We start from the raw sequence: 72,089 nt of genomic DNA, 5'->3' as shown, positions 1-72,089 counted from the left end.
GTGGGCTGTTACGGCCTCTGAGAATTCCTATGTGTGCCTTTCCTGTTGTCTTTGGAAAATACCACTTCCTTAAACTTGTATACCACCTCTTGTTCTCATAAGATTTCTACTCCCTCTTCTGCCTAGATCCCTGAGTCTTGAAAGAAAGCATCAGATGAAGTCATGTCATTCAGTAATGAACACTCCAAAGTCTCTCGCCCTCTGCATGTGGCTGAGTTGTGGGTCGCTGTGTTAATTACCATCTACTACAAGAAGGTTTTCTGCCGATGGTTAAGTGATACTTGAATCAGTCTGTACAGAAGTGGGTCATTGGGAGCTGTTTTATCCATATGTCTCTTTAGAAGAGTACTAGTAGTAAGATTTCCCCTAGGCCCATGACTTATCTAGTCTCAGACTACTGACCTCATTAACAGTATCCCGTATGGGTTTCATTTCATAGAGTGAGCCTTCAATATAGTTTTTAAACAATCATGCTGCTACTTCATCAGTGGGCACGACTTGTAGTCAGATAGTTATTACAGGATTGGGAGTTAGGTAAGGTTGATTCTGACCAGAGGAAACAGGACCTCCGAGCCATAAAAGCCTAAGAGAGTATGGTAGATTCGGGAGTGTACAAGAAGCTCTTACAGTTCTCCACGATCCTCTCTATTGATTCCCATGCCCCTTTGCATATGTTTTGTATTTGTTTTAGGGCAGCGGTTGGAGACCCCTGGGTCATGACCCCTTTGGGGTCACATATCAGATATCCTGCATGTCAGATATTTAGATTACAATTCATAACAGCAGCAGCACAATTACAGTTATGAAGTAGGTATGAGATAATTTTATGGTTGGGGATCACCACAACAAGAAAAACTGTATTAAAGGGTCATAGTATTGGGAAGATTGAGAACACCGTTCTTGGGGAAAAGCCTTGGAAGCTAAAAAGTCTAATGCCAGGTCCTTCCCTTTAGCTCAAGAGCTCCTATCTAAAGAGGAAATTTTCCAGGTGAGGGAAACATAGAGGAAAGACAGTGTATGTGAATGGAGGATGAAGGAGGGGTGCTCAGATTAATCCTATGGGGTTTATCACACCGGAAAGGCAGGGCCAGGAAAGCCTTGTTTGGCAGCTAACGGGCTTCTACCTTTGTGACTCAGCAGCCTGCAACTCAGTATCCTAGCAGAGTCCCCAAGGCCTGATGAGTGAGGTTGTAAAAACCTCTCTGAAGCGCATTGCAAAACAAGTCTCCGTCCCAGCCAGCTGCTTTAAAACCGGGCTCAGAACTAATCCAAAAAGAAGAGCGTCTTGATCCAAGGTCACAATGCGTGTGAGTAAGTCACCAGCATCTGCCAGAAGGCCCTGCCTCTATGTAAACTGGAAAACCACCGCAATTCCGTTGGGTGCAGCCCATTAGTAAAGGGCCACTGACTTCCAAAGACCCAGGGATTTAGACACACAACCTCCACCGTGAAACTGCTTCGTGCTTTTCTTCGTCTCATTTATTCACTGAAGCATCTCGAGATGCATTCCCAGGGTGGAATATTTACCCTATTGGGTGTATGAGGCTGAGAGAAGTTAAGTCTTCATTGCATCCACCCGGCAAGTCAATTCCTGAGACTGGAATGGAGACCCAGATCTCCCAGCCCTATTATGGCCATTGGACAACACCTTCTGTGTGACTCTGAGAAGAGTTTGTACAGAAACTGTAACGGGCAGAGACGAGCAGACAAAGAGGCGGAGCATTTAGAATCTCTCGACCCAACAAAAAAAGGCAAAACAACTCAAAGTATTAGTTCTCCACAAGGCGTGTTGGTACTTCAGTTTTTTCTTCTCTCTCCTTTTGTAAGTAAAGGAGAGAAGTATTGAGGTTAGTCCGGAGTGATCGGGGAGATTAGATACATATAAGAAATTGCAGAGCGTAAGTAATTTCTAAGAACCATTGGATTTCCCCCCTTTTCGGATGAGGAAGCAGAGATCTAGAAAGACAAAACCAAGCTCCTAGGTCAAACCGTTGTCTCACGGCAAAGCAAGATGGAGCGCCCCTATCTTAAGAACCGACCCTCGGTTCCCTGCTTTGCCACAGTCTTGAAGTAGAGTTATCACCCCTTTAAACACAAGGTCACTCCTCCTCTCAGCTTTCCTGCCCTCAGCCCTGACATAGCCTCTAGATGCCATGGAGAGACGGTGAGAAGTGTCCCATACAGACCTGTCACCAAAGGTCTTAAAATTGGAATCTTTTTAACATGGTCATAAAAAGAAATGCTGGGAAAACCAAGGGATTCTTCAAGAGGCATTTGCTGGGAGCAAGGAATCTGACTGAGCTGTTACGGCCCAGCCTACTTGGGGCAAGTGTCTGAGGAAAACATGTTGGGAACTGCGCTCTCAGGCTTTTGGCCTTCTATCCTATTGAGTGATGGTCATGGCTCTCGGCAGAGGAGCCGCTGCCAATGGGAGGCTCTCCCAGCCCTCACCCACCAGGTGTTCTTCCCATCAGCCACATCGGCTGGGCAGGGAGTGGCTCAGCCAGGGCATTGGGATGGGCAAGGAGGCGCAGCTCTCTTCCCTGCGGTCCAGGTGTCAACAGACGGGATATGGATCTGCCCCTCCCTTAGCAAATAAATAGAACTTTTATAGTCTGAGTAATCCCACATGGGATAAGCCAGACTACTAGTTACATCAGGTCGTCCGGCCAGGGTCAGACTTAGTTGGTCCTGTCACAGATTCTGACATAATTCTTGTGAGAGGTGACATTTCCCAGATTCTGTCTCCCCACCAGGCAGCAGCCAGTCTGGTTCCCCCTGCCCGTGGGTGTCTTGGGAAGCTCTGTGTTTCTGAAGTCTTCTTTGGCAAATGTCCCACCTCCAGGTCCTAGAGCATTTAAGCTCGTGGGTCTGTGCAGGTGTAACTGTGTGCATTTGATCCGTCTCATTCATCCCCAGGACACAGCGGAAGTGCTGCTGAGGTGGCCTTTTGAAGGAGTTTGCTTCAAATTAAAATTGAATCTGCCCAGGACCTTCTCATCTCCTAAATTCCTCTTGACCTCAGTCTGATGTAGAGAGAGAAAGTCTTGGTCAGCTTCAACTTTCACTTATCTTCCTTCACTATCAGGTCTCTGGGAAGAGGTGTCCTGGCAAGAGTAAAGGGTGGGTTGATCAGGTAGACCAGTTGTAGCCTCATCTTCGACAGCTGCCTATGACAGCGTACAGGACCAGTCTAAGAAGAGTGACAGACAGAAAGCAAACATGCTAGGCTTCGAGATGCTATTTAGGTGCCATCGGACCTTTCCAAAGCTCAATTCTCCATCGTAAAGTAGGGGATGAAAAGACCCTCTCAGTTTGCCCCGTTGTTAAAAGTTGGCATAAACAAAAATTGTCACAGGCTCATGGGTACTGGTCAAAAAAAAAGTGGTCACTTTGCTCTGATGAGCAATCACGATGTTTAGACAACTGGACTGGCTCAGTCACTCGTGCTTGGATGCTATCTGCTGAAGTGGGCTCACTTATCATTGAGCATTGTTGGAAAAAGAATGGAATAGAGTCCCGCCAAGGCCAGCCGGTGCTGGCCCCACTCTAAGATGGTGGTCATACGATCTAGGAAGAAAAAACTCTGGGACAACACAAATTCTCATTTCAGGCATGTACCTGGTTGATAAACCCTGGGTTAAGATCCTTCTGGGCCCTTCAGCATGAGTAGACTGAACACCCCCGCTGAGAAGCCTTGGATCTGACAATCTACCCCGTCTGACTACACACCTTCCCTGAGATCTTCCTGTATCAGGAGGGCTGAAGTGTTTGATTTACACAAAAGCTGTTTCTCTACACAAGGTCACCAAGGGGTCAGTCTCAACTCGTAAGCTGCAGAAATTTACCTCTGATTTCAGTTTCCAGGTGTTTTATCTACCACACAATGAATTGGCACTTTTCGCTGAGCAATGACTCCCGGGCCCTTTAGAGCTTGCATTAAGCTCCCTGACTTAATGACGCTCCCGTCTAATGGAAGCAAAAGCCGTTTAAGTGGCCACAGCTGCCAGGAACTTCAGCTCAAAGAGCGAAACTTTCCGAGCTGGTCCGGCAGTAGCAGCACTAATCTTTGGCCCCGCCACCTCCCCCGCGTGAGTCTCAGGCTTGTTTTGACAGCGCCGGAGCTGGGTCCCATGAGAATAGCTGCAAGTACCTTTCCCTTTCCACGCCTGCGCAGCTCCAGCCCGTGGCTCGCCGCAGGGGGAAGGAAGAAACAATCAAGCATTGTCTTGTTCTGAGCTGGTGTGTCAGAGCCTCTTGGAATAAATATTATTTGCCTGGGAGGGGAATTGGCTGCAAAGACAGTGAAATAAGTGAGGGCTAGGGGGAGGTAAGGGAGGGCCATGATGTTTGGGTTTGGTTTTATTATCAGTTTACTCTTTTTCTCCCTCAGCTCTCCTGGTTGTTTTCCTTCCCAACAGGCCATTAGGCACAAAGTCTATGCTGTGCAGGGCCTCTGCCAAGGAGAAACACAAAGAGATTTTCTGAAGTATGTGCCCTTGGGTTCTTGAAGGCCCTTGGTCACTCCTTGGCCAACTCTGGGCTCTGAGAAGAGGGTGAGCAGCAATCTAGTGAGTTACCCAAGATGGAAAAAGATATTCTGGAATCTTCCACTTACCACACAGCCCTGCCTCAGCAACACAAGCACATCACCTGACGTGACCAACAGTTCTGTCCTTTTATTCCTCTCGTGAATTTTGGAAGGACAGCAGTTATGACAGCCTCTGGTGTGGTCTGGGGAACCAGAGTGGAAGGGACCCCAAGCAGCCAGACTTACTTCATCCTACTGCTCTGCTATATAGGCTGTCCCCCCCCCCCCCAGCCCCTTTTCTGAAGAGAGGGCCGAATCTCTCTAGATTCTAGAGTCTAGAATGAAGAATTAAGGATAAATAGTCAATCGGCAGACACTCGGTGTTATGCTGCACCAACGCCAAGCCCTTGATGTCTTGGGCACAGTAACAGGTTATAAGCACAGATGTCTGATTCTTCATACAGCACAGCATGGGCTGGGCGTGGGTGTCAAGGAAACACCTCTGCTGTGTGCAATTCAAAGTCCTCTTCCCAATATGACTCAAGCAAAATCCCTACATTCATCTATGAAGCGGGTGTGCAGGGGGAAACAGGCTTCCTAATTACCAGCTGTAGTAGCCATTAATAATAGAGACCTTATCACCTGCTGGTCACTGTGCTAAGCATAGTGCCTGCGTCCGTTTACCAAACAAATTTGATTAGCCCCTGAGAACTGCGACCCTATTGGTCCATTCTGTACACAGGAAGCTAAAGGCTGACAGCTAAACTACTGTGAAGATCACACAGGTCCTATGAGAAGCCTTCCAGTGTGTTATCTGCATGTGGACTGACCTCCTTTGAAGCCTTCCTAGAAGTGGGAATAGACTTGAAAGACACTAGCACTCCAGCACACACAGGCCATGTCATTGGTAATAAAGGGACCCCAGTCTGTGGTTGTGACAGCCTTGGTAAAATGGCACCGAGACTCTGGCTTTGTGGTTGTACTGCTTGGGTCAACCTTCGATGTTCCAGGGATATCATGTTCCCAGAGGTCAGAGACCCTGTCTATGTACTTAGCTTAATTATTTCTGTATACAAAATAATTCCATGCCATGCTCAACGCCATGCACAATTAGGGATTTAATACACGCTTTTCTGAGGAAGATAAAGATCTCATCATCTGAGCCAGCAAAATAAACATTGCCTCCCTTCTCCCAAAGAGGAACAAAAAGCCATGGGAGGCCATGACACCCCAGGCAGCTGGCACAGTTGTGCAGACAGCATGTGTAGGTGAGTCCTTCACACCTGGCTTTGAATCCTGGCTCAGCTACATACTAGTTGGCCCCTGGGGAGAGTCCACTGACTTCTGCAAGCTCAGGTACCCCTGAATGTGGGGCAAGGTCACACAGCATCCACCTTATATAGGTTATTATAAGAATGAGATGAGAAACTTCAGGGAAGCATCTCATGGAGGGCAAGCATTTCACAACAGTTTCCTTCTTAGTACCCTCCTTAACCCAAGATCACCTCCTCAACTCAAGAACACCTTTGATAGATCATGGGACACAATGATTTGCTGTCGCCAGAGTCTGAGCAAGAAGTAAGGACCTCCACATGTGTCTGTTGCCTTTGTCCGTTCTTCTCTGCACTGGGGACATTCCCACCAGCATATGTTCCTGACAGCCCATCACGTTGACTGACATGCCATTGCTACTCTTGCTTCCAGTCATGGGTCCCCAGTGGCTTGGGCTGAAAGAAGTCTGCAGCTTTTAAGATGTAGGGATAACACAAGTGTGGTGGTGTAATGGTACCAGAGAAAATAATATGGTGTCTCATAGAGTTGCTTCTTTATTATGTGGTGAACATCAAGAGAGCTCTCTGTCCAGCCCTATCTGTTCCAAAAAGGATCTGTGCAGGGTCCTCGAGGTTCAGGCCAGAGGGGAAGAGGTCAGGAGGCTAAAGTTTCTCCTCGTCCCCTGAAACATCTATTTTCTGAGTTCCTATATACAACCAAGCCTTTGCCCAGACAGTCAATGCTTCCTGCACACAAGAACAGTAGAAGAGAGACAGAAGGAAGAGAGCTTTGCCGTAAGTGTTTCTTATCTATACTGGCTCGCTGGGTCCCCATGGTCGCCATCACGTAGGACTACCATTTCCTAGTCCGCAGATGAAATATTGTCTTGGAGGAGGTAACTTCAGTGGCTGTCCAGCAAGCAGCAGAGGAAGTAGCCATGGTGTAAGGACAGTTCTCTGTCTCCCTGCCTTTGAGTCCAGGGACTGACTTCTATTCCCAGTCCTTCTCAGGAGCCAATAGGGCTTCCTGCAGGCAGCAGGAGGGAGGTTTGGCCAAAGCACCTGGTTAAGGGAGTACTGGTAGAGTCACAGGCATGAGGCAATGGCAAGGTTATAGGGGGTGGGGAGGCCTGCATTCAAATCCAGATGCTGTCATCTGGATTACTGTATTGTCTGAAATTAATGCTCTCATTACCTCAGTTTCCAGTTCTGTGGAATGGAAAAAGAATAAGCCATTTAGCGTGTACACATTTTTCTAGCACAGTGCGTGCAGGCTCTGCGTGAGAAACAGGCGCTGCAAAGGGCTTTGTCCATTGTTCTGTGGGAGACAGAAGAGACGGCATGGGTGCAAACAGGCTGCAGCTTGCAAAGGTGAGGGTGGGCATTCACGTGCTGAGAAGGTGACTTGAAAAACACTTGGCTCGGCTGGTTTTGTTTTTCATTTCTTTTAAAAAAATACTTGTTTTTTGTTTTTTAGAATTTCATTCACATATGAGGTAGTTATGCCTCCCCAACTCTTCTTGAATCCCCATTCTGCTGCCTCTTGGAAACGCGCCATCACAGCTGGTGCTGCCTGTGCACACACGGGTGTGGGGCCACGCACAGAAGCGTGGTAACCTGTCTGGTGGTACATACCTGAAGAAAACTGACTGTCAAAGCTTTGGTAGAGAGCTCGGAAATGCTTCCCCCAGAGGAATCGTTTGTCATTTGTTTTATTTCGCTTTACAGCCAACCTTTTATGTAGGTAGCTGTTTGCATTCGCTTGTGTGTCCTCATTTACCACCTACCACTGTCTCCCCCGAGTAGCTCCCGAGTGTCTTAGAACACGGAGCACAATTAAGCTCTGTCTCCCCTTCCAGGCTAACCCCGGTGCAAGCCTCCTCTCAGGCCTGGAAGAAGCAGGCCAGCAAACAACCCACTGCAAGGAGGTGCTGAGAGCCCATTAGTGCCTGCTAGTCAGGCATGTCACCGCTCCAAACCTGCCTTCTGACGGACCACCTCTCACTGAGTTTAGGATGGGGCCTGGCCAGATTGTCAGATATGAAGGACCAAGCGCCACTCGGTGTTGTGTCACGCTGGACACAGTCTGTAAGGGGAAAGATCTTAGCACAACCCGGCCTTATTAAGCCCACGGCTGATGGGACAAAATGGACGAAGGAGGAACAAGGAGGGACCCTTGAAAGGTTGTAATATAGTCAAGGGTGGGTGTAGATGCTAACACAGAGTAGCGAAGGCGGGTGACAGTTAGCAGAGTGAGGCAGGCAGAGGTTGACTAGTAGGGCCTTGGCAGCTGTGAAGGGAATGCACTGAGAGAAGGGAGACAGGCAGAGACTCTGAGAGCATCCAGGAGACACAAAATCACTAGGGCAGTTTATAGGGTCAGACAGAAAGACCCTGGCTGTGAGAGGAAGAGGCTTCCTGCCTGTTCTCTGCTCTGCAAGAGCTTTGTCAGGGCCCAGGCAAAGAACTCCTAGCACTGACCTAGATCATTTGAAGATTGTGGCCTCATCTTACTCTCTGCCTCTCACACGCATAGCTTTATGGGAACTCGGGTGACTCCCCCAACTCATTCTCCTCAGCAGTAAAGAGGGGTGGGGGTGGTAACTCCTGACCAGCAGACTGGACTAGAGGAGATCATCTGTCAGACTCCTCCTGGAGCAACCGCTGGCAGACGGAGGAGGGGTGATGTTCCTTTCCAAACAGCCCAGGTTCTAGTGTAGGCTCACACAGAGGATCCCTGTCTCCCATCCCTTCTTCCAAAACGTTGCTTTATCCACCACTCCTCCGGCTGCATTTTGGACAGAGGATAAGCAGAGGGCCTTGTGTCAGTCTCCTGCTCTTGGCATTGACCTACATAACAGCTGGTGCCTTCAGGCCCACCTTCCCAGAAAGCTCCAAGCTCCCCAATCATGGCTGAACCTAGTAAGTACCTCTGAAACTCAGGGGATCTGGACAGGGCTTTCTGAATGGAGTAACTCTCCAGTGTGGGAGGGTGAGGTGGGGGTGGGGTCTTTGATCCTGCTGTGCCCCTATTGTGCTCTCCTGAGAGGACAAAAGGGAGGGTGTGGTCAAGGGAACCTTGAAAGTGCTGGATGACCCAGAAGATAAGGGTGGCCTGCTAGGGAGATGCCCAAAATTGATGTGCAAGAAGTTAAACCAAGAAAGAAATGAGCCTGCTGACCTCTGCAGCCTAGCATTAGGGAACGCATTTGTAAGCAGAACAGCGGTAGGCGGTTGCTAGGATCGGAGATAAACAAACAACCCACTGAAAATGATTTGGGAGGAAGGAACATCTAATCAATCAGCCCCGAGGGACAGCAGCACTGTCTTACAGTGCTCCTTTGCCTGGTTTCAGGCCACTGAGTCCAAGTTTCTGCCACAGACTCGGGTTTCCAAAGAGCTCAGTAATTGTTTTCCACCCGTGCCTTGCCCAAACCACTGCCAGGAGCACAGGGCGCTTCTCTCTTCAGACCCAGCCCAGAAATAGAGAAGGCAGAGAGGGGAGGACCGGCAGGGAGCATGGGAGGGTCGCATGCATTGTCAGCAGGTATGCAGAGAGCTCTTCCTGGAGCAAGAGCGAAGGAGTGTAGCCACCCGGGGCTCTGCAGCCTGTACATTCGCTGGGGTGGGGAGTTAGGCGAGGGACATCCAGGCAGCTGCAGGGCCTGGTCACCTCGTGGGGCTCTGGGCTTGAGATGAGTGTGACACAGTGGGGCAGTGCATGCGCTTGCATGCCTTGAGCTAGGTGTGAGTAGGCCTCGACGACCTTGGAGTGTACAGCACCAGGAGGGGCAGAGTTTACGTGAAGGTGCATTCAGAGGAACAGAGGCACCCTACTAGAGAATTCTAAGCAGCAGACACAGGACTCCCTGAAGCTGTTGGATAGAAGCTCCCCTAAGATGAGAATTCCTGGAGTTTTATTTGATACGTGGTGCCCAGGGAGAGCCTAATAAATAGTTGTTGAGTAACAGTGAGGCGAGAGACAATGTGGGGAGAAGCCTGATCGCCCCCCAGTGTCAAACCTTTGCCTGGCTCACATTGGTCCGCTGCCCAGTCCTCCCTGCATTGAGAGTAGAAGACAGGAAACTCCCGGCAAAAGCAAGTGAAGATGGAGGGCTAGCCAGGTGACCCCACCATGCCTGGAAGCGTGAGAGGATGCAGCCTGACACCCTTCCTCCACTTTAAGACAGTAGCGCTGCCCTCCCTGACCCCCACCCCGTGACCCTGCCCCTGCCGCGCCCCAGGTTTGTTGTGAAGGTTAAGAAAGGAGGAGAAAAAAAAATGATCTGAAACTCACAGACAGGCCCTACAGTCTGAATGCCCCCTGTGTGGGAGGGATGGGTAGGATTTAAGAATCTATCAAAACACCTTCACACCCCCACCACCTCCCTAACAAATACCTGGAAGGGAATTTAAAGGTTGCCAAAAGTGCAGGCAAACTTCATTTGAAAATATTCAGAAGGTCTGCCAGGACTTCTCTTCACTCTGGTCAGGATTCTCCCAAGTGATTAGTAGAAGGCTGTGACCAAGCTCAGCTCAACAGGCCTTGCCCTGTCCCTGGGAGACAAGCTTCAAGGCCTCTGTGGGGATCAGATAGACCCTCCTCAGCTGCAGAGGGAGATGTTGAAAAACTACACTGTTGCCAATGTTCCCCAGTCCGGTCTTCCCCTCAACCCCCACCACACCCCCTGTCATGAAAGAAAAAACATCAGATTTCACCTTCCCAAATCTGGCCGAAGGACCCACTAGGAAGAATGGGCATCACGGGGCAATTAAGAAATTATTCCCGGACAAATGAGAAGATGTCTCCTTTCTTTTCTTTGGAGGTGATTGAAAGGACTTTTTTTTTTTTTACTGAAGCCCACAAAGCTGCTGAAGGTGACCGCATGCACCAGAGCCATTGTTGGAAGTGGGTAAGCTGATAGCTTGCTGTTCTAGGCCGGTTCTCTCCAGATTCCGGCTCCCTCCAGATTCCCGCACTACAGCCCTGCAGCTGAAGCCAAATCCCAACCCTAAGAAGTGAAAGCAGCTCTCTGGTTTTGGTCTATCAATCTCTCTGAGGTGGAGAGCTACGCCGGCTTAGGAAAAGGTTCCCAGGAGTAGCTAGACGCAGGCTTGTTTAAAGGAAGGAGATGTGTTCTGTCCGAGCCTGGTCAACACTGTCTGTTTATGTACTTACAGAAAATAACACAAATACAGACAACTCAGAAAAACAAAATCCCTCAGAACCTGGAGAACATTTTTACCTTGATAGCAAGGGGAAGTTTCTGAAATTTAGAAGCCTGGATCTGTTCTAACAAAAATCTTTCGAAAAGTTATTGAGAATAAGACCAAAAGCCCAACCCCCACATTGGGATCAGCGCAGGCATTGTTCATCCACCCTGATATGTTTCTTCTCCTACTCACTAAGTTCCACCCCTAGGTAGCAGCATCCTCACGGGCGGACAAACTTTTGGATCCATTCAGAATCTTCTGGAGTTTTCGCTATGCTAAGTGGAGTTCTAGAAGGTGAGCATGTTTGTATCTAGTAATATGTTTTGGCTCTTCTGCTTAGCCCTTGATAGACATCCACATTCTCTTGCACAGCGCAATCCTTAAAATAACACATGGTGACAGAGGGTGTTATTATCCCCAGTTTCACCAAAGAGGAAACTAAGCTGGAGAAGGTGAAGAAACTTGGGTAACATCATGCCATCAGGGTGTGGAGCCCGAGGATTGAGTCTACCCTCCCAGGTCATTAAAAAATGACTGTCGTCTCCTGGGGCTCTTTATGAAAATGATCTCATAATTAAATTAACACCCTACTATAAAACACCGAGAGCACAGTATCGGCAGGCTACCCCTTCCAGGTCCATTCGCTTTTCAACAGGAAACAATCCATAATCCAGACAAAGAAATCTCAAATGGTAAGAAGACAGGCACCGGTATCAAGGGAAAAGAAGCAAACGTAACGGCTGAAGGTGGACTGACGTCTTAAGTCACGAGAGCGTTGGCAGGAGTTTCCTCTCTGGTCACTTCTACAGGCTGTGTGGATGCCTCTGTGCCTCTAGCCAGTCTCCCCTCCAATCTGCTCTGGGTGCTGCTGACTGTTGGCCTCAGAAAGAACACTTTAGTCCAGGGGTTCCCTAAACAGATCCAGCACCGGCAGCAGAGATGAGAATCCAAAGGCCCTGTTAAGTCAGAATGCCCGGAAAAGCACCCGATGGTCACCTGTGCCCTACCAATGTTTTACCGTTTGGATCTCACGTTCGCCCCTCAAGGTCTTTGTGTGTCTAAGACTTAGTTGTTGTCAAACCGTGGTGCTATTTAGAAGTTGTGGAGTTTTTGGGAGGTGAAACCTAATGGAAGTTAAATCACTGGGAATGTGTCCTGGGAGGGATATCGGGAGCCTGGTCTTCTCCGTTCTCCATCATTGCATCCTGGGCACCCTGGCACGAACAGGCCTGCTCTTCTCTGTCCTCCCACCATGATATATGGTCTCACTACAGCCTTTAAAGCAGTCAGGAGGCCAAGTAGCCGTGGACTGAAAGTTTTAAAACATTAACAAAGGTAGACTTTTTATCCTTTGTGTGGGGAGAAGTAGGGGTGTGTAAGTGTGCACCATTTACACCTTAAGGCCAGCAGTTAATGTTTGGGTATCTCGTTCAGTCATTTTCCAGACTACTTCTTTCAGACAGAGTCTCTCACCAATCTGAAGCATGTTGATTCAGCTGGACTGACTGCTGAGCAGGTCCCAGGATCCTCCTAGCCCTACCTCCCCAGCACTGGGGTTACAGATGCAAGCTTCTTTTCTGCCCAGGAAATTACTATTTATCATTTAACCCCATAAGAAGAGCACAGTATCAACCAACCAGGATCCCCAGAGCTCCCAGGGATGAAACCATGGTCTCAAAAGAACACAGGGCTCCAACCACATATGTAGCAGAGAATGGCCTTGTCGGGCATCAGTGGGAGGAGAGGCCCTTGGTCCTATCAAGGCTCAATGTCCCAGTGTAGGGGAGTGTCAGGGAGGAGAGGTAGGAGGGAGTGAGTGGGTGGGTGAGGGACCACCCTCATAGAAGCAGGGGGTGGGAGTGTGATAGAGGGTTTCTGGAGGGGAAACCAGGAGATGGGATAACATTTAAGATGTAAATTTTTAAAAAACGCCATTAAATAAAAATAATCGAAAAAATAAATAAAATAAAGCCCTTTCAGAGATTCCCTCTTCTAGAGTGTTCACCTGATTCTTCCCAGCTGAGTTCTGGCTACCGTTCCTCTCCTCTACTGTACCTAGATAAGTCTCAGCAGCTTTGCCTCAGGAAACTCTTCTGCCTGACCCTGACAGTTGACTCCAGTGAGCTGTCCTACTCCTCTTGAAGTGCATACATGGTGTCAGGAGAATGGTAGCTGCCTAATACATATGGATTAGGTGAATGGATAAGTAGGCGCGAGAGCCCAAATATTATATCATCCTTCCCTGAGTAACAGACGCAGACGGCTTAGTTTCCCTGTGGGCATGGAGCTGGCTGCTCTGGGGCCAGGTCTTGCTCCCAGCACCTTGATTCTTGCTCAGGGTATTCAGGAATCGTAGGGTTTGTTTCGCCCAGAGTCCTTCTCTTTCGGTGATAGAATTGTTAAACTGGAGTCTCTTTTTTTGGCTACTCTCTGACAGATAAAGGCGCCAAACACACAGACATGTAAAACTCTCCCCTTTGGGCCATGAAGCTGTGACTTGGTGAGGTCACAGCCTGGTCTCAGTTATCTCTGCATCTCCAAGTTCTCATTTATATATGGCACCAACCTATCGCAACAGTATCTAGACCAACTATTAAACCATTTATAATACCCAGGAACCAATTTGTGGCAGCCGGCAATTAGCTCTAGTCATGTTTTTAATTTTTCTCCCTTTGAAGTTTTAATAGACGGTTATTATGAAGTAGTCTGCACAGCCTCCAAGGCTGCAGGCTGCTTGCAGTCTGGCAGCACCTAGAGAAAATTCGACTCCAGAGGGAACCTGTAAGTAACCTAACGTGACTTCTGATTCCCTTTCTGAGTCTTCTGGGCCATCTTTCTCCAGGCAGGGCTGGCATGAAAGTCATCTAGAATACATCCACTGCTCCCTCCTGCCCACACAGTCTAGGAGCATTGCTATGGCTGAGGTACAGGGGGCATACAGGGGAAACATGGCGTCTCCCACCTCAGAGCTTTTAGACTCTTGGGGGATGGGAAGGTTGTAGCTGGGGTAGTGAGCCTGTGACAGAGGGGGATAGGGGATGTATGGATGTCTACAGAACACTCAAGGCAAGGGGTGCTTGGCCAGCCAGAGGAGGGAAGACTGGCATAGACAAGGCATACCGATGAGACAAGGCATACTTCTGTAGACTCCTATTGCTGGATCCACGGGGTTGTCCTTGTGACTGTGTCTGGGAGAGTGCCTTAGAGTCTCACTGTCCTAGCAAGCTCATGATTTATCCCCTGACTTCCTTTGATGGCCCAGGAGTTCCTCAGAAAAAGAGTCTCCCTTAGCTTTCCATTCACTCTTTCTCCATACACCGCTGTCAGGCTTGTGTGTGCAGCCACCATGATGGAGGCTCCCAGTGCCCTCGGTCACCATATTCAATGGGCCCATCCATGCAACAAGTCTTAGTACGTCTCCTCACTGAAACGGCAGTTTCTAAGAACAGGGATTTAATGGGGTGGGAGTGTGTGTGTGTGTGTGGGGGTCTCAGAACCCACATTTGCGTGGACTTCTTTTAGTTTTTAAACCTCCACCACATTCGCTAGCATGGATCTTCATGTTCTAGAAATGCTATGCACCCCGCGATACCATGTGCCATGATCCTTTCTATGTTTCAAGATTCTTCCTTTACTGTCTTCTTTGTAGACTTGTCTTCCTTTATTATTTCTCTAAAACCTGATAGTACACACACACACACACACACACGCCGCTTAGTATCCATGTAAGCAGCTACTTCTTGTCTTTGCTCATGTGCATCTCTAAACATGGGCAGAGCCAAAGGGGAGCTTCATGCGTTGTACCCCTACGTGGTGTGTTAGCCTAATGCTGCTTATATTCTAATGCTACTTTGGGTCCCCCAGAACTGCCCCAAAGATGAGAGAGTCCACACGTAAGACCACGGGGAACCTTGCCCTCAACTAATTCTGATTGGTAAATAAAGATGCCAGCAGTCAATACCTGGGGACAAAAGATATAGGAGGGGTTTAGGTTTCCCAGGCTTGGGACCACAAGAAGAGAGAGAGAGAGAGAGAGAGAGAGAGAGAGAGAGAGAGAGAGAGAGAGAGAGAGAGAAAGGAACTTGTTGGGAATTGGTTCCAATGCTTTGTCTTATTTCAGGCTCCAAAAAGCCATGCTTCCAGACCTGAGGGTCCCTTGTCCCCAGCTGGCTTCGATTGATAATAAAGAATGGCCATACAACCAATGACTGGGCAGAAAGACAGAGGCAGGACTTTTAGACTTCGCAGGCTAGGGGCCGGGAGAGACAGGAGAGACAGGAGAGATAGGAAAGACAGGAGAGACAGGAGAGACAGAATGGTCATATCAGAGAAGGAAAAGGATGGAGCTTAAAGGCTTGCCGGCACGTAAGAATCCAGGAAAATGGCCCTGGAGGGTCTGACGTAGCAGAGGTACCAGAGAGGGGGTGTTTGTTAGCCAGGGGCGGGGGAGGGGGTAATAGAAAAGTCCAGCCATTGAGCTAGTCAAGGTATATCAAAATTAGCTGGTGTGTGTGCGCCTTCCATTCCCGAATCCAGAGGGCTCTGGCAGGTGGCTGGAAGAGCAGCCCGACAAGAGCCAAAATGGTTTAATTCACTGCTACAAGGAGTGGCCATGGAAGAGGAAGAATTGCAGGGGGGAGAAGGAGGGCCACAATGGGATAACTGAGCCCTGAAAACGTGGCCATGTGGGCTGGCCAACAAGAGTTAAGAACAGCCCAGATGAAACGTAGACAGAAGTAAACAGTAACTCAGAGTTATCAGTAAGAAAGTGGATTCTAACAACATGAAGGGTAGGCAATTACCCAGCTATTGTACTGCTTAAGGCATATTTAAAAATATAAAGGTTGTGTGTGTGTGTGTGTGTGTGTGTGTGTGTGTGTGTGTGCATGTGCGAGCTCGTGTGTGTGTGTGTGTGTGTGTGTGTGTGTGTGTTTCATCCCAGAACATAAAACGGTCTAAGATGGTATGAAACACCACGCCAGGATTTTTTAAATATTTTTTACTATACTCCTAGGCTGTTCATTCTGAGTTCTCCGTCTTCCTGAATTCTGTCACGTGGTGGTTGGTAGAAGCTGGGAGTCATCTTGTCCTCATCCTTTTCTACACACACACAAACACACACACATGAGCGCACACATGCACACACACACACACACACACACTCACAGAACCTTTATATTTTTAAATATGCCTTAAGCAGTACAATAGCTGGGTAATTGCCTACCCTCCATGATTGATTTGGGGAAGACTAAACTGTACATCTGTACAAATGACCTATCGGGTATGTTTTAATGCCACAGACTCTGAAGTCTTCAGGAGCGTGGTATTAGGTTCATATTGCAGCTAACCTTGAAGAAAATACCACTGAGGACAGACCGACATGTGTAATCACGGCATTCCTGGGTAATCTCCAGGCCTCACCTGGACACATCTTGAATGATGGATAAATGGATTATACCTGGCTTATTGCTGTCACCAACACGTTCACCTTGCACAGGCACGCACAGGTAGCGCACTTGTGCACACAGTTGTGAAGGGAAAATTCCTTGAAGGAATATTAGGTCACAGGGTTTAGTACCTTCATTGTTACTAAGTGTTGCTGTGTTACCTTTTAAAGTGATGGCCAGGATGTATCTATAAAGAGCAACAAGTCAGACCTGGTCTCCTCTCATTCATGCCAGCACTAATATCACACTGATTACTTGCACTAAATTGATAGCCTTTAAGTTTTAATTATTATTTTCCTAATAATAAAGGTAAACCTCTTTCAACCACTTATTGATGTTTCCTTTCCTTGGCTTGTCCTTTGTGAATTCTTCTTTACTGTTTTTACTTGCCCTCTCTTTCCCCACTTTAGCCTCTAATTCCCTCTAAGTTCTGTATGTTAAGCCTGACCCTCTTCTGCATTTTCGCAAATATCTTTCTGCATCTTTAAATACAATCTATGGTCTTTTTCCTTGTATGGGGTCATAAACTTTAATGCAGTTGAACCTAACAGTCCTTTTGTGTAAGCTTTTTACACATTATTTAACAAATCTTGGTTCATTTTTTTTCAGCCCTTTACTTTGACAACTGTGTACACAAATTTCCAAGGAGATCCATTCATGAGCTGCTACATATAGTTTTATCTAAAACAGTGAGTTTTAATTTCTAAAACTTCAATTCTGCTGAATGCAATTTAGATGTAATATATATAAAGCATATATAATATACTTTGTAGCAAGATATAAAGAAGACCTACCTTTCTCTCTTCCCATTTGTGGCACAAATATACTAAGTATTCCATCCTTGATTTGACATATCATTTCTGGGAGTATAGTCTTTGACATTTGTCTGATCCTTTATTTCATTGATTTATGTTAAGGGTTGACAAACATTATTTATATTGGGAGCTGGATAGTCATTTTATATTCCATGAACCCTAGAATCTGAGACAGCCACTTCATTTATTACAATGCAAAACAAACCAAAACAAAAATAAAAACAACACACACAGGAAAAGAGAAGCTGTGTGCAGATAAAACTTTACTTCTAAAACAGGTATGATATGACATATATGGAGAAAGAGAAATCAGAAAAAAGTACCTCTCACAATAGTCTCAAAAAAGTCTTAGTATAACCCAACCAACCAAGTGAAATTCTTATGTAATAAAAAAATTGAAGACATTGAAGAAATCAGGGAGGACAGCAAAATCTCCCATGCTCATGAATCTGTATGATTAATATTGACAAAATGTGCATCCTACAAAAAAAAAAAACCCTACAGATTCAGTGCAGTCCTATCAAAATTCCAACACAGTTCTTCATAGAAATTGAAAAAGCAACAGCCTTCCTTCGACTTCATCTGGAGACACAGGATAGTTAAGACAATCCTGAATAATAAAAGAACTGCTGAAAATATCACTAGCTGATATTTCAATTGTACTACAGAGTATAATAACAAGAACAGCATGGAATTGACATAAAAACAGATATGTTGGTCCATGGAATCAATTTGAAGACCCAGATGTAACTCCATACACCTGTGGTCACCTGAGTGCTTGTTTGTTTGTTTGTTCGTTTTTGTTTTTACAAGGGAACCAAAAATCCACACTGGAAAAAAGACAGTGCTGTCAAAAATGGAAAATGGTAGTATTCACTCTGGGCAACTTTATGTAGAAGGATATAAATAGATCCATATTTATCACCCTGCACAAAACTGACCTACAAAGGAATCAAGGACCTCAACCTAAGAACAGATACCATGAGTCTGTTAGAAGAGAAGTTGGGGCATAGCCCTTGAGCTCCCTGGCACCAGAAAGGACCCCAATAGCACAGGCACTAAGTCCAGCAATTGATAAATGGGACCTCACAAAACTGAAAAGCTTCTGCACAACAAAGGGCACATCGTTCAACAAAGAGGCAGCCTCCAGGGTGGCGAGAGATACTTACCTATTATACATCTAATAAAGGGTAACATCTCAAATATATGAAAAATCTTAAAGCCTGAACATCAGTAAGAGAAACCTGATTGAAAATGTGGTACAGAACTAAGCAGAGAGTTGTCGATAAATGAAGCCCAAGCTGCTCCCAACACTTTAAAATTGTTCAACATCCTTAGCCAGTAGGGAGGTGCAAATTAAAACCTTTAGTCTTGCCAACCTCCCCGCCCCCCGCCTCTGGGTCCCTCTCTTTCCATCCATCCTCCCTTTCCTCTCTCCTCCATCCCTTATTTTCCTCCCCACCTCTTCATTGCTTGCACACATGCCGCTCCCTGCCTCCTTTGAGACATGGTCTCTCTCTGTAGCCCTGGCTGTCCTAGAACTTGCTATGTAACCACTCCGGCCTCACAATCACAGCCATCTGTCTCCCTCTCTGCCTCCCTAGGGCTGGGATTAGGGGTCTATACCACCAGGCCCGGCTCACACTTCACTACCCTTTTGGAACCTCCTCTGAAAATTGTCTACACAAGCTGGAAAGAACCCAGATGCCCTTCAACAGAGGAATGGATACAGAAAATGTGGTACATCTACACAATGGAATATTACTCAGCTATCAAAAACAATGACTTTATGAAATTCATAGGCAAATGGTCGGAACTGGAAAATATCATCCTGAGTGAGGTTACCCAATCACAGAAAAACACACATGGTATGCACTCATTGATAAGTGGCTATTAGCCCAAATGCTTGAATTACCCTAGATGCCGAGAACAAATGAAACTCAAGATGGATGATCAAAATGTGAATGCTTCACTCCTTCTTTAAAAGGGGAACAAGAATACCCTTGGCAGGGAAGAGAGAGGCAAAGATTAAAACAGACACAGAAGGAACACCCATTCAGAGCCTGCCCCAGATGTGGCCCATACATATATAGCCACCAAACTAGATAAGATGGATGAAGCAAAGAAGTACAGGTCGGCAGGAACCGGATGTAGATCTCTCCTGAGAGACACAGCCAGAATACAGCAAACACAGAGGCGAATGCCAGCAGCAAACCACTGAACTGAGAATAGGACCCCCGTTGAAGGAATCAGAGAAAGAACTGGAAGAGCTTGAAGGGGCTCGAGACCCCATATGTACAACAATGCCAAGCAACCAGAGCTTCCAGGGACTAAGCCACTACCTAAAGACTATACATGGACTGACCCTGGACTCTAACCTCATAGATAGCAATGAATATCCTAGTAAGAGCACCAGTGGAAGGGGAAGCCCTGGGTCCTGCTAAGACTGAACCCCCAGTGAACTAGATTGTTGGGGGGAGGGCGGCAAGAGGGGGAGGATGGGGAGGGGAACACCCATAAAGAAGGGGAGGGGGGACGGGGATGTTTGCCTGGAAGCCGGGAAAGGGAATAACACTCGAAATGTATATAAGAAATACTCAAGTTAATTAAAAAAAAAAAAAAAGAAAATTGTCTACACACTTTGCCCTTGAATGTCTCAACACACATCTCGAGAAAACAGCAACACCTTCTGTATATCCCTATCCCTATCACCGTGCCTTGGAAGGGCAGCATTATCCACTTTCTTGTGACATCCTATGTGCATTCACATTTTCTCAGACATATGTGTTCCATGTTTTCCTCTTCCCTGTAGGACCCATGCACAGCCTAAGCATTCCAGGTGGACACTGTGTCCTTGATCCCCTACCCTAGAGATGTTCTTTGGTTCTCCTCCATTTCACGGAATGCTGTACAGAGAAGAGACCTGCTCTCCTGCAGCACAGCGCACTTTCTGGATGTGTTTGATTCACCTGGTGGTGAGCATTGGGCTTGTTTTTTGGTTTGAGGCGATTAGACGTTATGAGTATTCTTGTATGAGCCATTGTCTTCATGGATGCTTTTTGTGTTTTTCTTGGGATGAAGCCACGGGGTGGGACGACTGGGTCATACCCTTGGTATGTTTATTTTTAAGAATCTCCACACTTTCCTAATGTGCATGTATCATTTTACATCACTTAATTGCCTCCTGTGCATGCCAATACTTGGTGTGGTCGGTCGGCCTTGTTAAGGGTAGACATGTTAATGGGTATAAGTGATATATAATTGTGGTTTTACTTTATATTTCATGATGAGTAATAGGTTTGAGAATCTTTTATGTGATTAGCCATAATATATCTTCATTGGTAATGTGTCTGCTCAAATCTTTCACCTGCTTTTTGTTAACTTGTGTCCATTATTCATTCACTTTTGAAATTTCTATCCATATTACCACATCATGTATTCAAGTAAATCCATTGTCATATATATTTATATATATGTGTGTGTGTGTGTGTGTGTGTGTGTATATATGAGAAATTATATATATATGAGAAACTTACCCTATATATATATATGATATATATATATATATATATATATATATATATATATATATATATGTGAGAAACTTACCCTAGCTTCTATTCTTATTGGTTCAACTTTATCTTTCACAATGGGAAAGTTTATTTTTATAAAATCAATTAGTTAATCTTTTCTTTCATCGATTGTACCTTTAGTGGCGTAAGAAATAATTGAATGATCTGCAAGTACAGAGATTTTTCATCTGATTGTTTGCTTGCTTGTTATTTATTTTATTTTATTTTATTTTATTTTAGACATGATCTCACTATGTAGCCATGGCTGGCCTGAACTCACTATGGACGCAGGCTGGCCTTGAACTCTCAGAGATGTGTCTGCCTTTGCCTCCTGAGTGCTGGAGTTAAAGGCATTAACCACCACGCCCAGCTCCTGTGTTTTGTTTATGGAGACAGGCTGGTTCCTTTTTGTCAACTTGACACAAAAGCTAGATATAACTGGAAAGAGAATTTTAGTTGAAGACTTGCCTCCATCAGATTGCACGGTAGGCAGGCCTTGGGCATTTTTTATCTTAATAATTGATATGGGTGAGCCCAGATTACTGTGGGCAGTGATAACACTGGATAGATGGTCCCAGGTCATGTAAGAAAGCAGGCAGAGCAAGTAATGGTGTACAAACCATGGAGAGCAAGCTAATAAATAACATTCTTTCATGGTCTCTGCCTCAGTTCCTGACTCAAGTTTCTACCCTGACTTCGTTATTGATGGACTGACTCAGCTCTGTGCCACCATGATCCCTTTCTTCCCTAAATTGCTTTTGATCGTGGTATTAGCACAATAGAAAGCAAAGCTTAGATTCTACATTTAGATATATGATGAATTTCAAAGTTATTTTTTGTACAATATGAGGTAAAGGTTGGCATTTATTTGGTCCACAATGGATTTCTAGTTATTATAGCACTGTGTTTTCAAAAGATATTTCTTTCCCTCACTGAAATGACTTTGTTCAAAATATTTGTTCAAGAATATTAATCAACTTGATAGCATAGATAGGTATTTCAGACATGGGCTTACAATCCTTTCCAGTAACATTGTCTCAGCATCATCATTATAAGTGTAACAAAAAAAACCTTAACTGTTACCATTACTCTCCATTGGTTCATGTTTGATTTCATTGACCTGCCATTGGATCGGCTGCTGTCACTGGATCATGGCACTACTCAGAGGTCCCACTGTTGGTAGGTATCATTCTGAGTAGAGATGACCATGGCACTAATAGTGACGGGAAGCACATGTTGTCCCCATTAATCTGACCCTGAATCCACAAGGTGACTGATGAAGGAGTGATGTGTCACTCAAAAGGGTGAGTGATACTGTCAGGATGGGTGGGTCACCATGGTTTGAATAGGAATGGCCCCCATAGGCTCACAGATTTGAATGTAGTCACCAGAGAGTGGCACTATTTGGGAAGGATTAGGAAGAGTGGCTTTATTGGAAGAAATATATCACTTGGGGTGGGCTTTGATATTTCAAAAGTCTAATAGTCAAAAAGTCAGATATCAAAAAATCTGATACAGACACAGAACCCCCCCCCGTTTCTCTGTCTCTCCTCTGTCTCTCTGTCTGTCTCTATCTATTTCTATCTCTACCTCTATCTCTTTCTATCTCTCTCAGTCCAGAGATCAGGATGTAGCTCTCAGCTACAGCTCCAGTGTCATGCATGCCACCAAGCTAATGAACTTAGCCTCTTATACTATAAGCAATCCCCCAAGTAAATGTTTCTTTCCTAAGAGTTGCTGTGGTTGTCATGTCTCTTCACAGCAACAGAAGAGTGACTAAGACAGTCACCTTCTACTCTGTTACTGAATGCCCCTTCCATAGTGGGATGCCCTCTAACTCCACATTTTTGCAAGAAAAGGGAGATCCATCATCTTCATCTCTCGATTATCTCTTTGTGATCAGTCCTCTAATCCTTTCCTGTCCAAGTCTCTGGTCAGCTGGCCAACCTGTTAGTAACTGCCCCATCCCCACCCCCAATCCAGTTCTACATTCATTCCTCAAGCCCTCTCTCTTCCACACAGATAAGAAAAACATGTGCACTTCCAGACATCGTTGATTGGAGTGAGTTCTCTTCACCACAGTCTCCCAGGACATCCTGAGTGTGATTGCCATGTAGGTGCCTTAGCCTTCTACCACTGCCCAGGTACCTCACAGATAGGCTTTAATGATGGGCCCGTGAGTAGTCCTTCTTCACTAGTAAATCATAAAAATGTTCCACAAGGTCCTAGCTGTGCATTGAGAGTATGGTGTTAAAGGAACCAGCAAAGATACCGTAGGAGATAGCCCAAGTCACCTCATGTTACTCAGTTTCTTGTCTGTGCTGGCCCTATCTATGTATCATGCTCTGCATATCCAATAGAGGACCAGAGGAAAATCCTTCTTATACTATACTGGATGTTTCCAATCACAGTTATTTTTGCCAAACACTCTGCTTCCACCAGATGTGACAGCAGCCAGAACTGCCTCTTGTACTTATTAGCAGAAGATGGATGACATTGCATCACATCCCTGGGGGGCTCTTCTGTGATCTTCATTGGTTCTTCCTAAAAGACTCTTAAAACCTGTCTGTGAAAGATGTTTCCGTTACCAGTGGGACCGGAAAGTCACAAGGCCAAGTGGCAGGGTAGTTTACACTGTGAGGTGGATAAACATTAGAGTCCTTTGCTCCAAGACTCTTCAAAAACTGACACATTTATAAATTACCTGGTAGATAGATCCTGGCACATTTAAATGAAGCATATGTTGACCTTTGAAATCTCAAGTGGCTTCTCAAGTACTATGCCTTTATTTCCATGGTGAGTGGTACAAAGTATCTCCTCACTTTATACATGCTCATAGCCTTTTCAATGTATTCTTCTGTTCCATGAAGTTTCATGGCGCATATCTCCTATCTCCTGGCACGTATGTGTGTATTATTCGGGTACTTATGCTCTGTGATACTTCCTGCTTACCAGATGTAATTAGTATACTGTCATCATTGTAATGTTGCAGAATTGGGCGTTGTGGAATATCAAGTTTCTCAAGATCCCTCAGTATAAATTATGACCAACAATGAGAGATTGACATGCCTCTGAGGAATGACAGTGAAGGTGACCTGCTGACCCTGCTCTATAAAAGCAAACTGTTTCTGGTCTACATTTGAGTGTCTTTGTTGTCATTGTAAATACAGTAGAAAACGTCTGTTACAACCATTCAGTTAATACATGGACAGTTCTCAAGAGAAGACATACAAATGACTAATAGATACATGAAAGATGCTTAAAATCTTTAGGTGCAAGGAAAATGTGAATTAAAACATTTCAGCTCTCTCTTGGGCATATACCCAAAAGATGCCCCAACATATAACAAAGACACGTGCTCCACTATGTTCATTGCAGCCTTATTTATAATAGCCAGAAGCTGGAAAGAACCCAGATGCCCTTCAACAGAGGAATGGATACAGAAAATGTGGTACATCTACACAATGGAATATTACTCAGCTATCAAAAACAATGACTTTATGAAATTCATAGGCAAATGGGTGGAACTAGAAGACATCATCCTGAGTGAGGTAACCCAATCACAGAAAAACACACATGGTATGCACTCATTGATAAGTGGCTATTAGCCCAAATGCTTGAATTACCCTAGATGCACAGAACACATGAAACTCAAGAAGGATGACCAAAATGCAAATGCTTCACTACTTCTTTAAAAGGGGAACAAGAATACCCTTGGGGGGGGGATAGGGAGGCAAAGTTTAGAACAGAGGCAGAAGGAACACCCATTCAGAGCCTGCCCCAGATGTGGCCCATACATATACAGCCACCAAACTAGATAAGATGGATGAAGCAAAGAAGTACAGGCCGACAGGAACCGGATGTAGATCTCTCCTGAGAGACACAGCCAGAATACAGCAAATACATAGGCGAATGCCAGCAGCAAACCACAACTGAGAATAGGACCCTCGTTGAAGGAATCAGAGAAAGAACTGGAAGAGCTCGAAGGGGCTTGAGACCCCATATGAACAACAATGCCAACCAACCAGAGCTTCCGGGGACTAAGCCACTACCCAAAGACTATACATGGATTGACCCTGCGCTCCAACCTCATAGGTAGCAATGAATAGCCTAGTAAGAGCACCAGTGGAAGGGGAAGCCCTTGGTCCTGCCAAGACTGAAGCCCCAGTGAATGTGATTGTTGCGGGGAGGGAGGTAATGGGGGGAGGATTGGGAGGGGAACACCCATAGAGAAGGGGAGGGGAAGGGGTTAGGGCCTGGAAAACGGGAAAGGGAATAACAATCGAAATGTAAATAAGATAACCAAGTTAATAAAGATAAAAAAATAATGCTAACCATTGGCAAAAACTAAAAAAAAAAAAAATTCAGCTCATTTCATTTAGAATGACTACTCTCAGGTTGGGGATTTAGCTCAGTGGTAGAGCACTTGCCTAGCAAGCACAAAGCCCTGGTTTGGTCCCCAGCTCCGGAAAAAAAAAAAAAAAAAAAAAAAAAAAAAAAAAAAAAAAAAAAAAAAAGAATGGCTATGCTCAAGAAAAAACGTGGAAGAAAATGCTAACGAAGACACTGGGAGAAGATCCCAATACCTGCCCACGCACGACAGCTTTTGTGCCTCCCAGGAGGTCTGCAGTAACCAAAGACACAGGTGAGAATTTCACCCAAATACCCACACCAGTTGGGACAACCACAGAGCCAGGGTGATCAGGACTTAACCCCTCTGCCCCAGCTTCACCTCCTTCCAGTTTGCTTCCTATTTGGCCCATATGAGCAGCCTTATACCCACCTATATGCTACAGCCTATATGCCTCTCTGGGGGTCCACAGTAACTAAGGACTCAGAAAGTCTGCAGTAACCAGGGGCACAGGAGGTCTGCGGTAACCAGGGACACAGAAGACCTGTTTTAACCAGAGACACAAGAAGCCCACCCTAACCAGAGACAACACTGCCTTCCTCAAAGGCACGACCAGCTTTAACCCATGTCATAGAGCTCTACCTGCCTCCAAGAAGGTAGGCTCTAGACAGAGACACCCAGGCCACTTAATACCATAGATAACCGGATGAACAGAGGCAAGCTCAAGCAATTCAGCACCACCAGAACCCAGTTCTCCCACCACAGCAAGCCCTGGATACCCTAACATGCTTAAAAGCAAGATAATGACCTAAAATCCCATCTCATGTAAATGACATATGCCTTTAAGGAGGATATAAAGACTCCCTTAAAGAAACACAGGAAAACAGGTAGAAGTTCTTAAAGAGGAAACAAATAAATCCCTTAGAGAAATATAGAAAAACACAACCAAATAAGTGAATTAATTGAACAAAACAGTCCAAGAACTTAAAATGGAAATAGAAACAAAACAAAACAAAAAAAAACATAAAAGGAGGCAACCCTGGAGATGGAAAACTTAGGAAAAAGATCAGGAGCAACAGATGTGAGCATCACCAACAGAATACAAAAGATAGAAGAGATAATCTCAGGCATAGAAGATACCATAGAAAATATTGGCACACCAGTCAAAGAAAGAACAAAGAGTAAAGAGATCCTAACCCAAAATATCTAAGAAATTCAAGACACAATGAAAAGATGAAACCTAAGACAAATATGAATAGAAGAGAGTGATGATTCCCAGCTCAAAGAGCAAGAAAATACTTTCGACAAAATAATAGAAGAAAATTTTCCTAACCTAAAGAAACAGATGGCTATAAATGTTCAAGAAGCCCACAGAACAACAAATAGATTGGACCAGAAGAGAAAATCCTCTCGTCACATAATAATCAAAACACTGAATGCACAGAAAAAAAAGAAAAGGAATATTAAAAGCTGTAAGGGGAAAAAACCAAGTAATATATAAAGGAAGATCTGTCAGAATTACACCAGATTTCTCAACAGAGAAAAGCCAGAAGAACCTGGACAGATATAATCCAGAGCCTAGAAGAACACAAATGCCAGCCCAGGATACTATGCCCAGCAACACTATCAATCACCACAGATGGAGAAACCAAGATGTTCCATGACAAAGCAGTAAACAGTAAACAAAAAATTTAAACAGTGTCTTTCTACTAATCCAGCCCTGCAGAGGATACTGAAAGGAAATCTCTAACACAAGGTGGGGAACTACACCCAAGAAAACACAAAAAAATTTAACATTTCACAACACCCAAAAGAAGAGAATCATATACACATAATACCACTTCCAGCAACAAAAATCACAGGAACTAACAACCATCTGTCTTTAATCTCTCAACAGCAATGGGATCAATTCCCCAATAAAAAGAAACAGACTAACAGACTGGATACAGAAGATGTTCATGGGAATACAAATTGCAAAGGAAGAAGTCAAAATATCACTATTTGCAGATGATATGATAGCAACCCCCAATAATTCCACCAGAGAACCCCTACAAATGGTAAACAACTTCAGCAAAGTGGCAGGTTATAAAATTAACTCAAACAAAGCAATACCCTTCCTTTATTCAAATGATAAATGGGATGAGAAAGAATTAGGGAAATAAGACCTTTCACAATAGCCATAAATATTATAAAAAAAAAATCTTGGTGTAACTCTAACCAAGCAAGTGAAAGATTTGTTTGATAAGAACTTCAAATCCCTGGAAAAAGAAATCGAAGAAGACCTCAGAAGATTGGAAGATCTCCCACAGTCATAAATAGGTAGGATTAACATACTGAAATTGGCCACCGTATCAAAAGCAATCTACAGATTCAACGCAATCCCCATCAAAATTCTAACATAATTCTTCAGAGACATGGAAAGAGCAATTTTCAACTGCATATGGAAAAAAAAACCCAGGACAGCCAAAACAATTCTCAATAATAAAAGAACTTCTAAAGGAATCACTATCCCTGACCTCCAGCTATATTACAAAGCAAGAGTGACAAAAACCACATAGTCTTGGTACAGAAACAGACATCAACCAAGAAAATAGAATTGAAGACCTAGAAATAAATTCGCACACCTACAGGCACTTGATGTTTGACAAAGAAGGCAGGCAGTAAATCAAAACGACCCTGAGATTCTACCTCACACCGGTCAGAATGACAGTAGATGCTGGTGAGGCTGTAGAGAAACACTCCTCCATTGCTGGTGGGACTGCAAGCTGGTGAAACCACTTTGGAACTCAATCTAGTGGTTCCCAAGAAAATTGGAAATAGTTCTACCTTAAGACCCAGCTATACCACTCTTGGGCATGTACCCAAAAGACACCCCGCCAACAAGGACACATACTCCACCATGTTCAGAGCAGCCTTGTTTGTAATAGAAAATGGAAACAACCCAAATGTCCTTCAATGGAAGACGGGATACAGAAACTGTGGTTCATTTATACAATGGAATACGACTCAGCTATTAAGAACGAGGATATCCTGAGTTTTGCAGGCAAATGGGTGGAATTATAAAATATCATCCCGAACGAGGTAACTCAGACCCAAAAGGACATGCATGGTATGTACTTAGCCAAAAAGTACAGAATACCTAGGATACAACACACAGACCATAAGAAGTGTAACAAGTAGAAAGGCCCAAGTGAGGATACTTCGATCCCACTTGGAAGGGAAAAGGAAATGATCACTAGAGGCAGAGGGAGGATGGGACCTGGATGGGAGAGGGGAGGGGGAGGGGAAAGGGGGAACAGAATCAGGTATGGGAGAGGGGAAAAGAGAGGAGCCCAGAGGGCCAGGAGAATGAATGGAAACAGCCAGCCTTAGGGAATGGGTGATGGGGGGGACCCTCTGGAAAGTACCAGAGATTCAGGAGGAGAGAGACTCTCAGGACTCATTGGGGGTGACCTTAGCCAAAATGCACAACACTGGGGAGAGGGAACTCGAAAAGTCCACCTCCAGTAGATAGATAGGGCCTCAAGTGGAGGGACAGGGTTACTAACTCACAGTCAAAATGTCTGACCCAGAATTGTTCCTATCGAAAAGAACTGCAGGGACAAAACTGGAGAGGAGACTGAGGGAAGGGCATTCCAATGACCAGCCCAAATTGGGATCCATTTCATGGGGTGGAAGGACCAAGGCCCGACACTATTACTGATGCTACGATGTTCTTACAGAAGGGAGCCGAGCATGGCTGTCCTCTGAGAGGCTCTACCAGCAGCTCACTGAGACAGACACAGATACTTGTAGCCAACAATTAGACTAAAGTCCGAGGACCCCTGTGATTGAATTGGGGGAAGGATTGAAGAAACTGAAAGGCAGAGCAACCCCATGGGAAGACCAGCAGTCTCAACTAACTCAGACCCCAGGGAGCTCCCAGAGACCGCCACCAACCAGGAGCAGACACAGGCTGGTCCGAGGCCCCTGGCACATACACAGCAGAGGGCTGCCTGGTCTGACCTCAATGGAAGAAGAGGTGCCTAATCCTTGAGAGACTCGAGGCCCCAGGGAAGGGGGAGGCCTGTGGGGGGGGGGGAGTACCTTCCTGGAGACAAGGAGGAGGAAGAAGGGGATGAGGAACTGTGAAAGGGGGACTGAGCAGGGGGAGGGGGGCAATGACTACATTGGAAATAAAATAATCATATAAAATGTGGAGAGAAAATTGTAGCAAGAATGTAAATTATTTCAGACACTATGCAAATTAGTGTGGATGTTCCTCAAAAAACAAAACAAAACAAAACAAAAATGCTGATAATTGAACTAGCATATCTTCTACACCGGAAGGAACTAGAGATTATCACATCACAGAGATGCTGGCATATCCACGGTTATTGCTGCACACATCACAATGGCCCAGTTATGGAACCTGCCTATCACCCTTGACGATGTAGCTCAGCGGTAGAGCCACTGCCTTGCGTGGAACCTGCCTATCCACAGAATAATGGATAAAGAAACACATATGCACAAAATGGAATTTTATTCAGGAGTAAAGAAGAATTAACATGTCACGAACATGTTATTACTATGACTATAGTAATGACTATAGATGGACCTAGAGACCACCATGCTAAATAGCCCGAGCCCAGAAAAGCAACTATTACCTGCTTACCTCTCACTCGCCTGAGGGATCTGGATTTTAATATTTGTATATGTATGGCATGAGAGTCGAGGGGGAGCTCTGGTGGAAATGGGAGGAGAAGGAAGCAAGAAAGGGCAGGGAGAGAAGACAGACAGTACAGTATGAAAGCATTTACACGTGGGGTCCACATCGTACACACGGCGATGACATGAACACAGCGGGTGACCGTTGATAGGAGTGCATGAGAAGAATACATGCATATAAAAAATAAAATTAAAACTAAGAGAAAACACCTGCTAGGGCTATAGATGCTTCTTAGATTCCAGGCGCTTGCCAGGAAATTCACCACATTGGGGATAGCAGTTCAGACTGGAGTTTCTCCCTGATTAACTCTGAGATAACCCACAGTTCCTTCCATGGACCCACAAATCTTTTTTCTCAACTGTTGAGGTTTGGTCTGCTGCTATGGGTTGCAATGCTAAACACTGGCCTTGGTTGCCCCCCATGGACGGGGAGATTCTCATGTAGACCCAAGTGATGCTATGTAACCTTGACCCTCCTCCCCAAGTGTATTGATTGGAGACTAAAGATATCTTCAGCCTAGAGCTGGGCAGGAAAGAGATAGGCAGAGTTTTGGTTCCTGGGCTTGGGGTCTGGGCAAAGGACCAGAGAGAGAGGATGGGGGTGGAAGAATATACCTCAGTGAGTCATGAAAGCACAGCCATGACGACTGGCCAATTAGAGCTAAGAGCAGCCCAGATGAAAGATGGCAAGTTATAACTCAGGGTTATTGATGGAGAAATAGAGTCTAACAGCTTAGAGGGTAGACATCTGCCCAGCTCTAGTGCCGATTAAAGTTGTGTGTCTTTTATCTGGGAACCGAATGATCAAGGTGGGGTAGAAACCCCAGACTGAGACTAAATATTTACTACAGCAATCAACAAAATGTGATTTAAAGTAAAACGCCCTGTGAATCACCATCCCCTGCCTTTAAAAGTTCTTGATGGAAGAAATGCATGTTAAATGTCCTTATGAAGTCAACACTAAGGACTTCTTTTTGGCCCACCCTAACCTAATAAGCTCACATCCCTTGGATCAGGGAGCCAACACCCATGTAATGGAGCATGCCTCGGTTCCACTATACATTCCTTGGAAGGGCAGTGATGACTGGTCAGTTTCTGTCACTCACAAGCCCACAGTGAGACGAGCTTGCACCATGAGTACATCCATTACCCAACACTGGTTTCCCTCCACTCAGAACTTTGGGTTCTGAAACATTTTACAACTTTAAAAATAACAAAGAGGACAATACAAAGAATTTTAAAAAAAAGAAAGAAAGAAAGAAAAGAAAAGAAACCAAAAAGCTAAAAACTGGTTCTTTGAGAGAATCAACAAGACAGATAAACCCCTAGCCAAAGTAATAAAGGACCCAGCGGCAGTATCCAAATTAACAAAATCAGAAGTGAAAAGGGAGACAAAAACAGAAACAGAGGAAATTCAAAAAACTCATCAGATCCTATTATAAAAGCCTATACTCAAGAAAATTGGAAAATCTAAATGAAATGGTTGGTTTTCTAGACAGATACCACATACCAAAATTAAATCAAGAGCAGATAGACTAACTAAACTGGCCCATATCACATAAGGAAATAGAAGAACTCATTAAAAACCTCCCAACCGAATATTATTTGTGGCTATCGTGAAGAAAGAAATCTTCATTGCAGGAATGCAAGTTTGGTTCAAAATATGAAAATCCATTAATATAATCCACTATATAAACAAACTCCAGGAAAAAAATCACACGATCAACTCCTTAGATGCAGAAAAGCATTTGACAAAATACAACACCCCTTCATGTTAAAAGTATTAGAGAGATCAGGAATTCAGGGTCCAGACCTAAACATAATAAAATCAATTTGCTCCAAACCAACAACCAATATCAAATTAAGTGGAGAGATTCTTGAAGCAACCCCACTATGATCAGAGACAAGACAAAGATGCCCACTCTCCCCATATCTATTCTATTCAATATCGTACTCAAAGTGCTAGATAAAACAATAAGACAACAAAAAAGATCAAGAGAATACCAATTAGCAAAGAAGAAATAAATGCATTACTATTTGCAGATGATATGATAGTATACATAAGCAACCTCAAAAATTCTACCACAGAACTTCTCCCGCTGATAAACAGCTTCAGCAAAGTGGCAGGATATAAAATTAACTCAAATAAATGAATAGCCTTCCTTTATACAAATGATAAACAGGCTGAGAAAAAAATATAGGGAAACAACTTCCTTCACAAAAGCCACAAATAATATATCTTGGGGTAACTCTAACCAAACAAGTGGAAGATTCATATGACAATAACTTCAAGTCTCTCAAGAAAGAAATTGGCTTTAGGAAGGGGAGAGCTTGGGGGACAACATGTAGTGAACAAGAGGCCCCCGTTTCGATTTGCCACTGGAGGATTTAACTTAGAGTGGAAAAAAGAGAGAAAGAGAGAAAGAGAGAAAGAAAGAAAGAAAGGAAGGAAGGAAGGAAGGAAGGAAGACAGAAAGGAAGAAAGAAAGGAAGGAAGAAAGAAAGAAAGAAAGAAAGAAAGAAAGAAAGAAGTTGAAATAGACTCAGAAAATGGAGAGATTCCCCTATGCTCATGGATTGGCAGAATTAGCATAGTAAAAATGGCCATCCTACCACAGGTAACCTACAGATTCAATGCAATTCCCATCAAAATCCCAACACAATTCCTCAAAGACATGGAAAAGGCAATTCTCAAATTCACCTGGAAAGGCAAAAGATCCAGAATAGCAGAAACAATTCTTATTAATAAAATAATGGCTGGTGGAATCACCATCCCTGACCTCAAGCTCTACTACAGAGCAACAATGATAAAAACTGCATGGTATTAGTATAGAGACAGACATGTTGATCAATGGAATAGAATTGAAGTCCTAGCAATAAAACTACATACTTACATACACTTGATCTTTGACAAAGAAGTCAAAAATACACAATAGAAAAAAGAAAGCATCTTCAATAAATGGTGCTGGTATAACTGACTGTATGTAGAAAAATGAAAAATTTACCATATTTGGCACTTTGCACAAAGCTCAAGTTCAAGTGGATCAAGGACCTCAGCATAAAACTAATACACTCAATCGGATAGAAGAGAAAGTGGGGAAGAGACTTGAACTCATTGGCACAGGGGGAAATTTCCTAAACAGAACTCCAATGGCACATGCTCTAAGATCAAGAGTATATAAATGGGACCTTATGAAATGCTTCTATAAGGCAAAGGACATGGTCAATAAGACAAATCAGCAACCTACAGATTGGGAAAAAATCTTCACTAACCCCACATCTGACAGAGGGCTAATATCTAAAATATATAAAGAACCCAAGAAGCTAACCACCAAAAAAACAAACAACCCAATCAAATAATGGGGTATAGAACTAAACCGAGAATTCACAAAAGAGGACTCTCAAATGGCTGAGAAGCACCTAAAGAAATGTTCAAAGTCCTTAGATCAGAGAAATTGCAAATCAAAATGACCCTGGGATTCCACCTTACAGCAGTCAGAATGGCTAAAATCAAAACCCCAGGCCACAGCACATGCTGGTGAGGATGTGGAGAAAGAGGAACACTCATCCATTGCTGGTGGGATTGCAAACTGGTACAACCATTCTGGCAATAGTAGGTTCCTCGGAAAATTGGAAATAGATTTACCTGAAGAACCAGCAATACCACTCTTGGGCATATACCCAAAAGGTGCCCCACCATGCCACAGGGGCACATGTTCCACTATGTTCATAACGGTCTTGTTTGTGATAGCCAGAAGCTAGAAACATCCCAAATGTCCCTCAATGGAAGAATAGATACAGAAAATGTGATTCATTTACACAATGGAATACTACTCAGCTATTAAGAACAAAGACATTCTGAGTTTTGCAGGCAAATGGATGGAACTAGAAAATATCATCCTGAGTGAGGTTACTCAGATCCAAAGGACATACACAGTATGTACTCACTAATAAATGGATATTAGCCTAAAAAAAGTACAGAATACCCAAGATATAATTCACAAAACTCAGAAAGGTCAATAAACTGAAGGACCCAAGTAAGGATGTTTCAATCCCACTTGGGAGAGAGAACAAAGCAACCACAAGGAGGGAGGGAGACACATGAGTGAAAAAGCAGATGGGAGAGGGGAACATGATCTGGTATTGTGTGGGGGAAAAGGACTGAAGCCCTGAGGGCCAGCAGAAAGAATGGAAACTGAAAACCTTGAGAGGTAGGAGGAGGTTGGGTGAATCTTCCAAAATGTTCCAGAGACCTGGGCATCTCAGGACTCAAAGGGAAGGAACTTAGATAAAATGCCCTACAGTGAGGAGAGGGAACTTGTAGAGCCCACCCCCAGAAAAAAAGACAGGGCATCAAGTGAGGAATGGGGTTGCCATCCCATAGTCAAAACTCTGACCCATACTTGCTCCTGTCTGAAAGAACTGCAGGGATGGAAATGGAGTGGAGCCCAAGGGAAAGAGGTCCAGCAACAGACCCAAAGTGGGATCCAGCTTTGAGGCTATGGAGTGCTAACAAAAAAGGACCTAACATGATTGCCCTCCGACAGACCCAACGAAAGAGTCAGATGCAGATACTTGCACCCAACCAGTGGACAGAAGCTGCTGACCCCTCTGGTTGAATTAGGGAAAAGACGAAAGACGCTGAGGAGGAGGGCAACCCTGTAGGAGGACCAGCGGTCTCAATTAACCAGCTATTATCAACTGCCAACAGCTCATCAGCTGGGACGGGGACTTCGTAAGCCCTTCCCCAGTCCGTGCCATAATTTGGTGACTTGACCTTACGCAGGTCTTGTGCATGCAGTCAGGGCAGCTTGAGGTCACGTGCGCAACAACCCTGTTGAGCGCGGAAAACACTGTTTCGCTGCCGTGGTCTACTGTTTCTTACAGTCTTTCCACCTCCTCTTTCTGAGATGATCCCTGAGCCTTGGGAAGACATAGTGTAACACGGATGTCCCATTTAGGGCTTCGTGCTCCACAATCTCTTGTTCTCTGCATCTTGACCAGCTAAAAAACCTTTCTGAATTGATTACAAAGTACTGTAAAAAAAGAAGGCGCTCCAGTCAGAACGGCTAAGATCAGAAACGAGCAATGTGGGCGTGGATGTGGAGAAAGGAAAACACATTCACTGCAAACTGGTGCAGGCCCTGTGCAAATCCATGGGGCTGGTTCCTTAAAAACACAGAAATGTAATCCAGTGATCCCACTCTGGGGCATGTACCCAAGCGACTCTATATCTTATTACAGAAATATTTGCTCAGCGTGTTCATCGCTGCTCTGTTCACAATGACCAGGAAATGGAAGCAACCTAGATGCCCATCATCTGACGAGTGGATAATGAAACATACACAGCAGAGCTCTTAAAATGTTTGTACTTAGTTATAATAATTTGATAGGGCTTTGTTACGTAAACAACTCAACTTACAATGCATTGCAAAATAGTTGTATACGAGTTGAAATAATTTGTTATGCGTGTAACTCTGCAGCCCATTAACATGGGAACAATATGAACTGCCTTACCCCGGCGGTTTCCCACAGCCACCATTGGTGAATGCTAGTTACACCAATGCTCACAGACTTGGCTTCATTCTTCAGGCTGTCAGTTGCTCTCCCGGAATGCATTACCACACATTATTCACGTGACCTCAAGTGCAAGTTTACCCAGGGTATCTGAGGTATGGGTTTTCTTATCATGTTAAATTTATCATTCGGAATTCAATAGCTTAAATGTACGTAAGATAGCATTTCTTTCAGTCATGCACTGAACTTGTTAGACCTTACTAACTGCAGCCGGAACTGGTGGTTTCCTGCTGTGTTGGGTACAGCCCTGCCCTTCACACAGCAGCAGTGGAAAGCGGAAGAGCGGAAAGCCTATGGGAGAGATGGTGTTCCATTTGTTGCTGGAAATCTCGCCCTCGGTGAGCCTGGTTTAAGACTTGGCCCGCTGCAACAAGAGAACATTCTAGCTAAATCCTCGACAGGATCCAGTTTTGAGCATGTAGCAGAAGCCAGAGGCCTCAAAATAGTATAGGACTAAGGCTAGACTAAGGGACGGGGAGATGAGTGGGATTGGCGTGCATGATGTGAAATTCACAAAGAAGCAATAATAAAGGGCTGAATGAATGAATGTATGAGTTAGTGAAGGAGTGAGTGAGTGAATAAAAGATTGACCGGTTGAGCACATCCTTGTGGACACCTTTTTTACCTCTTGCATGGTCACAGCAAGCTTGGCTTAACCCCTGGTCCCTCGCTGTACCAGCCCCTGGTCCCTCGCTGTACCAGCCCCTGGTCCCTCGCTGTACCCAGCCCCTAGTCCCTCGCTATATCAGCTCCCACAATGCACCGCCATCCCGGCTGCACTCAGCCGCAGTGCTGGGGCAGCAAGCTTTTGGGGATTTTGTTCCTTTGTGTTGCCTGAAGATTTCCTTATGTATTCTTCTGAGCTCAGCTCTCTTTTAAAATTTTCCTAGCAATCCGTTATCTAGAGTTTCTAGGAATTTTCACTGGGAGAGCTTGTTGTTTCAGTCTATCCAGTGTCCTGGAAGCAGAAGGAAGGCCTCATTCACTGTCTGTTTCAGGTAAAAACAACTGCATTCGTGCCTGTTTATCTCTTCAGTGTGCCTATTAGGAGCTCTCAGCGCCTGTTTGTAAGAAACACGAAGTGAAGTTGGAGAGATGGTCACTCGTAAAAGTTTGATTCAAGGGCTGCAGAGATACCTCAGAGGTTAAGAGCATCCGCTCAGAATCCAGAGATCCTGAGTTCAATTTCCAGCATCCACATGGTGGCTCGCAACCATCTATAATGTGATCTGATGCCCTCTTCTGACAAGCAGGTGTACTTGCAGGTAGAGCACTCCTAAGATAAACAAAACTTTAAATTAGGAAAAAAAAAAAAGGCGTAATTCAATTTGTCAGAGACCAGGAAAGCGATTGACTGAACTTGACTAAGACCCGTGGAGCCACTGAGTCAGGAAATGGGTTGTACTAGTACTCTCAGGAGAGATGTCCCACGTTTATAGAGAAGCGTACTTGTTTTTCTAAGCGCATCTTAAAATACAATTGAATTGTTTTAATGAGACAAGAATTAGCTTAATAATGAACACAGAGGCACTGCTTGCCCAAGAGAATTCGAAGTCACTAAGACAAAGGTAAAAGCAGGGGCTCCGAGCTGCAGAGGTGAATAAGACCAGAATGTAGGGCCAAATTGCAAAAGGAAGGAGCAGCTATGAGCTAACCAGTCTTTGCTTAGGGCTATTTCCATGGTGTGAAAGGTATTCTGTGTCCCTGTCTGCTATTAATAAGTCATTCTTGCAAATGAAATAAATATCAGCAATTCTGTATGAAGTATACATTCTACAAGTCCCAAGAGTGCTTGCCAAGAAAGAATGAGTTTTGGAAGCAAACCGAACCCCCAAATGGGCAATTTTGTCACCCATACCCAATGGGTGTCAACGACCTTGTTAGACGACCTGAACATTATGTTGCTCGAGCATTGCCCAATATTCGTTGGCATTTTCTAGTATCTAAATCTGCATTAGGCACTGGGTTTCTTTGCAAATATTTGATGGGAGGATACAACGTTCTAGTTAAAAAAAAACAGAAAATTATCTAAAATGTGAATTAATCAAAGTAGCATCTACTTCACTAGCCATATGATCATGAAGGTAAACAGACAAGATAGTTTTATTGATTAAAGAAAGGAACTTAGGCTTCCTGGTTGCTGCCACCGCAGAGAGCCCGTGGGCAGCACCCTGCGAGCAAACTTGAGCCTCGGGACCACAGGTAAACCAACTTGTCTGTTGCAAGAAGGCTGCCTGGTGAAATCGGGACACACAGAGGCAGAACTCCTCTAGGACCGGGCACGTCCTGTGTTTACCGGAAGTCCCACACCCGAGGATCCCGGCCCGCAGCAGCGCTCTGCTCCCAGACCCCGTGGGAAAGAGACCTCACCGCCTGGTCAGGTGGGCACTCCTGAGGCTGCATAAGCTCCCGGAAGGGGCGGCACAGGTCTTCCTGGTTGCTGCCGCCGCAAAGAGCCCGTGGGCAGCACCCCGCGAGCGAACTTGAGCCTCGGGACCACAGGTAAGACCAACTTTTCTGCTGCAAGAAAGCTGCCTGGTGAACTCAAGACACAGGCCCACAGGAACAGCTGAAGACCTGTAGAGAGGAAAAACTACACGCCCGAAAGCAGAAAACTCTGTCCCCATAACTGACTGAAAGAGAGGAAAACAGGTCTACAGCACTCCTGACACACAGGCTTATAGGACAGTCTAGCCACTGTCAGAAATAGCAGAACAAAGTAACAATAGAGATAATCTGATGGCGAGAGGCAAGCGCAGGAATCCAAGCAACAGAAACCAAGACTACATGGCATCATCGGAGCCCAATTCTCCCACCAAAACAAACATGGAATATCCAAACACACCAGAAAAGCAAGATCTAGTTTCAAATCATATTTGATCATGATGCTGGAGGACTTCAAGAAAGACGTGAAGAACTCCCTTAGAGAAACACAGGAAAACATTAATAAACAAGTAGAAGCCTACAGAGAGGAATCGCAAAAATCCCTGAAAGAATCGCAAAAATCCCTGAAAGAATTCCAGGAAAACACAATCAAACAGTTGAAGGAATTAAAAATGGAAATAGAAGCAATCAAGAAAGAACACATGGAAACAACCCTGGATATAGAAAACCAAAAGAAAAGACAAGGAGCTGTAGATACAAGCTTCACCAACAGAATACAAGAGATGGAAGAGAGAATCTCAGGAGCAGAAGATTCCATAGAAATCATTGACTCAACTGTCAAAGATAATGTAAGCGGAAAAAGCTACTGGTCCAAAACATACAGGAAATCCAGGACTCAATGAGAAGATCTAACCTAAGGATAATAGGTATAGAAGAGAGTGAAGACTCCCAGCTCAAAGGACCAGTAAACATCTTCAACAAAATCATAGAAGAAAACTTCCCTAACCTAAAAAAAGAGATACCCATAGACATACAAGAAGCCTACAGAACTCCAAATAGATTGGACCAGAAAAGAAACACCTCCCGTCACATAATTGTCAAAACACCAAACGCACAAAATAAAGAAAGAATATTAAAAGCAGTAAGGGAAAAAGGTCAAGTAACATATAAAGGCAGACCTATCAGAATCACACCAGACTTCTCGCCAGAAACTATGAAGGCCAGAAGATCCTGGACTGATGTCATACAGACCCTAAGAGAACACAAATGCCAGCCCAGGTTACTGTATCCTGCAAAACTCTCAATTAACATAGATGGAGAAACCAAGATATTCCATGACAAAACCAAATTTACACAATATCTTTCTACAAATCCAGCACTACAAAGGATAATAAATGGTAAAGCCCAACATAAGGAGGCAAGCTATACCCTAGAAGAAGCAAGAAACTAATCGTCTTGGCAACAAAACAAAGAGAGTGAAAGCATACAAACATAACCTCACATCCAAATATGAATATAATGGGAAGCAATAATCACTATTCCTTAATATCTCTCAATATCAATGGCCTCAACTCCCCAATAAAAAGAAATAGATTAACAAACTGGATACGCAACGAGGACCCTGCATTCTGCTGCCTACAGGAAACACACCTCAGGGACAAAGACAGACACTACCTCAGAGTGAAAGGCTGGAAAACAACTTTCCAAGCAAATGGTCAGAAGAAGCAAGCTGGAGTAGCCATTCTAATATCAAATAAAATCAATTTTCAACTAAAAGTCATCAAAAAAGATAAGGAAGGACACTTCATATTCATCAAAGGAAAAATCCACCAAGATGAACTCTCAATCCTAAATATCTATGCCCCAAATACAAGGGCACCTACATACGTAAAAGAAACCTTACTAAAGCTCAAAATACACATTGCACCTCACACAATAATAGTGGGAGATTTCAACACCCCACTCTCATCAATGGACAGATCATGGAAACAGAAATTAAACAGTGATGTTGACAGACTAAGAGAAGTCATGAGCCAAATGGACTTAACGGATATTTATAGAACATTCTATCCTAAAGCAAAAGGATATACCTTCTTCTCAGCTCCTCATGGTACTTTCTCCAAAATTGACCATATAATTGGTCAAAAAACAGGCCTCAACAGGTACAGAAAGATAGAAATAATCCCATGCGTGCTATTGGACCACCACGGCCTAAAACTGGTCTTCAATAACAATAAGGGAAGAATGCCCACATATACGTGGAAATTGAACAATGCTCTACTCAATGATAACCTGGTCAAGGAAGAAATAAAGAAAGAAATTAAAAACTTTTTAGAATTTAATGAAAATGAAGGTACAACATACCCAAACTTATGGGACACAGTGAAAGCTGTGCTAAGAGGAAAACTCATAGCGCTGAGTGCCTGCAGAAAGAAACAGGAAAGAGCATATGTCAGCAGCTTGACAGCACACCTAAAAGCTCTAGAACAAAAAGAAGCAAATACACCCAGGAGGAGTAGAAGGCAGGAAATAATCAAACTCAGAGCTGAAATCAACCAAGTAGAAACAAAAAGGACCATAGAAAGAATCAACAGAACCAAAAGTTGGTTCTTTGAGAAAATCAACAAGATAGATAAACCCTTAGCCAGACTAATGAGAGGACACAGAGAGTGCATCCAAATTAACAAAATCAGAAATGAAAAGGGAGACATAACTACAGATTCAGAGGAAATTCAAAAAATCATCAGATCTTACTATAAATGCCTATATTCAACAAAACTTGAAAATCTGCAGGAAATGGACAATGTCCTAGACAGATACCAGGTACCGAAGTTAAATCAGGAACAGATAAACCAGTTAAACAACCCCATAACTCCTAAGGAAATAGAAGCAGTCATTAAAGGTCTCCCAACCAAAAAGAGCCCAGGTCCAGACGGGTTTAGTGCAGAATTCTATCAAACCTTCATAGAAGACCTCATACCAATATTATCCAAACTATTCCACAAAATTGAAACAGATGGATCACTACCGAATACCTTCTACGAAGCCACAATTACTCTTATACCTAAACCACACAAAGACCCAACAAAGAAAGATGACTTCAGACCAATTTCCCTTATGAATATCGACGCAAAAATACTCAACAAAATTCTGGCAAACCGAATTCAAGAGCACATCAAAACAATCATCCACCATGATCAAGTAGGCTTCATCCCAGGCATGCAGGGATGGTTTAATATACGGAAAACCATCAACGTGATCCATTATATAAACAAACTGAAAGAACAGAACCACATGATCATTTCATTAGATGCTGAGAAAGCATTTGACAAAATTCAACACCCCTTCATGATAAAAGTCCTGGAAAGAATAGGAATTCAAGGCCCATACCTAAACATAGTAAAAGCCATATACAGCAAACCAGTTGCTAACATTAAACTAAATGGAGAGAAACTTGAAGCAATCCCACTAAAATCAGGGACTAGACAAGGCTGCCCACTCTCTCCCTACTTATTCAATGTAGTTCTTGAAGTTCTAGCCAGAGCAATCAGACAACAAAAGGAGATCAAGGGGATACAGATCGGAAAAGAAGAGGTCAAAATATCACTATTTGAAGATGATATGATAGTATATTTACGTGATCCCAAAAGTTCCACCAGAGAACTACTAAAGCTGATAAACAACTTCAGCAAAGTGGCTGGGTATAAAATTAACTCAAATAAATCAGTTGCCTTCCTCTATACAAAAGAGAAACAAGCCAAGAAAGAAATTAGGGAAACGACACCCTTCATAATAGACCCAAATAATATAAAGTACCTCGGTGTGACTTTAACCAAGCAAGTAAAAGATCTGTACAATAAGAACTTCAAGACACTGAGGAAAGAAATTGAAGAAGACCTCAGAAGATGGAAAGATCTCCCATGCTCATGGATTGGCAGGATTAATATAGTAAAAATGGCCATTTTACCAAAAGCAATCTACAGATTCAATGCAATCCCCATCAAAATACCAATCCAATTCTTCAAAGAGTTAGACAGAACAATTTGCAAATTCATCTGGAATAACAAAAAACCCAGGATAGCTAAAGCTATCCTCAACAATAAAAGGACTTCAGGGGGAATCACTATCCCTGAACTCAAGCAGTATTCCAGAGCAATAGTGATAAAAACTGCATGGTATTGATACAGAGACAGACAGATAGACCAATGGAATAGAATTGAAGACCCAGAAATGAACCCACACACGTATGGTCACTTGATTTTTGACAAAGGAGCCAAAACCATCCAATGGAAAAAAGATAGCATTTTCAGCAAATGGTGCTGGTTCAACTGGAGGTCAACATGTAGAAGAATGCAGATCGATCCATGCTTATCACCCTGTTCAAAGCTTAAGTCCAAGTGGATCAAGGACCTCCACATCAAACCAGACACACTCAAACTAATAGAAGAAAAACTAGGGAAGCATCTGGAACACATGGGCACTGGAAAAAATTTCCTGAACAAAACACCAATGGCTTACGCTCTAAGATCAAGAATCGACAAATGGGATCTCATAAAACTGCAAAGCTTCTGTAAGGCAAAGGACACTGTGGTTAGGACAAAACGGCAACCAACAGATTGGGAAAAGATCTTTACCAATCCTACAACAGATAGAGGCCTTATATCCAAAATATACAAAGAACTCAAGAAGTTAGACCGCAGGGAAACAAATAACCCTATTAAAAAATGGGGTTCAGAGCTAAACAAAGAATTCACAGCTGAGGAATGCCGAATGGCTGAGAAACACCTAAAGAAATGTTCAACATCTTTAGTCATAAGGGAAATGCAAATCAAAACAACGCTGAGATTTCATGTCACACCAGTGAGAATGGCTAAGATCAAAAACTCAGGTGACAGCAGATGCTGGCGAGGATGTGGAGAAAGAGGAACACTCCTCCATTGTTGGTGGGATTGCAGACTGGTACAACCATTCTGGAAATCAGTCTGGAGGTTCCTCAGAAAATTGGACATTGAACTGCCTGAGGATCCAGCTATACCTCTCTTGGGCATATACCCAAAAGATGCCTCAACATATAAAAGAGACACGTGCTCCACTATGTTCATTGCAGCCTTATTTATAATAGCCAGAAGCTGGAAAGAACCCAGATGCCCTTCAACAGAGGAATGGATACCGAAAATGTGGTACATCTACACAATGGAATATTACTCAGCTATCAAAAACAACGAGTTTATGATTTTCATAGGCAAATGGTTGGAACTGGAAAACATCATCCTGAGTGAGCTAACCCAATCACAGAAAGACATACATGGTATGCACTCATTGATAAGTGGCTATTAGCCCAAATGCTTGAATTACCCTAGATGCCTAGAACAAATGAAACTCAAGATGGATGATCAAAATGTGAATGCTTCACTCCTTCTTTAAATGAGGAAAAAGAATACCCTTGGCAGGGAAGGGAGAGGCAAAGATTAAAACAGACACAGAAGGAACACCCATTCAGAGCCTGCCCCACATGTGGCCCATACATATACAGCCACCCAATTAGACAAGATGGATGAAGCAAAGAAGTGCAGACCGACAGGAGCCGGATGTAGATCGCTCCTGAGAGACACAGCCAGAATACAGCAAATACAGAGGCGAATGCCAGCAGCAAACCACTGAACTGAGAATAGGTCCCCCGTTGAAGGAATCAGAGAAAGAACTGGAAGAGCTTGAAGGGGCTCGAGACCCCATATGTACAACAATGCCAAGCAACCAGAGCTTCCAGGGACTAAGCCACTACCTAAAGACTATACATGGACTGACCCTGGACTCTGACCTCATAGGTAGCAATGAATATCCTAGTAAGAGCACCAGTGGAAGGGGAAGCCCTGGGTCCTGCTAAGACTGAACCCCCAGTGAACTAGACTATGGGGGGGAGGGCGGCAATGGGGGGAGGGTTGGGAGGGGATCACCCATAAGGAAGGGGAGGGGGGAGGGGGATGTTTGCCCGGAAACCGGGAAAGGGAATAACACTCGAAATGTATATAAGAAATACTCAAGTTAATAAAAAAAAAAAAAAGAAAGGAACTTAGTTGAAGCAATACATTGCCTAAAATCCAACTCTTAAAGATGGTTTTGAACACATGTTTGCCCAACCAACTCAACCAATACCAAGACATGAAAGACACTTTTCTATAACTAAAATGTAGGCCCCTTCCAAAGATCAAGCCTCTTCAACAATGACATTCATGCATATATGCTTTTATGTATTATTTATTCCTTTACATCTCAATGTCTTTATAAATTTCATTTTGAATGCTCTTTACATAGTAAATACTTGTAATATTTTCTTTTTAAGAGAAGTCCTGAGATAAAGTCTCACAATGTTGCCCAAACTGCTCTCAAACTTATAGTCTCAAACAATGCCCCTGCCTCAGCCTCCTGAGTATCTGGAATTACAGACAACACAAGCACCTCACGTGCAGCTTACCTCTCCGTTTTAAAATTAGCTCTGTTTGCCATTTTCTGTGAGGTAGTGTCCCATTCTGATGCTTTCTTTTTATAAAATTATATTTCAGGTAACGGCCATTAAATCGTTATTGAAATATATATCGTAATGGGGATATATGGTTGAGATGTATGATTTTACCACAATATTCTGGTTTACTTCATTTGCTATCATGTCTCTTTCTTGCTCTATGGGAAAACCCCAATCTTCAGTAGAGCCCTGTTAAGAAAAATAATTATTTGCTATCTATTATTATGACCAACAATTATGATTGAGATGCACTCGAGTAAAGTGCTTTGGAAAATATTGAGTACCTACGAGTTTGGGAGTCCAGAGTTTTGCTTTTCCATCGTGAGAGTTGTAGGGATCTGTGAGGAGTTTGGAAGCGCTACTGAGCTCTGTGGTGCTGTCTGCAGTGAAAGAATGTCAAAGGAAGTCGAGCCTGGAGAGGCTTTTAGAAGGCAGTGCTGTCGGAATGGCTGATTAGATGTAAGTAACAGGAAAGAAAGAAGACGCTAGAATGCTTCTTGCATGTGGACCTGTGGGATTGATTGAGAAAGGCTGTGGTGGGGACGCTGCGTGGGCACAGGGATGAAGCAATGTGGAGCCTCACTGAGTGGAGCTGCGGAGAGCACAGAAATCACCAGGAACTGAAGTTGTGAGCTCCCCAAGTGTCTGGAGCTGGCAGAGCAGTTCTGTCTGGGGAAGGAGGGCTAAGACGTACCAGCAACCATGAGAGTTACAACCACCGGCCGTGTCGGCGGTTCCAGCGATTTGAGACGTGTGTGATCTCAAGTACAGCAGAAGAGGTAAGTTGTGAGGAATACGGGCTTCTACAGCTTTCTCGGCCTTACATATTACCTTAGTCATGTTGGCAAACAAAATGTGACAGCTCGTTGTGGCTTTTCGCCTCAGAGGTACCAGAGTGACAGATTTATATTCTGTAAAAAGTAAAGGAGAAACGTCATTTTAAAAGTGTTTTTTTTTAAATGGGTATGGGTGTTCTGGCTACATGTATGTCTGTACACTACATGTATGCCTGGTGCCTCCGAGACACCAGAAGAGGGCATTGGATTCCCTATTATAACTGGAATAACAGATAATAACAGATAACTGCCAACAGTGCAGTAAGAACCACTGGGCCAGCTCTCCAGCTCGGTCGTTTGGCTTTACTTTAAATTTAAACCAAACTTCTAGTGAAGAGTAGATACTAGTCATTTTTCTTTTCCTTCATTTTCTTCAATCACATACATAAAAGTAGTGGGAGCATCTGTGGAAATAAGTTTACCAAGCCACGAAAGACACTTTTCTTTAAGTAAAATGTAGGCCCCTTTCAAAGACCAAATTCTTCAACAATGACATTCATACACATATGCTTTTCAATTTTTTTTATTTATTCACTTTATATCTTGATGTCTCTATAAATTTTATTTTGAATGCTCTTTACATATTAAATATTTGTCGTATTTCCTTTTTAAGAAAAGTCTTGAGATAAAACTTGGGGAAATAACACGGCACTGGGGAGACAAAGGCTGACCTGTCAGTACAAAGCAGAGAAGGTCTGCGGTACAGGGACCTCATCTAGTTTACTTTTCAAGTGTTGGAAGTCAGAGGCCATATTGTGATGTGTGTATCATAGAGTCAAGGCCAAAAACTGCAGAGTCAGATACACGGACGTTTGCCTCTTGATCCCGCTCCTTTGCAGCTCTGTGACCTTGGGTGAGCCGTGAAATCCATCTAAGCTTCAGTTTCCGCAGGTAAAGGATGAGTCACCTTCGACTTCTCCCATCCCCTAACCTCCTCCAGCGACACACTAGGCATTTTCGTTTTCTGTAGCTCTTAACTCCTCTGCGTCGCGAACACAAGGGTGTGGCCATTGCTTATGCAGACCACTCTGGCAATCTCCCCTCTGTCGTCCATTAGTCCGTGGAGCGGCTTGAAGTCACGGACCAGATTATGTCTCTCTGCTGTTTAAGCCATCAGAGTTCACTGTGACGACTACCATCCCATAGAGGAGACGAATCTCTGGGCCTTCTCTGGCGCCTGGTCCGCTTCCGAGGTGACGATATCTTCCGCCTCCTCTGCTCCGTGCACTCTGGACTGCCTCTTTTGGGCTTTCATCTCCGAGCTTTCTCAAGAAGCCGCCTCATCCCTGGACCCCTGTTCCCAAATTCCTTGTAGGTGCTCATGTAACAGTACACCCCCATTATCCCGAAGTGTCTCACTCCCGGTTGTATCTGTCTGCTTCCTTGTCTGTATCTCTAACTGAACGTTTAAGCACTTTGGGAGCAGTCACCAAGTCCCCTCTGTCCACGTCTGCATCCTTCACACTAACACGGTACTGGGAAGACAGTTAAGTGCTCGCCAAATGTTCTGCGTGGACAAGTACCTGAATCAAACTTCTGCTAGCCTGGCCTTCCAAACTCGGTGTGGTGTCTCGAGCAGGCTTGGCTTCCTGCTTAACATGCCTGGTTCATGCCAGGCGCTGATCACGTGTGAGTGAATTCAAACTTAACAACAGACAACGCTAGAATATAAAGCCTGAATATTTCCTAACTATGGTTCCTAGGCAAAGTAGAATCTTATGCCAAATTATGCAATAGCATCACAGTATTTGTTTATATAAATATAATCAATACTATAACCTCGTCTATTTAATAATTATATCTATCAAGGACATATATGTGTATTTGAGAGCTTTGCCTATTTAATATCTATATACTTACATAAATAGTTATGCCCTTAATTGTTTTATAGTTAATTAAATAACTGGTGTATTTTTAAAGGGAACGAGATGTTTATTGAGTATGACCTGTACACGAATTCATTATCCCACGTTCCATGTTCTAGCCTAATAATCATTTCATAAAAGCCTTCATAGTATCCGAACAAAGAAAATCATAAATCATTACTCTTTTCAAATACATCGGTGAAAACATCAGGTAGGCTGGTTACAACAGAATGGAGAAATCTCAGCTCTAGGCCACAGCCACTATCTGATGGCATTCTTAGCCTTTTGGTTGGCGGAGGCTCATGATCTGTTTATACATTCCACAGGATTTACCCAACAGCCACGGAGACATTGGGTCACATACAGATATGAGTAATAAATGGTTATTAAAGGGTCAAGATAATTTGCAATTAGGTCCTGATCCTGCAACATTCCAACCTCCCCACAGTCAAAGTGCTAATGGCCTATGGCCAGGCAGGTATGTCCTCTCTCCAGACGTTTTCGGCCACACAGTTCCTCCTGTTGGCTGAGGATCATGTTTTGTCTCCTGGGGGAATTTATATCCTTTATTCTTCCACTTGAATATCTTATTTTTATAGCGAATGATGTTGGCAGCTGATTTTAATCAGTTATTTACATGTCGTTTCTAACGTTACATTAACGCTTTAATAATTACTGTGTCAGGTTGGATTTAAACAGGAAAATAAAAATCACTCTGTCTTCGAGGCATGAAGGATTTTAAGGCAGGACATTAAAACTTCAGCAGAAAACGGCAGCAAAGGTAGAGGAAGCCATCGCTGACAGCACGTGACTCAGGATCTCACGGGGAAATGGAAAAGTTCATGAATCCCGAAGCTGCAGCCGCCTGTCAGCCTGTAACACGGAATAGAAAAATCTCAAGGAGTTCTCCTGAAAGCCACTCTAACCCCACGTCTCTGAGGCCTTCTGCCTGTGCAGCTGCCTCTGGAGAATGCTGGTCTCGCCTCTTCTTTCCGCTCGCAGAGACCTGGACACTGACGGAGAAGAGGATTCTGGGAAAGACGGTGACTGGCTTCCCCTCTACAAACAGAGCTGCTTTTGAAGGGGTGTCGATGATGTTCAAGACTAACAGCCTGCACTCACTCACCACGAATAACAGCAATAAACTAGATCCCTCATCCACTCGCTTCTGTATAAAACCACAGAAGCTCAGGCGCCTTTAGTGCAGACCGTAAACGGAGCGTTCCCGTCACAGATGAGCGGCTCTCATTACACACTGTGACTTTTTACTGGATGCGTGAGTCACGCGCTTATGTCCTACGCATACCCATTAAAAGCAACGGGCCTCCGCAGACCTCCAAAAAAAAAAAAAAAAATAGGGCTGTCTTGTACTGTTAGATCTCCTCCTACCCAGCAAAGGTGCTATAAATCAAAAGATGCCAACGGAATCCGATTTTTTCCAGGAGCAACTGAGCCATCTTCAAACAGTCCAAAGACCAACTTCCTATTTGAAATGACCGCACCCCACCAGCAGCTAAAAGCAAAATGTTGTCTCTGCACAAGTGCACGTCAAGCTTCAGAAAGCATACAGCTTCCACGCAGGCAACATGAACGCCAAAGCCAGGGCTTGATAGCTAATTAAACTAATAATATGTTTTTCGATGATTTGTTTATCTTTATTTTATGTCTATGAATGCTTTGCCTTCGTGTGAGTATGGTACCATGCGTGTGCCTGGTACCCTTGGAGGCCAGAAGGGGTTGGATTTCGTGGAATTGAAGTTACAGATGGCTGTGAACTGCTGCGTAGGGAGGGGCTGAGAGCCTGGGCCTCTACAAGAACAGGAAGTGCTCTTAGCCACTGGACCATCTCTCTATCACTAAGGGCTAATGTCTTTCGATGTGCTTTTGGTTCAGTTTACCACAATGAATGTAACGTGGGTACATTCTGACCGTAGAAACTTAGGAAGTTGTAATATGGTTTGGCTAATGTTATACTAATAACCATGTTTGTCAGTATGAGACTGCTGCTCATAGCCGGCCCATCTGGGAGGCGTCAAATAGGCGGCTACTTCAATTCTTGGTTTTACTTTATGAACTACTATCTCCAATATAATAGCCACTACCTTATGCCCAGCCCAGAGTTCTTCCTGGCGAACTGTCTTTTGAGTCAGTATGATTCAGGTAATGGATGCTGCTTGCTTTATGGTCTAAATTTTCCTTTGTCTGTTGTCTTCTCCCTCTGTCTTCCCTCTTTCCCCCTTGCCTGTTGACAGGAGTTGTCTTCCACTGAGCTGCCCTCTTTTCGGAACCAAGTGGGAAGGTCCTTGTAGGTACTGCCGGTGAGTCCCAAGGAGGAAGTCTGGTGTGGTAGCACCAGACTGAGGCTACCAGATGGAGGGAGCACAAATAGAGCATGTCGGGGAGGTGCAGAGGATGCCAAGGAGGCAAAACTCCATGTCTTGTGCTGACAGCACTATGCTGAGAAGCATGGCCTCTCTGTTCCAGGGGTTGTCGAATATGTAGGTTTTAAGCAAGTGTCTGGGAACTTTGGTGTTGCTGTCTGTGAAGTGAATTCACGGGGTTAGCTTATTTTCTCTGTCCTCTTGTTGTCTACATAGTAAGAGGAATACTCTGCTTGCGTAAGGGACACGGTTGGTGTCACTCGCTAAACTGCAAAGCTGGAACTGGGTGTGGGAGGGCAATGGGAATTTAGGTGGAGCAAACCAACTTCAGGCATCCACTTGGATTCTTATACCTCCAGAAGAGAGGGAGGCGGGCACTTGGGTCTGATGAGATGTAAAGCAATTCTCATGGAGGAGGTGGAAGCTCCAGAGACAGCTGAACAACGTGAGGAAGAGGCACGACTCGGTGGGGTCTCGATACAACTGACCAAATAAATCGAGGCCCTGAAAAATACTGGCCCTGGTTACGGGAGCACCTCCACCCTGCCTGGGACCTCCTCCCTAGTCATCCCTGTCTCTCTGTTGGCTTCTGGAACCTTTTCTAACAACTGGTGAAGAATGTGAGTTTCTTCGTGCCTGGGGTTTCACCTACAGCCAGGATTTAATTCAATTCTTTTGAAAGCTGCCCAGGATTTGATTCCCTTGGTCGAGTTTGTGCTATTCAACGTAGATTATAAGCATTTAGAAGGAGGGAATTACATAAGTGTATATTATATACAATTTTGCTCCCAACTGGTGGGTTTAACACTGGCTTAACAGCTGAAGGAACCAGACTGCCTTGGGTATACTAAAAGCTGACAACATTCCATACAGCCTCCAGCATTATGGTTGTCAAGGCGATCTCTATAAACTTTCCACGTTTAACACTGTAAGGGTAAGAGGGACGGAGGAGAAGGTGTTGCAGGATCTCGCTACCCCGGGCTGTGTCAATGAAACTAATCTCCTGGTTTTCTTTATTGTCACCTTCCTGAGATAAGGCTTGTCCCCTTTGGTGGAAGGATGTCCTTTCTAGACGTTGTTACACTCAGACCTCAGACCCTTCAAAGGAAGGATTGACCCACCTTTGCCAACTGTGTGGCTGACTCAGATAGAAAAGGGGCCAATGTCCCTCCCACGCAACTGGAAGGCACGAGGCCAGGGTGTACAAAATAACTCACTGTTAGGTTATAGTAACTAGTTGGGAGAGCCAAAGGTAACTTGAAATACTAGACCCTGAGCCCTAACCTGCTGGAGATGGACAGAACAAACCAGCAGAAATGGATGGAGCACGCCACAGCCATGCAGGCTAACCCCTTCTTTACTGCAAACTGAAATTTAGAGAAAAGCAGTAACTCGCTCTGTTATGCCACAGTCACGGTTCCGGTTCAGTTTGACCCCTTATGCTTCTACCAAGCATATGGCCAGGTTAATTCTCAGCAACGGCTTTCGTTCAGGAATTCTAAAAGCCAAGGGACAGCAGGCGAGGCTCGTGTCCCCTGCTCCACACTCAGCTATACCAGCCCCATATCCAGGGTCCCAACAAGGATGCTAGCAAAGAGCATGAGGCCTGTGTTTCCCATTCGAAGGCTGATTAGTGCACAGGGCAACCTAAGAGCATTGCTGCACTGTGCAAACAGAATAATGGATTGATCGCACGGGAGGAAACCCTAGAACCCTGGATTCTGAATTCTCAGTCCTCGAAGCTCAGATAAGTATGTCCATTGATAGCAAGATACCCAAAATATGTCCCTTTTCACTAGGCATGCTCCTGTTTACTTCCCTTTTAGTCAGCTGAGGACACGTTTCACAGAAGCCCAGATTTAAGGCATGTTCTGAGTGTCTGTTTCTCACACTGGTAGCAGTAGGGTCTCTTCCATAGGAAGCCTTGAGTATCACTGTCAGAAGCATGTAGTAAGCTCCAAGGTTCTAGAAAATACCCATTGGGCAGCCCATCCAGAAGCTTAAGAGCTGGAACATCTCTCCCTCCTCGAGCCATCAAGCAGGGCAGCCCCTGGTGCTCATGGCTCTCTCTCTCTCTCTCTCTCTCTCTCTCTCTCTCTCTCTCTCTCTCTCTGAAGCCTGGTGACAGAGCAGGAAGTACACACAAGCTTTCCAGTGATCACAAGATGCCTGGCTAGGAAAAGCAGCCACTGCCGAGTTCTTCCTGTGACTCACCTCACCCCATGTGCACGCAACCCTTTTTCGTCTTGCCTCTGAGAAGGGTACACTGCCTGATGGAAAGTTACTCCCACTGGGGCAAGAGGCAAGGCCTGCTCAGATGGTTTATAAGCACTCTAGAGCCTAGGCCATCCCCTGGTGATTTACAATGTTTGATTTCTCCCTGGGACAGAGGAGTGCTCTGTAAATCAAACCTGTCTTGGTTTGTCAACCTGTGTCAGTGTTTGCTGAGTCCTCAAGTCGAAGGCAAGTTGGAACAGCGTGGAGACCTTGGCATGAGACTTGTTCCCCCCTCTGCTGCTTCCCATTTTGATGAAACAATTCTAGGGTGAGGTTGGCCCTAGGAGTTATTTCTGTGACTCACAGTCCCCTTGCTCTTTTCACACACTCTAAATGCAGCTACTCTGAGTCCCTCACAGCCCTGGGCCGAGAAAGAGGCCAGGGTTGGAGCAAAGCCTCCTAGGGTCCACTCCCAAGGCTGAGAAGACAAACAGGGAGGTGTCTCTCCCAGGTTGATTTCTTTCATCACCTCAAGCCATTTGGGGACACCATTGCCACACACTTTATGAAGCGGCCTCAAACTGGTTCTAGCACTCAGAGATGTGAACAAGCCTACATGCAAAGTTTGCAGAGAGTTAAGCCAAGCATAGAGGAAAGTGGCTGGTTCTTTTCAGCGAGATGAGGCATTAGGAGGACCCTACACCTTCAGAGACTCGAGAAACAGATCTTACTTCAGGAAAAATGTTTGTCCATCCTTCACATTTCACACTTTCTTTTTGACCATCTGATCCAGCAGCCATTTACTCTGTTGGCACTGAGAATGCAAAATGGGAGCCATAGGTCTCACAACCTATGAACCTCACAACACATAAATAACAGACACATAAATAACTGATATACTCCATAGGCGCTAACGCAGAACCTCGTGTAAGGCATCATCTTTCCCTCCCCAGGACGCAGACAACTAGTAGGCACACATGCTTACTCTAGAACACAGGTTCAGTATTGTATGAGATCTCCGTGCACGGCTGGGGTCACCAAACTATTTGAAGTGAAGAAAGGAGAGCTCAAACACCTAAGTGGCAACCTTTGCAGAAGGGCTCTTTGCCCGGCCACTTTCAAGGAGGGGGCTTTCCCTCTTCAAGCTTCGCAAGCCCTGACTCATTCAGCATGAAAGAGAAAGCGAGTGTTGAAAAGCCTTTGAAAGACACAGCATTTGGCCTCCACATGGGAGCTGGTCACTGCCACATTGTCTGAGGAACAGAAAAAAATGTCAACTATTCACATCTCAGGAATCCCACGTTCTCTGTCCAGCATCTTGGCTGGCCTTCTATGACTTCGAACACGCCTCTGACTTTGTGTACCTCAGGAATTCTTTGAATGAGATATGGAAACTTGATCTATCGGAAAGTGATTTGGGGAAGTATTAGGAAGCTGCATCTGGGTGGTGTTAATTCACTAATTTATTCATTCATCCTGCCCGCATTTCACAATTACATTCGGATTTTGCTATCTATGGTTTAGATCTGGTATGGCCCCTGAAAGGTTTACGAGTTAAAGACTTGGTTCCTTGCCTGTGGCACTATTGGGAAGTAGTGAGAACATTAAGAGGTGATGCCTTCTGGTGAGTCTTAGGTGGTTTGGCTAGAATGTGGGACCACAGTTTCTCACTCTTTCTCTTTTGTGCTCCAGCCATGAGAAGAAGTTGTGTTCTGACTTAGATTGTCACGGTCATGTGCTGTCTGTGGTTACAGGAACAAGGGCACTGAGGCTGGTAACCTCCAAAGCTAGTCATTTATTTGTGCCAGCGTTTGTGACAGTAATAAAAAGTTGGCTAATCTAGGGTCCATTGTTAATAAACTGGTGCAAAAATTATGTATGTGCCAAAGACAAAGAGGAAATGCATTCAGTCTGAGGAATTTGCCTTAGTATAAGAGCCCCACGTCATGTAATTAACAAAAACCATGAAAGATGGATACTAATATTCCAATAAAGTATGGCAGGATTTTTTAATATTGGTTTTGCACCTGAGGGGACTTCAGAAGTAGTCCTTCTGTTCTAGCAACAAGCAATGAGAAAAAGAAATTTAAAAAAAAAAAAAGGAAGGAAAGAAATTGGCTCTTTTAAAATTTGTAAGAGAAGTGAGTCACCACACTGAACAGACAAACCAAAACCTGTCGCACAGTACAGAGCATCACAACCTAACAGAGCCGAAAGCTCCCCTGGGAGCCAGCAGCAGGCTACCAGCTACACAGACTGTAGCTGTGAGTAGCTAGAGGCTTAGGGACATCCAAGAGTAAGAACGGGGGTTGGGGATTTAGCTCAGTGGTAGAGCGCTTGCCTAGCAAGCGCAAGGCCCTGGGTTCGGTCCCCAGCTCCGAAAAAAGAAAAAAAAAAAGAAAAAAAAGTAAGAACGGCAGGCACCTGGAGGCACGACCAGTTTCCCCTGGTAAATTTCAAAGGAAGTAGTCTTCTCCCGCTTCCATAAGGCAGGTACCAAAAAAGAACCATTTCTGAAATACAAGGTTGATCCTCAATGAGAAACAAGTTAGTAAACCTGCAGAGATGTGGTCAGAATCCACCTGACCAGCGAGGAAGCCAAACCTTGGTATTTGCTCACCTGGCTGCATCACCTAGGCAGAGAGGGATGGAGAGGTGCTTTGAGATCCCGGTACAGAAGACAGAATCATCAAACTACTGAACTAGGAAAAGAAAACATCTTAGGGGAAATGAAAAACTCTTTCAACCAAGTAAAAATGAAAATGAGACTTACCAAAGTCAGACGTGCTGGAATTAATCCATGGAGAGAAGTTTACAGCAATTCCAAAATAAGAAAGATTTAAGGTTTTTGGGACTTTTTAAAAAAAATATCTAATTGTACTCTTGGGAACTAGGGAAAAAAAAGGAATGGATGAATTCTAAACAAGTACATGACGATACACAGTAAAAGGTAGAGCATTTTAAATTTAAAAAAAAAAGAGTAGAAAATTGCAAAACAACAAGAAATAAAACCTTAGTCAAAGTACCTAAGGAAAAACAGGGGACATAAGTTATTCATTTGTAAATAAAAGAAGAGATAACAAAGGTTTGTTACAAACTACAAGAACTTGATTGCCTAATTGAAATGGATCAATTCCTAAAACAAACAAACAAAAAAGGTGCAAACTCAAAGTGGAAGAAACAAACGGGCCTAGCTGATGGGGCATGAGTACAGGTAAGTAAAACAGAGCCTGCAAAATAGAAAACACCAAGCCATGTGAGCCAGGTGAGCCAGGTGAGCCAGGTGAGCCAGGTGAGCCAGGTGAGCCAGGTGAGCCAGGTGAGCCAGGTGAGCCAGGTGAGCCACTGCTGAATTCTACAAAACACCTACAGAACAGGGAGTCCAGTTCTTTTACAACCTCTTTCAGAACATGGAAGTGAGGAAAGCCTCTCTAACCCATTCTTTGAGGCCAGCATCACCCTCATGCCCACATCAGATAAAGGTTATGATGAACAGTGCAGTCTAATCCCGCTTGCTAATGAAGTTGCAAAACTTCTCAACAAAGTAAAGTATCAGGTTGAACTCAGCGATATATAACAAGATGCATACCCGATATTGAAGAGGGATTTAGCTCAAATATAAAAGTCTGGTTCAAATGAAATTACATGACCATGGCAATGGAATCCAGAAAAAAGTATTGGACAGAATTCTACACTCGTTCGTAAGGACGAGTCTCTGTGAATTAGGAACCGAAAAGAATTTCCCAACTAAAGGACTATGCATATACACACATTCACAAAGTTCCACACCTTATACATGGGAAGCTACAAAATCAGAAGATTTCGTCTGCAGATTAGGAACAAAACAAAGATATCTCAGTTCACTGTTCTTTCTCCAACCTTGCAAATGTCTTAGCTAATGCAATAAGATAAGAAAATTGCACCTAGATTTTCTCAATTCCCATGATTTACTATGGAGAAGTCCTAACCAGCTCACAAAAGCCCCTGTAACTCATAGGCAGTTACGATTGCCTATGTTACATACAGCAAAATTGAGTATAATTTAATAGTTGTCACAATAATATATGATTATCTCCATATATATTATATACATCCACATATACACACACTAATTAAAAGACACTAGTCATATCACCATACATAATAATGAAGTGCTTTGGCATGTGTCTGACAAACTTGTGCTATTTAAAGAAAGTTATAAAACCTGAACAAAAGAAATAGCAAAATTAAATAAATAGGTGCACAGTCATAGTCACAGATGGTAGGACTTGCTACTGTCAAGACATCAGTTCTTTCCAACTTAATCAACAGAGCCAATGTCATTGAGATCAAAATCCCACCAGGTTATGGTTGATATCAACAAATTAACTCTAAAGGTCATGTTGGGCCATAAAAGACCTATAAAAATCGACAAATTTGTTAATGAAACCACGAAGGTGAAGGACTGACACCATATGGCTCAAGGATCATAGAACTGTTAAAATCAAGACACTGCGATGCTGGCAGAAGATCAGACAGGTGGGGACCAAGCACAGAGCTCACAAATGGGCCAACACAAAGGCAGTCAACTGATCTCTAACAAAGGAATAAATGCTAGCCATTGAGAAGATATAGACTTTCCAACAAAATGGTGGTGAAATAACTGGACATCCAGGTACAACAAAGGATATGGATATAAATTTTATACCTCACAAAGTCAATACAAAAGAGAGTGAAGATAAAAATATGAACTATGAAACTATAAGACTCCTAGAAGATAGAACAAAAACCTAGGTGACCTTGAGTTTGGCAGTGATGTGTTAGTTTTAAACCAAATAAACAGTTACCTGGGCTTCATTAAAATTGAATTTTCATATACTGCAAAATAACTTAAGAAAATGAAAATAAAAGACAGACAAACGAAGCATAGACAGGGAGAAAATATTGTCACAATACAATATATATCTGATAAATGGAAACTATTAAAAATGTCACCTAAAAACTTGACAATAAGGAAACAAGCAACCCAACTTAAAAGTGGGACAGCCATGACAGGCGCAGCACCAAAGAAAATATACAATGGTAGATAGCGCATGAAAGCTGTCCTGCATCTTATGTCATTACTGAACTGAAAACTGGAACCACCAGGAGATGAAACCACACCTGTTAGAACAGCCCAAATCCAGAACTAACACCACAGAAGCTAGCAGAGACCCAAAGCAATGGAGACTCTCATCCACTGCTGCTGAGAGGAAATGACAGAAACACTGTGGAAGACAGCTTTGAGTTTTATTGGTTTTCCCTAAATTAAACACACTCAGACTGTACAATCCAGCAATTATGCTCTTTAGCAATTACCCGGTGGAGCTGAAAAACGTTATGTCCACACCTTAGGGGCAGATATTTGTAGCGTCTTTATATATAATTGCCCCAACTGGGAAGAAACCAAGATGTTCCTCAGTATGTGCGCAGATAAGTAAATTAGTGCCAAAATATGCAGAATCACCAGGTGGGAAAAGGGACAAACCTGTGAACTGTCTGAAGAGATATCTGTGGGGTGAAGGAGTAGGTCATGAAAGGCAAGAAGCAGACATAAACCTGGAAAACCGGAGCTGGCGATTAGAAGAACTCTGACTCAAGTGGATTAAACAAATGTACAAAGGGTTGGGAGACGAGATCACAACAGGAGTCATTTGGGGAAAGTGAAAGCAAGTTAGACACAAAACTTAGAACTCTGATAGCAAAGTCGCTGGGCATAATAAAACTAGCAGTGGTATTCTGAGAAGCTGATCCTTCCTGTAGCCTGTCTCAACATTTGTGCTTCTTGGCCCAAAACCAAGAGAAACAATGTGGCACTGATATGTTTACAGTGGCTGTCAGGAAGCAAACACTTGGAAGCGAGCCAAGTCCCCATTGACAGGCGAGTGGAGAAATCAGACAAACTGTGACCCAGTCCTGTGGTGACACAAAAGAACATTATAGTCCAGTCAAGACAAACCAGTTACCAACCCAGATCTCGATTAGAGGGAAACCTGGCATCACTGTGACTGGAACGGAAACAAGCCCAAGAGGGTAAAAGGGTAATTACACTGTTTTCACAATGCAACAAAGTGTTGCAAAGTTAAAACGCTAGAACTAAGCAAGGTTCTTTTTAGGAATCCACACATTTTAGGAACATAAACATTCTTTAAAGCTAAGATAATAAACACAAAGTTCGGAGTGCTTATCAGGAAAGTCAAGGATATGGGTAGATAGAAGTCACTCAGAATGTTCTCATTCTGACGTTTTGTGTGTTACTATTGAATGGACAAACACAGGAGGACTATGTATAAGGAAATGTAAAAGCATATTTACACGTTTAATTTTCTGTCCCTATGGCAAAATATGTAAGTTAAGCAAAAAGTGTCCCAAGGCAACTTCATTGGAGAATAGCAAAACCCTACATGTGACCAACCACATTTAGGGAATTACCCAGCTCACGGTCCTGAACGAGAGAGAAGAGTCTGTGGAAGACCTGTCGACAGGCATCCTGCATCTTGAATTGGGTGTGTAGGATGACGGCCTAAGTGAGCAGCTCCACAAAGTGAACCTTAAGTGTCTGTCATCTTCAGTGAGGTGAGAGAAAAATCGAAGATCCGAATGTTTGCTTTGATCCCTCTAGGATTAAAGTCTTTGGGAATCAATAACCATCCCTTATTGGATACTGATGAACACTGTCTTCTTACTGTACTCTCTCCCCAGTGCGTTTAGAAGTGTGTCCTTTAACGAAGCAGGGAAAGAAACATTCGCTTATGTTTGGCTCCTATGGTCCCCAAAGAGCTGTGTACAACAATGGCAATGCCATGCTGTTGGCAAGATTTCAAGTGCTTTGGATGGATGCTGTATGAGTTACACTCAACCTGGTTGGTGATTGGATTGTACTATAGTCCTGATTTATTCAAGATGAGCTGCAGGTGCCTACCATTAAAATTAGGAGTTTCACCAAGCCAACATCTTTGCAATCTTCCAGGGCTTTGTCAGTACTGCACATATTCAAGTCATGATGTAACCATTTGTCATTTTCATCTCCAAGATCAAATTTCTTCCTAGCTGAAAGGCCATGGGTATCTCACTGATGTAAACATCTCTATAACCTAGCTTGAGGGTCACCAATATCCTCTGCAGGAATGGGCAGACCATCTCCAGGACATGATTTGTAGCTCACATCTCGACTCAGTAGAAAATCTCTTCCCTCCTTACCTTCCCTTCTCCTATCATCTCTCTGATGTCCTCACTAACTTCATGTTCATTGTGGTGGAAGCCATCCCTACTGGGGTGTCAATACCTGGTGTCAATGACCACTTTCACAGAGGTAGAAGGCCTCTGTAGGAATAGGTTTACGATCTGAGTAGGTGTCACGCCCAATGACTAGAAAGCTGTTTCTAGCATTCTAGAGGTATTTGGTGGTTCTCGGCACTGAGGTTAATCTTGGAGAAGGGATTTGAAGCTCCCAATTTCTAGAAGTGATTCTGGCAAGGTCCTACTGAGTGTTGTTGCCGGCCAGTCATCCCCCTTTTCCTCTTCCAAAAGATGAAATCTCTAGGTTTCAAGTACTTGAAAAGTTGCCTGCATGGCAGCTCAGGACAGCATTACAGTTGAAGAAAGGGCATCCCCCCTCTGGCTTCCCTGTGTCCATAGTCTCATACAGAGTACTGCCTACCTCTGGGTCTCACAAAGCTCTTGGTCGTCTCGTGGGTCTCCGAGATCTGCGAGATGAATCTCAGAGGATGCCAGAAATGAACCTGCTTTCTCCTCACATTTCCAGAGAGTGCTAGCCTAATCTGCACTGAGAGCCGAGTCTTCTCTTCTGAAATATCCTGATCCCTGGAAGTCCTAGAGAACATCAGCTGCAGGTTTCTCTAGCTGAATGCATCCATCTTGTGCAGATGCCAGCCTGGAACTCTCAAGACTTAGAAAGACCCCTCTGGGCACCCTAAAACATTGCCCAGGAAACTCTAGAGCTGCATTCTCCTGCATGGCAGCCATACAGGAGTCACATGGTTCCAGAACTGTCCTCACTGAGGTGTGCCCTAAGCTGTAAGGCAAAGTGTGAGAAATACAAAGTGAAAACATTAATGATTGAATGGTTTTTATGTTGAGACATATTGAGATGATAATTTTAATGCATTTGGGTTGAACAAAATACAGAATTAAATTCGCTTTGATTTTTTTTTTTACTTCTTCAATGGGACTATTTATTAGACAATAGAAAGTTCTGGATGTGACTCACTGTGTGTTTCTGTTCTCTAGAGTCATATAAGTTCATACCTTTTGGTGATAGTAGCAAACCCACACACCAAGGAGCAACCCACTGTGTTCTTGTGCTCAACACCCATTATTATGTCACTTTAGACAGCCTATTGGGCCCTCTTCCCAGGAGGTTTTAAACCACTTAAGACAAAACTAGTATTTTTGTGGGTCTCTCTCTCTCTCTCTCTCTCTCTCTCTCTCTCTCTCTCTCTCTCCCTTTCCAAATCATCGGGAATCTTTAGGGAAAGTGATAATTGGACACAGGTTAGAGAGTGTATTTAGGTATTGGGTTTGTTTTTGTTTTCCATGACAGGGAAACAGCCATGAGTCAGTTGTTTATTTAGACAATGAATTGCAAGACACCTGTGCAAAGCTTTCCCACCTTTGTGTACACACACACACACACACACACACACACACACACACACACACACACAACTGTCTGGTATATATCATTGTTGTGCAATCTCCCTTCTGGCTGGACTTCTGTATAATTATTACCAATAATCCCCTTCACTTTCTGTCTCCTAAGGACTTTGTGAACCAGACTCTCATTTCCCTCGCACAGTAGCTGCTTCATCCATAACCAGAAATTCGTGAGCTATGTCAGCCCCATGAAGTGTTAGGAGCACTGAGTGTGTGCGTGATCGGGGCGAGGGAGTTCGCTAAGGGCGTTTGAGTAGGAAGAACAGCTTCTGGAGGGAAAGGATGATGTCTGTGTCCACAGGGAACTTTTGCATCAGAAATGTCATCTGTCTCTCATTCATCCAGGCCCTGGCTTTGGGGTTGTGTATAACCCCAGTAGTCAGAAATGTCAGTAATGCATAGTTAGCTTCCCCCGTTCCCTCCTCAGAGCCCTGCAAGATTCACTCGCTCCTCTATCGCACTTGGCAAGTGGCAAGCGTGGGCTTCCAAGTCTGGGAGAAGAAAGGAAAGAACAGGTTTCCACCTCATACCACTGAGAATCCTGTCAGGGATTTCCACAGAAACTAGGCCACGGGTGGGAGAAATCGCTGTGCGTTGGTACGAATCAGAGGGTAATGTGAGGAAATTGGTTTTCCCCCTCCACCATGTGGGTTTGGGGAACCGGACTTAGGTTGTCAGGCTTGGCCACAGTCACCTTTGCTCACTGAGCCATCTTATCAAGTGCCATAGAGGTAATTTTTAGAGATATATTTTCTTTATTGATTTACTACCTGTAGCTTATCTCACCATTACGTATTCAAATTTCCTTATCTCTTTTACTCTTTTTTATTACTTCCTTGATCTTGAGGCCCAGTGTCAATCTGCAAAGCATTTTGGACTAACACCATCAAGCACGCCGGCTAGTCTAAATGCCATTATCATTTTTTTTTTTAAACTAAGGCCTGTTTGATAAGAGGCAGTGTTGCTAAGACTGAGGTCAAGTTCCTTGTCCCGTAGTATATTGGTGCTGGATAAACGGTATGGAAACAAGGGAATAATTTGGTCTTGCCACACACAGACAAGCGTGCTGTAACATTTTAGCTGGGGCTTCAAAGATAACTAGCTGTTCACCAGGCACAGAGGGCAGGGACAGACAGTCTAGGATTTAAGAGTTCTTCAACTCACCAGCTTTTGACTTCATCTAGGCAGCCTCAGAACACATCAGAGGTAAGTTTAGGACTGAAATGGGAATACTGGAGATGTCACACAGTAAAGGCCAAGGTAAAAGACCCAGGTGTCTGTTCAGAGCTGCAAATGTTGGAGTGGAAAATGATGTTGGAAGAATGTGGAAGAATCAGGCAGGGAGGGCTTTGCAGGACATGCCAAGTGTTTTAAACGCCTTCCTAACATTATGAGGGAGGGGGTGTTGAAGACTTTTGAGATGGATGGATAGATAGATAGATAGATAGATAGATAGATAGATAGATAGATAGAAAGAAAGAAAGAAGTGTAATTTTTAAAATGTTTTAGATCATCCATAGAAGTCAGAACATAATGGAAGACTAGAGAAAACAAACTTGGAAGTGGGTCAACAAGGAACCAACATCGATATCACAGACTTAAACCCAAGCAGACCAGTTAGTACACCAAATGTCAAGCAGGCTGGATGACCCACCTAGTCGACAGATGCCATCTGACTGGGTATAAAAAATAAAGATGCAGTGGTAGCCTGCCCACAAGAACCAACTTTAAACATAAAGACATAAATTAGTCAGTGGAAAGCTGGACCTGATGCCGGTAATCCCAGCACTCTCAAGAGGCTAAGACAGGAGGATTGCCATGAGTTTGGAGGCAGCCTATGCTGCATTATGAAATTCGGTCATAAATAACTGATCAAAACATAAGCTGTGCTAACCTTACCCCAAATGAACTTGAAGTAGCTATATTACTATCAGACAAGAGAGGGATATTATCATGGATAAGAAGGGTCACTTCCCAGTGGTAAAGTGGTTTGTTCATAAGAATGACATAGAACCTATTGCCCTAAGAACAGATGTTCAGAGAAATTGCAAGACAGCTAAGTGAATCCACCACTGAACTTGAAGATTCCAGTGCCTGTCAACAGTTGATAGGGCAAGCATGCATCAAACAAGAACATCAAAACAGAGGATGTGGGAGATGTGAAGGAGTATCCGCTGATTTGAGCTGCAGAGCTCTCCTAGAATATACCCCCCACAACAATAAACATGTCTTTTAAACAATGTTTGTCATGATGTTCTTGGCCATGAATACATTTGAATATTTTAAGTTTATAAACATAGGTTCTCAGTCCTAAATGGGATGTCCTCATCAAAAACTCTCCCTTCAGGGATCAGGGAAGCTTGTGGAAGAGGAGGTGGACAGATCGTAGGAGCCCGAGGGGATGGGAGACCCTGCGGAAATAGTGGCCTCCAGACAGAGTGGACTGATACACACATGAACTCAGAGACTGTAGCAGCTGTACTGCTCCTATACGGGTCTAAGCCAGTCGAGGTCCCAGCACTGAGAAGGTAAGGGAACACATGCCCCACCCCTAACTCAGAAGTTATCTTCAGCTGATAACTGCTCAGGAAAGAAAAAAAGAGTCTCACCGGTCTCACAAACCACACTTACGGACAGGTCCCATGCCCAACAGCAGACGGCGAACACAAAATGAACTCAATGGTATTTTGGGAAATGTTTTGTCTCATAATGCTTTCTTGGGACATTTTTCTTTATTCTTTTTTATTAATATTTTTTATTTTTACACTCAAGATTTTATTGTAGGAGGGTGGACCAGGAAGGGGGTGGGGCATTTTTTAAGACCTTCATGTCTTTTGTTTATACATTATGGCTTCCAATTTTGTGTTTTTATGGGATTTCTGTGAATGTGCATGTGTGTGTCTCTGAGTCTAATTATTACTTGTGCTTTTTTAAAAAAAAATAGTTTTCTTCTGTTTGTTTGTTTTTTCCTATTTGGGTTTGTTTTTATTTTATCTTATTTTATTTTATTTAGTTGCCCATTTGTTTTATTTTTTATAATTTATTATTTATTTTTATTTTGTGTGCTTTGGTGTTTTGTCTGCATGTATACATGTGTGGGGATGTTGAATCCCCTGGAGCTGGAGTTAACAGACAGTTCTAAGCTGTCGTGTGGGTGCTGGGAATTGAACTCAGGTCCTCTGGAAGAGCAGCCAGTGCTCTTAACCGCTGAGCCACCTCTCCTGACCTTGCCCATTTGTATTCTAATGAGAAAGAGGAAAGAAATGGTTTTGATTTGAATGGAAGGGAAGGATCTTGGAGGAATTGGGAGAAGGGAAACTAATCAGTATGTATCATACGAAAAAAAAAACTATTTTCAATAACACAACGAGATGGAGTAAGAAAAGTATGTTCTCTAACCAGAATGGAACTAGTTAGAAATTAATAACAGAAAATTTCCACGACATTCCCCCAAATATCTAAAAACTAAACTTAGCTATGGACTAAGACAGACCAAAGGGCAATACAGATTATTTTTAACAGAATGGAGAGTTCTAAAAAGAACCAACATGTTTAAAGAATATGAAAAGCCAGGAGAGAAAATTGCAATTAGTAGCTTTAGCCAGAACCTTAGCAAGCCAGATGAGGAGAAGAAAATTAACCCTGACATAAGGAGAAGAAGTAAGTAATAAACATCAAAGCACAAATGAATGGAGTAAAACACAAAAGGCAAGGTGCAATGAAGCAGGAACTTGGCTCTTTGAGAAAATGAACAAGATGGATACACTTCAAACTGAAGTCATCAGGGGGGGAAATCATAGATCACCAACATCAGCAATAGAGAACTGACTGTACCATATATCCTTGAGACTGAAAAAATGTAAGAAGATAATACTAAAATAACTAAATATCAATTTGCAATTTTAACAAGTTAAGCAGATTTCGTGAAAGAAAGAAATCATCATGAAAAAATAGAGAACACAGACAGAAGACACACTCATGGAAGAAAAAATTTTGTAAAATATATTTTTAATCTACCCATAGCAATTGTGCACATCTGTGTGCAAGGTTGGCATTCTAATGTATATACGTAGGTACGATAGTTAGATGAGGGTGATTAGCAAGTCTGCTACTTCAGACATACTTCAGCTCCTATAGCAGGAACATTCACAAATCCTTTCTACTAGCTATCTGAAACATCCAGTTAATTATGGTCAGGCTCAGTTATACATCCTAATGAATTGATATATACATTATAGAGTAGAGAATATGGTGTCTCAGTGGGGAGAAGGCTTACTGAACAAGCATAAAGACCGGGTTCAGATTTCCATCACAGCCGTTCCTGTAACAGCAGCACTGGGAGTGGAGATGGGAGGCTCATGGGACTCAGTAGACTGACCCTGGAGCTTACATGGTGACCTTCAGGTTCAGTGGGAGACCTTGTCTCAAACACCAAGATGGAAAGCAATCTAGGAACACAACAGCTGGTGTTGACTTCCGGTGGTCTATACATGTACACATGGCTGCACACACCCATACACACGCTACACATACCACATGGATAACTCCAGAAGCAAACGAAATAGCAAGTTGTCGTTCCCAGAAGGGCAATGCCCGAGTTGTCACAATGCTCAGTCTTCAATCATACTGCAGAACTATAGTAACACAAACAGCACGGTACTGACAGGAAAGCACACACCCATGCCAGTGAAATAGAAGAGAGGTTCGATACATGTCTGCTGAAAGAAGAAAATAAAGTATGTTATATATTTTCCCTGCTACACAGTAACTGTGCATATTCACCGTACAACCATCCCTTTGACAGCGTGCCAAAAACAAATGTAGGGGGAAAGGTGGGCTCTTGATCAAATGCCAAAGGAGAGGAGGACCACCACATGCCAAACAAAGGAGGTAGACCCTGTCTCCCATCCTCTAGAACAGTTCAAAAGGGATCTGACTTTAAGTATAAGGCCCAAAACACTGAAACTGTTGCAGGAAAACATAGGGGGATAAAAACACTCTGAGACACAGGAATAGGCAAGGGCTTTGTGATATGTTTTCTGACAGCTCAACAAGTAAAATAAAGAATTGAATGAGTGGGAATTGCATATAATTAGAAAAAGTGGGCAGAGTGAAGGGATAAGCTACAGGATGGGAGAGGCTCTTTGTTATCTATATATCAAACAAAATACTCATTTTTAAAATATATATTGAACTCAACCTGGGTCTGAAACCGTGCACCACCAACTCTAGCGCTCAGGAGACAGAGGCAGAACTCTGTGAGTTTGAAGCCAGCCTGGTCTGCATAATGAGACTTTGCCTCAAAAGTGAATACAGTTTATAAAGAACTTAAAAACAAAGACAGAAACGCCAGACAACCGAGGTAGTAAGTAAGCTAATGAAATGAATAGACCACTCTCAGAAGACGACACAAAGATGGCCAATGTGTACCTTTAAAAGCCAACTTACAGAGGACCAGGGTTTGATTCCCAGCACCCACCTGTGCCAGCTGCCAATCAGCAGCAACTACAGTCCTAGGGGATCTAGTGCCCTCTTCTGGCCTCCTCTGGTACTACACTTACACAAATTATTTAAACAAACTCTGTGCGTGCATGCGCGTGTGCGTGCATGTGGTGTGTGTGTGATGAGAGACTAGTGAAGGGGGAGGAGTAAAGTGAAGTGGGAGCGATGATGAATGGTCAGGTACATTATATACCTGAAGGAAATTGTTTCTCTGAAGCACAATACTGTGTAACAATAAATGCACCAAGGGAAACATTCAGAAAAATGTTATTGCTCCTATCCAACTGAGTCATCTTCTGGCTTCTAGGAGTACTGCATGCAAGTGGTGCACGCACATATATACAGGCAAGGCATCCACACGCATAAAGTAAGATGAAATAAATGGAAACAATCAGCAGTCTCTATTGGGGAAAAAGAATAGTTTTGACCTTGTTTCTGATAAACAAAACACAACTCTTAAGACCTTTGTAACTGTTTTTGAGTAAATATAGGTGCTACTGAGGAATCTTTTGTTCAATGTGTGGCCTATGACTCTGATTCCCCGACACCGAGCTCTGAATCCTTTGAAATATCCTGAGTTACAGAACTATCAGGTATTCTAATGAGGTGACTTTTGATGGCATCCTTGGGGGGGGGGGGGTCATCAAAAAGACCAAGTCACGATTAGATGCTTGAGATTGTTGGCTGGACCCGTCTTCTGTGAGTTAGTAACTGGTCGTTCCTGTTTGATGGAATAACTCAACCAACCCTCAGAGCGCCACGTTCAGTTTCTTGGTTGGCAGACACCCACGTGCTGGGTCAGGGCTGCCATCTTCTTTTTTCTTTTTTTTTCGGAGCTGGGGACCAAACCCAGGGCCTTGCGCTTGCTAGGCAAGCACTCTACCACTGAGCTAAATCCCCAACCCTGCCATCTTCTATATTTAAGGTTCTTCTAGACTTTCCCTGTATCTAACTCTCCATATGTATCCTTTTCTATGTCATCTATTAGGTAACGATTAGGAATTTTGTTACCTGAGTTCTGTGAGCCACGTCTGCAAGTTACACGCCCTGAGAAGGGGCTCATGGGAACCCCAGCTTGCAGCTTGTCACTCAGAAATATAGGCAACCTTAGAACTGGTGATTGCTACCTGAAGCCGGGGTATAGAACATTCTTACAGCATTGTGTCCCTAATCTCTGTGGTCCACATCAGCACTGGTTAGTGTGGGAACTGATCTCAACCACAGGACACCTGGTGCTGCTAAAGAACTGTCTGGTGTGGCAGGAAAAAACCACATGTTTATTCCGAACCCAGAGGTGTCGTGTGTTCAGATGAGGGAAAACAGGTAGGTGTGCATGAGACAGTGTGGTGGAAAGGCAGAGTAGACAATTGGGTGACAGGAGTACAGAGGTGACATAATAACAGCAGGGCAATGGATGAGGTCACCAAAGAAGTCTGAGCGCATGTACACACACACACACACAAGTCTGAGGCCTGAGTCCCCAGGCAGCCGGCACTCCAAGTTGCAGAGTCAAGAGCGTCAGACTGGTCAGGACGTACAAGCACTTAACCCCATGGCTCACTCAGTGCTGAACCTGCGTGTGCACCGTAAGTTTAAGGGGTTTGCTAAGTGTAACATGCAGAATGCACTTGCACACACACCAACACAAAAATAATGAAAACTTAAAATATTCAAAGATACTGAGAGGAAGACAAAGTAAAATTGATTCTCGTTTACTTTTAGGCAAAACAGAAGTGGCTCCACCATGCACTAACAATTTCGTAAAGCATAAAACAAAGTCTCTCCGCACTGGGTTACAGGCCTGCAGCGGCCGCACCCAGCGTTTTATGTAGATACTAGGATCCAAGTTCAGGTCTTCATGTTTGAACAGCGGGCGTTCTCATCCACTGGGCTATATATAACCCCAGATTTATTCATTTAGTTTTGATCTACTCATCTGAGTTCCACACCCAGAATTCTTTTTATTTTAATTTAAATTTTTGAGAATTACACACATGATACTGCATTTACATAATTTCTACACATCCTGCCAGCCCCTCCCTTACCCCTCCCCATTCCCTCTCCAATCATAATGCTTACTCCTTTAACCATGGCTGCTGTCCATACAGGAAAAGAAGCCCTACTGGGTCCACGTCGTGCTGCTCATATGTATGTGTGTTTAGGACTAATCACCTGGGGTTAGGTAGCCTAACAGGCCTTGTCCCTAGAGAAGACTGGAATTCCCCTCATCCACAGTGGCGTTATCGGGGACTGTCATTATTTAGGTCCGCAGCCACCGTCCTGTTGCAGTTCCGTGGGGGCAGCTCCCCTGTCATGTCTACAAGACATTATTTTGAAGCAGGTGTCCAGATCCTCTGACTCTTCAACTATTCACTCCCTCTTCTATGATGTTTCTTGAACCTTCCATGTAGGGGTCCCATTGCTGATGTAGTGGCTGGGTTAGGAACCCAAACCTCCAGTCACTTGCTCTCTGCATTTTCATGAATTGTGGATCTCTGCAAATCTCTGATTCAAAAAAAAAAAAAATTAAGGAGCGAAGGCTTCACTAATCTGTGGATATAAGGATAATCATTTAAAATGCAGGTGAAATTGTATTAGTTTAGGGAAAATAGTAGTAGTGCTGATGTAGTCTGTGGGTATTGAAATGGTACAGCCTAGGGGTCTTGATTGGGTTTGTTTTTTCTGCCAGTTAAAGAATTAAAAGGCAGGAGAATTCTGAGGTACAATACATAGTGTAGCATCAGAGAAACCTCAAACAGCACAGACAAACAACAGTTGAAGAAGGGTGCTTATTCGGGCTGGGGAAATAACACATGCAACAGACACAGAGAAAAAGACCCAAAGTGGGGGAGGAGCAGTGGGGAGTGGATGAAATCTGGTCTCTTCTTGAGGACTGAGAGCTTTAGAAACCCTGAAGCGTTTTCCTCTCCTACTTTAGGATTGGCCAGTTTGAAGACAGATATCATATTTGAATGGTTGTGTGACATGTTCTGATCAAGTCCTGAACTCTGACCCAATCAATCAGCAGAGGCTCTGTCAGGTTTTTGTCTCAAGTTAGGAGGTTCGGGAAGAAGCTGGTCATCTTGGTAATTGGCAAACTTCATTACCTAGTCATGACCTATCATCTACTCATTACCTAGTCATTACCTGGTCATTACCTAGTCATCTCCCTACCTCTCTGCCCAGCAGGCAGTCTGTCTACCTTCCACTCTCTCAGTAGGTCCTCCTCTAGTGTCTATGACCTCTCTACCCACTGGTAGTTGGATAAATTTATAGTACCAGGCATGGATTCCCACCTGCTGAGAAGGCCTAAAGGCAAGTTAGACAGTTGTTGATTACTGTTGCTCCATTGGGGACACCTCGTCAGACTTGCCTTGGTATGGCTTATAGGTTTTACCACTGGGTTGAACTATTGATCGCTTGTCTCCTGTGGCAGCTTCAGATCCTATGAGAGCTAGGCATCAGATAGGAGTCTTCTGGTCCATTCCAGATCAATTTCTCCAAGTTCTGTGTCCCGTGTGTAGTCAAGCAGCTGGAGGAATATTCATATGACATCTAGCATTTTCTCACCTCCTTTATCAAAGAGAGCACAGTTTGTAGCCTTGGCTGTTGGAAAGGAAGCTGGCAACACTATCTGACTAGTAATTAATTAATCAAATATGCTTAATGTTATTAATGGACCTTCCCTTAGGAAATACACCTTGACCAGCTTTTAGGAATAGAAATCCCATTCTCCCACCCCCACCCCTTGTAGACTTGTGCATCCTTCTCTCTCTCTCTCTCTCTCTCTCTCTCTCTCTCTCTCTCTCTCTCTCTCTCTCTCTCTCCCCCTCTCTCTCTCTCCCTCTCTCTCTGTCTCTCTCTCCCCCCTGTGTGTGAATCTACTTGCTTATTATTTATCTTTTAAAATAACTTATCTTTTGACTTGTGTTTATTTACTTTACAAAGAATGTTGTTGCAGTAAGCCTAATTAGCTCTGGTAATGATAGTGTACCGCGTGATTTGATTTAGCCATGACTGAGCCAGTCCTAACACTGCTTTTGATCTCTTACTTGAGTGATACAGGCTGAATAATTGGGTCCGTTCCAGATTCAAAATTGAAATCTTGACACCCAAGCACAGTGCTGGGAGGTGAGGCCCTTGGAAGGCGATTTGTTTGTGAAGGAAAATCCCTCACAAATAGGTTAGTGCCCTCATAAATGTCTCTAGGGATGTTCAAAGCCCCCTTGACCTTCCAGCATGTGATGTCCAGTGAGAAGAAGGAGTTGGGACCTTCCCTGACACAAAACACGCCAGAGCTCGGCCCTAAGACTCGCAGCCTCCAGAACTGTGAAGGATTAGTGTCTATTGTTTCTTAGCTGCCCAGGCTGTCGTAGCTGTTATGGCTGCTCAGATGTGAGGTGGGGGAGAACAGAGGGAAGGTGAGGTTGTGAACACAGCAAATGAGAAATGATCCTTCAAGGAACAATGAAAGGAGCAGTTTTGCTCTTTCCCCTGGGCAGCCGCCGTACGAAAGGACGAACTGTGGTTCCCTGAGCCTTCTGTAAGAAGTTTCCACACACTCCATGCCTTTGAACATCAAAAATGGAGTCTCTCTCAGACCCAAAGTCAGAAGTTCAAGTCTTGAGTGTTGTCGGAGCTATGCCCTCCCTCATCTCCAAGGCCGTGTGGGATGATGCTCCCATGACTCTTTCCAGCTGCGGGTGTCCTGTGGTGTGTATGTGTGGCCTTCTGCTTCTTCCAAGGTTCTCCTGTGGTGCCATCCACTTCCTCCTAAATCTGAGCCCACTCTAACTCTAGACGATTCGTCTGAAGAGCATTGACTTTGTTTTGTCTACAGAGAAACTTCTTCCCAGTAAGGTCACACTCCTAGTTTCTACCAGGTCTGGAACCTGCTCACATCCTCCAAGGAGGCCATGCTTAACCCAGTATAAGACAAGAGGACAGGTGAACAATTAACATAGCAACTTGTCAGGATGAAATCCCCTAATCAATAAAAGTATTAAATGTATGAGTAGCAAATATGCCTTTTGAAATTATTTAGATTTCTGTAATAGGAAGTCTTGGATTTCCCCATAAATCTTATGTCAGATTATTTCTAACACATGCCCACATAGACTATTCCTTGCTTGCAAAAGTTATGCTTGTCAACTTGATGGGACTAAGAGATAGTTAGGGTAGGTGAAATGCACCTCTACCCTTGGGTGTGTTTGGAGTGTGGGGAAGGTCTGTTCCAGAGAAGGCAGACATGTGACTAGTAAAGAAAGATCTGCACTAAATGTGGGTAGCACCTTCCAATGGCGGGTTGCCTGAACAAGAAATTCGAAAGAAAAATCAATGCATTCCTGCAAGCCTTTCCTCTTTCTGAGTGTATCTATCCAGATGCTAGCATCAGACTCCAGCTTTCTCAGCCTTTAAACATGGGTATCTGCTTGTAGATGACCCAGATCTTCTCGTGTGTGTGTGTGTGTGTGTGTGTGTGTGTGTGTGTGTGTACATACATATTATATTGGTTCTATACCTTGAGCACAGTTGTTCTCAACCTGTGAGTCATACCCCCTTTGGGAGATCACATATCAGATTTCCTGCATCTCAGATATTTATATTATAATCCCTAACAGTAGCAAAATTACATTTATGATATAGCAATGAAATAATTTTATGATTGGGAGTCACCACAACGTGAGGAACTGTATTAGAAGGGTTGCAGCATTAGGAAGACTATGAACCACTGCTCTAGAGAACCCTGCCTAATGCACAAAGCAACTTCTTGTTCATGCACACATATTCACGTACTTGCGTGTCCATTTTTACCCCAAGTGTCTAGGAGAAACTAGTCTTCTTCCTTTCAGGAAGTGCTCTCTGCAAGACTTCTGTCTGACTCCATTTTTATTCAACATTTTAAATACCTAGCTACATTATTATATTTTATCCTTCAAAATTCTAGTCAATAAATTTTCATTGTTTGTACACACACACACACACACACACACACACACACACACACACACATTCACCACTACATTTCCTAGGATAAGCTCCTAAGACACCTCCATTTCTTTGATACCACCACAGTCAACATGATAAATAAATATTCATGATGCCTTCTTGTTTGCTGTGAGAACTTTTCTGCTATGGAATTGTCTGGTCATAATGTATTTTATACAGGAATACAATAAATCTAGCTTTCAAAACTATCTGTAT

Source organism: Rattus norvegicus, chromosome 8 (genome assembly GCF_036323735.1).
Source record: "Rattus norvegicus strain BN/NHsdMcwi chromosome 8, GRCr8, whole genome shotgun sequence".
Lineage (NCBI taxonomy): Eukaryota > Metazoa > Chordata > Mammalia > Rodentia > Muridae > Rattus > Rattus norvegicus.
The sequence above is the reverse complement of the archived record's forward strand: the minus strand, read 5'-3'. Positions refer to the sequence as shown.